Raw genomic sequence first — 72,089 nt, forward strand, 5'->3', positions numbered from 1 at the left:
TGCAGGATAAAGATACAAGCATATAATCCCAATTCTTTTTATACAAGTATTGATAATAATGTCCTCAACAAAACATCAAAAAGTATTTAAGTCTTTGAAGTGGAAATATTAGATTTAATGTTACCGTTATGTGGTAAGGTAAACAGAAAAGAGTATGGTAAAGTCCTGGAAGGGGTTTATATCCCACCCAGCTTCCTCAACTGGGTGAGGTAAATAAAATCCAGGACAGGTTTTCCCCTAGCCTGAGGGATCCCAGCTGAAGCCAGCTGGGATCATCAAGGGGAAATAAAGCACAGTCCAGGCTGTCAGTCTGAGAAGAGGAATGCCTGGAGAAAGCCTGGGAAGCTGGCTGCCCTGCTGGCTAGAGAAGCCGAGTTCTCTGTGTGACCTGTGTTCAATAGGTGAGGTAGGATCTTCACTGTATTAGCCAGGGCCCAGACGGGCAGGTGTTTATTTCAGTTTGATTTATGTTTTGTGCTGCTGGACCTTCACCTTACCCAGTGAATTATAACTGGGGTTGCCTGTATTGCCGGAGTGTGATAAATAAACCAGCATTTGGACTTTAACCCTGTGGTCTGCAAGAGAATCTGTCATCGCCGCCCAGCCTGAGAGTGTAACCCCTTACAGTTAAAAGATCGGATTGTATTGCGATTGTATGTATGTGTGGTATGAGCAATCAGATATTGGCCAGCTGAGCAGAGATGTACCTGTCTAGTGAAGTGACGGTATGGAATTGGGTGTAAAGCTGGTTCACCTCCCCGTGGTGCACCCTGGGTAACTCTAAATGAACCAGCAAATACTCTGCGGTAATACAAATAAAGCTTCTCCTGATTCCCGACCAACAGGACACAAACTCTAGAACCTATAGACTGTGTTTGTGTGTGTGGGGGAGGTATATTGTGTGCGGCAGGAAAATGGATGTGCTATGTGTATGTGAGAGATATTTCTCTGCTGTCCATACATATGTGCTATAGACATAGTGCTGTGATGTCACAACAATACTTAGTGCAGCAATCAGTAATATCTACTTAGACCTCATAAAATATTAATTTGTATCTATTGCGAAAATCACAAATATTTTTATAACACTCTATCTTCATATAAAGCGATTATTCTGACATGCATGTGAAATGTAACCAAATGCACTGCTGTAATGTCAAATTACTTACAGTGATCAGTAGTTCTTCCTTACTGTTGCGAAATTTGCTTCCCACCATTTTATATAATCTTCTCAAACTTTGGGTAGTTTGAAAACAATTGCGCCATTAGGCCACGCCCATTTGACGGATGCGCATTATACAAATTTTACATTGCGATTTTAAAAATGTGAAAAAAAGGGTACGAAGTTAGCGAATTTGCAAATTCACGAATATATAACGAATATTCGACAATATATTTGCAAAATATAGCAAAATCGAATATTGTCACTGCCGCTCAACACTACCCCTTAACACTGACCTCCACAGCAGCCTTCCCCTAGGGTGGCCAAAGGTCCAGTTTTAGGCCAGACAGTCTGGCCTCCCTCTGGCGCAGGGCCTGGTCGGACACAAAGATGTCCTTTTGAACAGCTCACTCTCAGGCAGCAGCACCGTGCTGTATGAGTGTGAGCTGCAGGAAGAAAGTGACCATCCCTCCCAACCCTGCAGCTGACAGAAGTAGATTTTGAACTTAATTTTTTCAATCCCTGTTGGCTGAGGGCTGGGAGGGGGCATGGCCTAAATAGATGGGGGGCTTGTCCTTTTTAATAGCTCAGTCTAAGACAACAGCATTGTGTGTCTGAGTGTGAGCTACAGGGAGAAAGTCACCGTCCCTCCCACCCCTGCAGCTGACAGTTGATTTTTAATTTCATTTTTTTCAATCCCTGTCGGCTCAGGAGTGGGAGGGGGTGTGGCTTAACCAGGTCAGGGCGTTGCTTAGCGGGACCTAGAAGTTGATTTTAACTTAATTATTTCAATCTCTGTTGGCTGAGGAGTGGGAGGGGGAGTGGCCTAACCAGGTCGGTGGCGTGGCTTAGCTGGATCTGGGGCAGGGTTTTAAGTTTGTCTTTTGAGAGTGGAAACATTGTGGCAGGGGGCATGTCTGGGCTCCTTCCTGCAAGAATGACGCCCCTCTGGGCACCTTACTGACTCATTTGCATACCAAATAAACTGGATTTTCACAGGATAAAAACATCTATTGCTGGAACAAAGGCACATCTTTAAATAAGGTACTAAGTACTATTAGGCCATGGCTTTACTTCAATAGCAATTATCCTGGTGACAGATTTTCTTTAACCCCATAAGGACACGGCCATATTTCACCTTAAGGACCAGGCCATTTTTTGCAAATCTGACCAGTGTCAATTTATGTGGTAATAACTTTAAAATGCTTTTACTTATCCAGGCCATTCTGAGATTGTTTTTTTGGCACATATTGTACTTCATGACACTGGTAAAATGGAGTAAAAAAAAAATCATTTTTATTTATAAAAAAATACCAAATTTACCAAAAATTTGGAAATATTTCAATTTCTCTTTTATAATAGATAGTAATACCTCCAAAAATTGTTATTATTTTACATTCCCCATATGTCTACTTCATGTTTGGATCATTTTGGGAATGGCATTTTATTTTTTTGGGGACGTTACAAGGCTTAGAAGTTTAGAAGCAAATCTTGAAATTTTTTGAAATTTTCAAAAACCCACTTTTTAAGGACCAGTTCAGGTCTGAAGTCACTTTGTGAGGCTTACATAATAGAAACCACCCAAAAATGACCACATTTTGGAAACTAAACCCCTCAAGGTATTCAAAACTTAATTTTACAAATGTTGTTAACCCTTTAGGTGTTCCACAAGAGTTATTGGAAAATAGAGATAAAATTTCACTTTTTTGGCAGATTTTCCATTTGAATCCATTTTTTCCAGTTACAAAGCAAGGGTTAACAACCAAACAAAACTCAATATTTATGGCTCTGATATTGTACTCTACAGAAACACCCCATATGTGTTCATAAACTGCTGTACGGGCACACGGTAGGGCACAGAAGGAAAGGAATGCCATACGGTTTTTGGAAGGCAGATTTTGCTGGACTGGTTTTTTGACACCATGTCCCATTTAAAGTCCCCCTGATGCACCCCTAGAGTAGAAATTCCAAAAAAGTGACCCCATTTTGGAAACTACAGGATAGGGTGGCAGTTATGTTGGTACTATTTTAGAGTACATATGATTTTTGGTTGCTCTATATTACACTTTTTGTGAGGCAAGGTAACAAGAAATAGCTGTTTTGGCACCGTTTTTATTTTTTGGTATTTACAATGTTCATATGACAGGTTAGATCATGTGGTATATTCATAGAGCAGGTTGTCACTGATGCGACAATACCAAATATATATGGTGGGGCAGTATGTGTGCACACACCTACACAAACTGACTGATGGGTCTGCCCCCTGCAACTTCTGGGTCTCCAAATTGGGCACATGGCCTGAGCTTGCCCTTTACACTTTGGAGGTGCTGGCCTGCCCTGGAGCCAGTGTATTGTCTGAATGTGTGTTTAGCACGACTGTAGGGGGTTATCACAGGTTATATTTCCCAATGTTTTGGGGTGTACCCTAATTAAAAAAAATATATACATTTAAAACCAAAAATCAGTGTAGTCTACCTCTTCCTCCTCCACCGCCGCTTCCACCTACACCACCACATCCACTGCCTCCTCAACCTCCTACTCCATATGGACCTCATCCTCCTAGATCAAGATTATAATTCTTTATTTTTACGTATTTTATGTTATTTTAAGTCATTTCCCTACCCACATTTGTTTGCAGAGCACTTGTCATGCTCTTAACCACATTTTGCTGGCATTTGCAGTCCTCTACCCCTTTCCATGACATTTTTAGAGCCATTTTAGTGCTCAAAAGTCTGGGTCCCCATTGACTTCAATGGGGTTCGGGTTCGGATTTTTTTTTTAGCTCGGACCGGATCGCCTTCACAATCCTTTGCTTCTCAGCCTGTACCCAGGTGCGGTCGTAGCCCCGCTCCAACATGTGCTGCAGGATAAAGATACAAGCATATAATCCCAATTCTTTTTATACAAGTATTGATAATAATGTCCTCAACAAAACATCAAAAAGTATTTAAGTCTTTGAAGTGGAAATATTAGATTTAATGTTACCGTTATGTGGTAAGGTAAACAGAAAAGAGTATGGTAAAGTCCTGGAAGGGGTTTATATCCCACCCAGCTTCCTCAACTGGGTGAGGTAAATAAAATCCAGGACAGGTTTTCCCCTAGCCTGAGGGATCCCAGCTGAAGCCAGCTGGGATCATCAAGGGGAAATAAAGCACAGTCCAGGCTGTCAGTCTGAGAAGAGGAATGCCTGGAGAAAGCCTGGGAAGCTGGCTGCCCTGCTGGCTAGAGAAGCCGAGTTCTCTGTGTGACCTGTGTTCAATAGGTGAGGTAGGATCTTCACTGTATTAGCCAGGGCCCAGACGGGCAGGTGTTTATTTCAGTTTGATTTATGTTTTGTGCTGCTGGACCTTCACCTTACCCAGTGAATTATAACTGGGGTTGCCTGTATTGCCGGAGTGTGATAAATAAACCAGCATTTGGACTTTAACCCTGTGGTCTGCAAGAGAATCTGTCATCGCCGCCCAGCCTGAGAGTGTAACCCCTTACAGTTAAAAGATCGGATTGTATTGCGATTGTATGTATGTGTGGTATGAGCAATCAGATATTGGCCAGCTGAGCAGAGATGTACCTGTCTAGTGAAGTGACGGTATGGAATTGGGTGTAAAGCTGGTTCACCTCCCCGTGGTGCACCCTGGGTAACTCTAAATGAACCAGCAAATACTCTGCGGTAATACAAATAAAGCTTCTCCTGATTCCCGACCAACAGGACACAAACTCTAGAACCTATAGACTGTGTTTGTGTGTGTGGGGGAGGTATATTGTGTGCGGCAGGAAAATGGATGTGCTATGTGTATGTGAGAGATATTTCTCTGCTGTCCATACATATGTGCTATAGACATAGTGCTGTGATGTCACAACAATACTTAGTGCAGCAATCAGTAATATCTACTTAGACCTCATAAAATATTAATTTGTATCTATTGCGAAAATCACAAATATTTTTATAACACTCTATCTTCATATAAAGCGATTATTCTGACATGCATGTGAAATGTAACCAAATGCACTGCTGTAATGTCAAATTACTTACAGTGATCAGTAGTTCTTCCTTACTGTTGCGAAATTTGCTTCCCACCATTTTATATAATCTTCTCAAACTTTGGGTAGTTTGAAAACAATTGCGCCATTAGGCCACGCCCATTTGACGGATGCGCATTATACAAATTTTACATTGCGATTTTAAAAATGTGAAAAAAAGGGTACGAAGTTAGCGAATTTGCAAATTCACGAATATATAACGAATATTCGACAATATATTTGCAAAATATAGCAAAATCGAATATTGTCACTGCCGCTCAACACTACCCCTTAACACTGACCTCCACAGCAGCCTTCCCCTAGGGTGGCCAAAGGTCCAGTTTTAGGCCAGACAGTCTGGCCTCCCTCTGGCGCAGGGCCTGGTCGGACACAAAGATGTCCTTTTGAACAGCTCACTCTCAGGCAGCAGCACCGTGCTGTATGAGTGTGAGCTGCAGGAAGAAAGTGACCATCCCTCCCAACCCTGCAGCTGACAGAAGTAGATTTTGAACTTAATTTTTTCAATCCCTGTTGGCTGAGGGCTGGGAGGGGGCATGGCCTAAATAGATGGGGGGCTTGTCCTTTTTAATAGCTCAGTCTAAGACAACAGCATTGTGTGTCTGAGTGTGAGCTACAGGGAGAAAGTCACCGTCCCTCCCACCCCTGCAGCTGACAGTTGATTTTTAATTTCATTTTTTTCAATCCCTGTCGGCTCAGGAGTGGGAGGGGGTGTGGCTTAACCAGGTCAGGGCGTTGCTTAGCGGGACCTAGAAGTTGATTTTAACTTAATTATTTCAATCTCTGTTGGCTGAGGAGTGGGAGGGGGAGTGGCCTAACCAGGTCGGTGGCGTGGCTTAGCTGGATCTGGGGCAGGGTTTTAAGTTTGTCTTTTGAGAGTGGAAACATTGTGGCAGGGGGCATGTCTGGGCTCCTTCCTGCAAGAATGACGCCCCTCTGGGCACCTTACTGACTCATTTGCATACCAAATAAACTGGATTTTCACAGGATAAAAACATCTATTGCTGGAACAAAGGCACATCTTTAAATAAGGTACTAAGTACTATTAGGCCATGGCTTTACTTCAATAGCAATTATCCTGGTGACAGATTTTCTTTAACCCCATAAGGACACGGCCATATTTCACCTTAAGGACCAGGCCATTTTTTGCAAATCTGACCAGTGTCAATTTATGTGGTAATAACTTTAAAATGCTTTTACTTATCCAGGCCATTCTGAGATTGTTTTTTTGGCACATATTGTACTTCATGACACTGGTAAAATGGAGTAAAAAAAAAATCATTTTTATTTATAAAAAAATACCAAATTTACCAAAAATTTGGAAATATTTCAATTTCTCTTTTATAATAGATAGTAATACCTCCAAAAATTGTTATTATTTTACATTCCCCATATGTCTACTTCATGTTTGGATCATTTTGGGAATGGCATTTTATTTTTTGGGGACGTTACAAGGCTTAGAAGTTTAGAAGCAAATCTTGAAATTTTTTGAAATTTTCAAAAACCCACTTTTTAAGGACCAGTTCAGGTCTGAAGTCACTTTGTGAGGCTTACATAATAGAAACCACCCAAAAATGACCACATTTTGGAAACTAAACCCCTCAAGGTATTCAAAACTTAATTTTACAAATGTTGTTAACCCTTTAGGTGTTCCACAAGAGTTATTGGAAAATAGAGATAAAATTTCACTTTTTTGGCAGATTTTCCATTTGAATCCATTTTTTCCAGTTACAAAGCAAGGGTTAACAACCAAACAAAACTCAATATTTATGGCTCTGATATTGTACTCTACAGAAACACCCCATATGTGTTCATAAACTGCTGTACGGGCACACGGTAGGGCACAGAAGGAAAGGAATGCCATACGGTTTTTGGAAGGCAGATTTTGCTGGACTGGTTTTTTGACACCATGTCCCATTTAAAGTCCCCCTGATGCACCCCTAGAGTAGAAATTCCAAAAAAGTGACCCCATTTTGGAAACTACAGGATAGGGTGGCAGTTATGTTGGTACTATTTTAGAGTACATATGATTTTTGGTTGCTCTATATTACACTTTTTGTGAGGCAAGGTAACAAGAAATAGCTGTTTTGGCACCGTTTTTATTTTTTGGTATTTACAATGTTCATATGACAGGTTAGATCATGTGGTATATTCATAGAGCAGGTTGTCACTGATGCGACAATACCAAATATGCCAACTTTTTTTGGTTATTTGTTTCAGTTTTACATAACAAAGCATTTAAAAATAATAGGCGACTGTCTTGTGTAGGGGCTAATTTTTTTCAGGGTGAGATGACTGTTTGGCACTATTTTGGGGTGCGTATGACTTTTTGATCGCTTGCTATTACACTTTTTGATGTAAGGTGATAAAAAATTGCTTTATTTTACATCGTTTTTATTTTTATTTTTTTACGGTGTTCACCTGAGGGGTTAGGTCATGTAATATTTTTATAGAGCAGGTTCTTACGGACGTGAAGATACCTAATATGTATACTTTTTTTATTTACTTAAGTTTTAGACAATACCAGCATTTTTTTAAACAAAAAAATGATGTTTTAGTATCTCCATATTCCGAGCCATAGTTTTTTTTTTTTTATTGTTTTGGCAATTGGCTTAGGTAGGGGCTCATTTTTGTGGGATGAGGTGACGGTTAGATTGGTACTCTTTTGGGGGGCATACGCCTTTTTGATTACTTGGTGTTGCACTTTTCGTAATGTAAGGTGACAAAAATGGCTTCTTTTTCCACAGTTTTTATTATTATTTTTTTATGGTATTTATCGGACAGGGTGGATAATGTGATATATTTATAGATCCGGTCATTACGGACGCGGTGATACCTAATATGTTTGTTTTTGTTTTTTTATTATAAAATAAGGGGAAAGGGGCTTTTTTTTTTTCTTTTTTTACTTTATTAATTCTATTACTTTAAAAAAACGTTCTTTTTACTTTTTTTTTCTTTACTTTATTTCTGACGTTCACTTTTGGGGGTCTGATCCCCTCTGCAATGCATTGCAATACATCTGTATTGTAATGCATTCCCTGTTAGTGTATTACACAGAGTAATACTTTAACAGGTTGCCTAGGAGACCCAACCTGAGGCTGGATCTCCTTGGCTCCCGTAGAAGGCAGTTCCCGATGCCCTGCAAGGCATTGGGCAGCCTCTGCATGGCATTGGGCTGCCTTCTGAGACATCGAGTCCCCGCCACAGCAGCGCAGGGACTTGATGCGCTCCCTTAAACACAAACCCCTTCTATGTTCCCCTCGGCATTGACCCAGGGTGTCTGCTGATTGATTTCAGCAGGCACCCAGTACCGATCACCGCCCGCCACGCGCCGGTGATCGGAAATACACAGGGTGTACAGGTACGCCCTGTGCCCTTAAATACCGGGACATCAGGGCGTACATAAAAGGTTAAAGCTCACCTACAGCAGTACAGAAAAATAGCTGGGTTGTTATGGAAGCCTGGAGTAAAACTGTGTATGTGGAGGCTAATGGCCTGCAAGCTTCTATTGGCTGATAAGGGTCATGTGACAAAGCTTCTATTGGCTAATGCATTTTTTGGGAATATCTCAGGAACGGTACGTCCTAGAGAGCTGAGACCCGGTCTAAAACCTTCCTGGACACCTGATGTAGCTGTGTGCCAAATTTTGTGATTGTAAAGGTGACGGTGCGGATTCCTTAAGCGGATATACATATACACACACCCATACTCTCAGCTTTATATAATATATTTACAGTATTTATTACATATATGAGTTCATTTATCATTTCAGATGGTTTTCATGTCCCTTTTAAGGGTCCATTCACACATCCGTGTGTGTTTTGCAGATCCTCGGATCCGCAAAACACAGAAACCGGCAATGTGCATTCGGCATTTTGCAGACCGCACATCGCCGGCACTAATAGAATATGCCTATTCTTGTCCGCTATTGCAGACAAGAATAGGACATGTTCTATTTTCTTCAGGATTGGAATTGCGGTCCCGGAAGTGCGCAAAATGCCGAACGGAATTGCGGATGTGTGAATGGACCCTAAGTCTGGTTAAAATTATGTGCTTGCACCCAATTTATGAAATGCTGCATAGTTTTCATGCTTTTGGTGCAATGCACTATGTTATGTCTTAAAAAATACACCAGGGGAATGCATGGTGTAGGGTATGACGTTTTTGCAACATTTCAACAGTAAATGTGCCATGATGTAGGTCTAATCTCCATGTCGCAAAACTGTTGCAGTTGCCATGGAAATGTCGCAATTGCCATGACTTGCGACTTTTTTTTACCCCACAAAACTGACATATCTGATTTCATGAATGACCCCCATAGTCTTTCCCAAGGATGCTTCTCTAGACAAATAAATCAAGATGTATAAATATAAAGTGGAAATATATTTCAGTTCTACATACATATTATTTTAATATGTTTTGTTATTGCATTGTCTGATTTTACATTTGTGTTCTTCTTACTTTTATTCAAAACTAGATAGAGCTCTCAGTTGTCATATTAAAAGTCAACTAAAAACATTTCTGCACTTAGGAAAGACCTTGATGACTCATGAATACATTTTGTACAGCAATACAAAGAAGTCACATCATAAAGAACAGAACAAACATTACAATGCATCCTTTTGTAATAAGAAAAAAGCCGCAATTAGACAATCACTTTTTGACATTGCAATCAGCATACGTCAATACATCCAAGTGGATGAAGCAAAATCATTACAACACAAAAATTAGACAAAAGACATAATAGCTTATCACATTCTGTAATTGTTATAAAAAAAAAAATCCATAGCATACAATCTCACATTATCCAATCAAGGTTAATACTATTAATATATATTTATTTTTTTCTTAATAGTGAAGTTATTTTAACCTATCCTTGTAATGTGATGAAAGCATACCTCAAAATGTGATTAATTTTTTCCACCCACATTTTGACATATTACCACTCAAATAACTACTATGAGGTCATATGCAATCACTCCCACTAGTTTAGTGCAGTGGAAGTCAATTGGTTTGGTTGTATTACTGTACCCACATTAACCCTTTCATGACTGGGCCCAAAAAAAAAAAAAACTGAATGTCCAGGCAACTTTTTGTGATTTTGTGCAGGTGGCGGTTTAGTGACCGTAGCATGTTTATTTGTTTTACTACCAAAATAATTTTTAGCGATTTTTGTTTTACTCGACACTTAGGACTTTTTATTTGAATGTTTTTTTAGAGATTTATTTTTCTTTTTTTAGGTTTAATTTGGAGGAAAACTGTTAATTATTATTAAAAATATATATTTTTAATTATAGCTTTTTATTTCTTAAATATTAAAACTGACACAAAAAATTATTATTGTAATGGGTTCCCTATTTTGTGACAATCGTTTTCATATGTAACATGTATAGGTTTGAACGGGGCGACTATGGTGACGGTTTCTGTTAGTGACTGAATTTTTAATAATTTTTTTTTACATTTTTATTTATATTTTTTTTACTTATATTTTTATTTATTTTTGGCACAGATTTTTTACTTTTTTTTCCCCCCCACTGTTTCCACTGTAACTGGGGCATCCACAAATGCCCCAGTTACAGGGGAAAACAGCCCCCTGTGGGGACATTACACATAGGGAGAGTTAATCAGGATCTTCTTAGACCCTGCAGCTCTTCTCCTGCCCCTGCTCCAGACACCCCCTGGCGGTCACGTGACCACTGGAACTAACAGAGCCACTTCCTGCTCTCCCCCCTGCGGTGCTGTCCTCCCGCCACAGGAGAAGGCAGAAGCGTAATTATAAACTGCTAAACCGCTCCTGTCTTCTCCTCAGGGTCCCCGCTGTGTCTCACAGCCACGACCCGACCTGCCCCTGCTAGATTGCAGGAGCTTTAATTAAAGTGCTACCTGAACGTGTGTGTATATGTGCTATCTGCAGGGGGCATTTGCATTTAGGACATATATACCCAGTGGGCAGTCGGGAAGGGGTTAACCAGCAAGGCAAATTCTCATCAGTTGTTCTCATTTCCTGATGTTATCACTGTACTGAGAGACTTCAAATAAACTAAAACACTCGGCTGGCTTGTTAGATATACTGTAACTTATATAGAAACTTCTTTCTATTATACATTTGGTTTCCAACTAATGATGAGCGAATTGGGTCCGTCCTGCTTTGGAAAAACCAGATTTGTTCATCTCTATAACGGAATTTCATTAAAATCTATATGTCCATACATGCTCTAAAATGACTTGGCTCTGAGTCTGTATAAAGATGTCTGATTTTAACGCAAGACTTTCTCAGTCTTATGCATGCACCATTACTGTGTGCAGTGACGCATGCATACTGTATGTATTTTATAACCAATCCAAACCTTAATTTATGCCACGTGCCACAATCATTAACACATCCAGGTTCGGATTCATTATGAAATACATTTATGCATGCTCTCCTACTCGCAGTAACGGCTCATGCACGAGACGGAGAAAGTCTCGGTATATTTGCTGCCATCTTTATTCGAACTCATGGTAGCCAATAGATTTTACAGCATGTACGGAGATAGGGATTTTAATGAAATTCAGTGAAAGAGATGAACAAATTGTGTTAGTCCACAGCAGGATGAACCCAAAAATCTCTAGTTCCAACATTAACTATTAACAAATGGTGACAACTTCTTATGTGACTCTTGACTCACTTTTCCAAACACTGTTTCCAATTACATAATTAGGCTTTCCCAGAATCCAGCTTAGCATCTGTAACCCCTTTTTGGATAATTTCCCAGCAGCCGGTCCTCACACTAGATACCTTTTTGCAATCCTTTCAGCTCAAATAAGGAGATGACTACTGCAACCAATCTACTGCATCTGGTTACCGTTTCTAACTGACTCCTGTCACTGTTAGGCTACTTTCACACTTGCGGCAGAGAGATCCGGCAAGCAGTTCCGTCGCCGGAACTGCCTGCCGGATCAGGCAAAATGTATGCTAACTGATGGCATTAGTAAGACTGATCAGGATCCTGATCAGTCTTAAAAATGCCTGATCAGTCGAAAAAATGCATTGAAATGCCGGATCCGTCTTTCCGGTGTCATCCGGCAAAAACGGATCCGGCATTTATTTTTTCACCTTTTTTTCAGTCTGCGCATACCGGAAGGACGGATCCGGCATTCCGGTATTCTGAATGCCGGATCCGGCACTAATACATCCCTATGGGAAAAAATGCCGGATCCGGCATTCAGGCAAGTCTTCAGTTTTTTTAGCCGGAGATAAAACCGTAGCATGCTACGGTTTTCTCTTTTGCCTGATCAGTCAAAACGACTGAACTGAAGACATCCTGATGCAAACTGAACGGATTACTCTCCATTCAGAATGCATGGGGACATACCTGATCAGTTCTTTTCCGGTATAGAGCCCCTGTGACGGAACTCTATGCCGGAAAAGAAAAACGCAAGTGTGAAAGTAGCCTTAGGCCTCTTGCACACAAACATTTTTTTTTTTTGTTTACCTTCCTTTTTTTGCGTTCCGTATACGGACTGTATACGGAACCATTCATTTCATTGGTTCCCCCCAAAAACCGGAAGGTACTCTGTATGCCTTCCGTTTACATATTTCCGTTCAAACATAGAACATGTCCTATTATTGTCCGCATAACAGACAAGGATAGTACTGTTCTATTAGGGGCCAGATGTTCCGTTCCGCAAAAAATGGAATGCACACAGATGTCATCCGTATTTTTTGCAGATTCGTTTTTTGCAGACCGCAAAATACTGAAAAAGACATGCAGTCGTGTGCAAGAGACCTTAGGCCTCTTTTATACTCACTGTCACATGCTGTCTTATTCCCTCCCTTCTCAGATCATCCACACATGGGCATCTGCAGGCGCTCACTCATCTAACACATCTCCCATACCCTCTTGTGGTCCTTTGTGCGAGACTCTACCCTCTACCTGGGACAAAGGTTATTTCCAAAATGTTTACTCAGTGTATACGGACATCCTAAACCACACATCACTACTAATTGACACCATATTTTTTGCATAGACTGTTTACTTACATACTGCTACACAGTTGGTGTGGAATCATGAGGTCATCAAAACAGATTTAACTAAGGGTTAACCTCGTTTCTGCTTCAGGGGAACCACCATGCCTTACCTCTTAGACATGGGCGTACATAGAAATCATAGGGCCTCATAGAAAAACTCAGAATTGCCCCCCCCCCCCCCCCCCTCAATAAGAATTACAATTTATTGTTTGACTAAAGCCTCATTCACACATCAGTGTTTGATCAGTGATTTCCATCAGTGATCTTGAGCCACAGAACAGGTGCGGATCTTTCCCTTATACCTTATGCCTGTGGAGGCGCCACTCCTGATTTTGGCTCACAATCACTGACCAAATACTGACATGTGAATAATGCCTCATGCACACGGCTGTAGCCATTTTTGCTGCCCACAAACTGCCTATTTATGTCTGCAAAATGGACAGGAATAGGACATATTCTATTTTTTTAGCAGGGCCGTGGAACAGTGTGACTACCGTTTGCTGTCTGCGTCTTTTGTGACCCCATTGAAATGTATTAGTCTGCATCCAATCCGCAAAAAATACAAAGTGGATGTGGACCGAAAATACAGTCGTGTGCATGGGGCCTAGTCACAATGTTATGGGTAAATGAAATTGGTTTTATTATCCAATGAATCAAGCGCACCTGCCCATTGTCAGACCAAAAGCAGTGAATGGAGAGGTGGCTGCTCTCCGCTTCGGGGATCCTGTTCTGGAAATTAGAGCGGGTCACAGAGGTGAGACCCCCACCGATCTGAAACTTGTGCATATCCTAGAGATATACTGTATATTGAAAAAATGTGGGGGGTTGAGTCCGCACATATATATATACTGTATATTGGTTTTCATTGCCCTATTAAATTAGTGCAATCCACTAAGCCACAGAACAATCTACTGTACCTGTATGCTTCAGGCTTAGAAGATGAAGCATACAATGGGGAGATATATCAAGACTGGCACATACATATGTCAGGCTAGCGTAGACTTCAGCTATTACTTCTGACACGTTCTGGTAAAAGTTATAGTAAATGCAGCGGAGCGGTTCTAAGACCACCGCTTTTTCTACCCACTTTGAAAAAATGGCAAGAAACCTAAAAAGGCGCAAATTAGGGTGTGTGCCATAATGTGCGACTTTAAGCCACAATAGTGACAAAATTATCTTAATAAATGTCCCTCAGTATGTGTGTGTGTGTGTGTGTGTGTGTGGGGGGGGGGGGCTTGCACAAATAGTAGGCTACTAAAGCCATGAAGCAATCATCATATATATATATATATATATATATATATATATATATATATATATATATATATATATGTGAGTATGTCCGCTAAAGGAATCTGCACTGTTGCATTTACAATCATGGAAATTTGGCACACAGGTACATCAGGTGTCCGGGAAGGTTTTAGACCATGCTCTCTAGGATGTACCGTTTCTGAGATATTCCCCAAAAAATGCATTAGTCAATAGAAGCTTGGTCACATGACCCTTATCAGCCAGTAGAAGCTCTCGGGTCCTTCAGCCTCCACATACAGTTTTACTTCAGGTTTCTATAACAACCCAGCCATTTATCTTCACTGCTGTAAAAGAGCTTTAAAGGAAATCTGTCAGAAGGATAATCGCTATTGAAGTAAAGCCATGGCCTAATAGCACTTAGTACCTTATTTCCAGATGTGCCTTTGTTCCAGCAATAGATGTTTTTGTCCTCTGAAAATCCAGTTTACTTGAAATGCAAATGAGCCAGTAAGGTGCCCAGAGGGGCGTCACTCTTGCAGGATGGAGCCCACAATGTGTCCACCCTCAAAAGATTTAAAACCCTGCCCCAGGTCCAACTAAGCCACGCCCCTGATCTGGTTAGGCCATGCCCCCTCCCACTCCTGAGCCGTGAAGGGAAAAATCTACTTCTGTCAGCTGCAGGGGTGGGAGGGAGGGTGACTTTCGCCCTGTAGCTCACACTCAGACAGTACAGTGCTACTGTCTTAGAGTGAGCTGTTCAAAAGGTGACGCCCCCTCCCACTCCTCAGCCGACATGGATTGAAAAAATTAAGGTAAAAATCTCCTTCTGTCACTACACTTAGGCTCCATTCAGACGTCCGTAGTGCATTGCAGATTCGCAAATTGTGGATCCGCAATACACCCAGCCAGCACCCCGCAATTGTAAACAAGAATGGGACATGCTCTATTTTTTTCCGGAGCTGCAGATTAGTGCTGTCCGCATCTCTTCCGGCCCCATAGAGAATGAATGGGTCAACACCTGTTCCGTATAATTGCGGAACGGATGCAAACCCATTCTACGGATGTGAGAATGGACCCTTAGAGTGAGCTGTTCAAAAGGACACCCCCCCGATCCAGTTAGGCCACACCCTTTCCCACTCCTCAGCCGACTTAGATAGAAAAAAAAATCAAGTTAAAAATCAACTACTAGGTCCCGCTAAGTCACGCCCATATCTGGTTAAGCCACTCCCCCTCCCACTCCTTAGCCGACAGGGATTTAAAAAATGAAGGTAAAAATCTACTTCTGTCAGCTGCAGAGGTGGGAGGGAGGGTGACTTTCTCCCTGCAGATCACACTCAGACAGTACAGGGCTGCTGTCTTAGAGTGAGCTGTTCAAAAGGACACACCCTCTATCCAGTAAATGCCACTGTCAAGGGGCGGGCCCCTGTGGAGGTCACTCTCAAGGGGGGGTATGCTCTGAAAGTCACTGTTAAAGGGGAAGGCTGCTGTAAAGGTCAAAGTTAAGGGGTTGGGCTACTGTGGAGGTCCAATTTTAAGGGACGGGGCACTGTGTTAAGGCGTGGGGTGCTGTAGATGTCACTATTATAGTGCATAGTGTTGATATCTTTTAACAACACGCACAAATGAAATAGATTATATATACCCGAGCAAAGCCGAGTCCTTCTGCTAATATATATATATCACCTAAAGAATTATTAGGAACACCATACTAATACGGTGTTGGACCCCCTTTTGCCTTCAGAACTGCCTTAATTCTACGTGGCATTGATTCAACAAGGTGCTGATAGCATTCTTTAGAAATGTTGGCCCATATTGATAGGATAGCATCTTGCAGTTGATGGAGATTTGAGGGATGCACATCCAGGGCACGAAGCTCCTGTTCCACCACATCCCAAAGATGCTCTATTGGGTTGAGATCTGGTGACTGTGGGGGCCATTTTAGTACAGTGAACTCATTGTCATGTTCAAGAAACCAATTTGAAATGAAATTCGAGCTTTGTGACATGGTGCATTATCCTGCTGGAAGTAGACATCAGAGGATGGGTACATGGTGGTCATGAAGGGATGGACATGGTCAGAAACAATGCTCAGGTAGCCCGTGGCATTTAAATGATGCCCAATTGGCACTAAGGAGCCTAAAGTGTGCCCAGAAAACATCCCCCACACCATTACACCACCACCAGCCTGCACAGTGGTAACAAGGCATGATGGATACATGTTCTCATTCTGTTTTCGGACTCTACCATTTGAATGTCTCAACAGAAATCGAGACTCATCAGACCAGGCAACATTTTTCCAGTTTTCAACAGTCCAATTTTGGTGAGCTCGTGCAAATTGTAGCCTCTTTTTCCTATTTGTAGTGGAGATGAGTGGTACCCGGTGGGGTCTTCTGCTGTTGTAGCCCATCCGCCTCAAGGTTGTGCGTGTTGTGGCTTCACAAATGCTTTGCTGCATACCTCAGTTGTAACGAGTGGTTATTTCAGTCAACGTTGCTCTTCTATCAGCTTGAATCAGTCGGCCCATTCTCCTCTGACCTCTAGCATCCACAAGGCATTTTTGCCCACAGGACTGCCGCATATTGGATGTTTTTCCCTTTTCACACCATTCTTTGTAAACCCTAGAAATGGTTGTGCGTGAAAATCCCAGTAACTGAGCAGATTGTGAAATACTCAGACCGGCCCGTCTGGCACCAACAACCATGCCACGCTCAAAATTGCTTAAATCACCTTTCTTTCCCATTCTGACATTCAGTTTGGAGTTCAGGAGATTGTCTTGACCAGGACCACACCCCTAATGCATTGAAGCAACTGTCATGTGATTGGTTGACTAGATAATTGCATTAATGAGAAATAGAACAGGTGTTCCTAATAATTCTTTAGGTGAGTGTGTGTGTGTATATATATATATATATATATATATATATATATCTCTATCCACACGGACAGGACATGGCAAGCAACTCCTCCTTGAGACACCGTAGCACAGTGAGTGTGAGTGGTAACTATTACAATCAGTCACAGTCACTCACACCCAATGTGATGCTCATGATGACTGCTGCATCAGGCCTGCAGCTTCTTCAGTCTCTCTTCCTCACTGAGATGCCCCACTGGAGCAGCGCATGTGGCATGGTTACAGCAGTCACAGTCTGAGCCGGGTGATTGTTGAACTTTTCCTCCACATAATCTCAGGTGCAGCCCCTCTCCACCTTACTGCAATGTCTCCAGCAGCCGGAATGAGATGCTCGTCTTCCCACTGTGCCCAACCCAAAGTTCTTGAAGGCAGTGCCGAAATTTAGCTGGCCAATAAGCAAAGCAAATGTCACGGCTGTATGTGAGCAACAAGAGCATACACAGTAAATAGAGCTACTGACCGGACCCAAACTAGGGAGGATAAAGGGTGACCCCTGTCAGACCCTCAAAGCTCTCCCTATGCTGCGAAAGCACATGCCCGGATCCAAAAGGTGGAACGAGGCATGCCCGCGTACCTAAGACTGATGACCACTGTAACCCCTACAATAGTGGAAGGGGCACGGCCACCGGTGCCCTGCTCAGTATATGGAGGGAACCATGGTCGCCTCAGATCCAGTCAGAAAATAAACAGATACACTACAATGTCTGCACACTTAGCTGAAGGAGCTGCAGCAGCAGAGAAGACTGATCCAAAGACAGCTGGCAATATCCGGAGTACTTGCTGCAGCAGAACACAGGTCCAGTGAAATGATAGCTTACAAGTGAAGATACTCAAGCAAGAGCTACAACTCAAATGAGAAATATAATCCACACCCTACAAAAGGAGGAGGGGTGATTTAAAGGCAGGGAAATCAAATGCAGGAGGAACAGCTGGGAGGAAGGAAACAGAAAGTAAAAACCTCATCACAGGGGCGGAGAAACAGAGCAGTGAGAACTCCTCCAAGCTCTAGTAGTGACATCATCACAGGGGTGGAGAAACAGAGCTGTGAGAACGTCTCAAAGCTCTGGTAGTGACAGTACCCCCCCCTCTACGGGTGGACTCCGGACACCCAGGACCCACCTTCTCAGGATGAGCCCTATGAAATGCCCTGATGAGGCGAGTGGCTTTAATGTCCGACACCGGAACCCACATCCTCTCCTCCAGGACCATAACCCTTCCAATGAACGAGGTACTGAAGAGAACCGCGGACAATGCGAGAGTCCACAATTCTGGAAACCTCAAACTCCAGATTGCCATCAACCAAAATCGGAGGAGGAGGCAAAGAGGAGGGTACCGTGGGCTGGACATATGGTTTTAAGAGAGATCTGTGAAATACATTATGTATCTTCCAAACCCGTGGAAGATCAAGATGGAAGGCAACAGGATTGATGACTGACAAGATTTTATAAGGCCCAATAAACTTGGGACCCAATTTCCAGGAGGGAACCTTAAGTTTAATATTTCTTGTAGACAACCACACCAGATCACCCACATTCAGGTCCGGACCAGGCACACGTCTCTTATCAGCCACACGCTTATACTTCTTACTTATCTTTCTAAGATTACTCTGAATCTTTTGCCAAATGGTAGACAAAGACGAGGAAAATCTCTCCTCCTCAGGTAAACCAGAAAGAGCCCCTCCCGAGAATGTCCCAAACTGCGGATGGAACCCATATGCACCAAAGAATGGTGACTTATCAGAAGATTCCTGACGACGGTTGTTCAGAGCAAACTCAGCAAGAGGGAGAAATGAACACCAATCCTCCTGGTTCTCTGCCACAAAACAGCGCAAATATGTCTCTAGATTCTGATTGAGGCGCTCAGTCTGACCATTCGACTGCGGGTGAAAAGCAGAAGAGAAGGACAGCCGAACCCCCAGGCGAGAACAGAAAGCCTTCCAGAACCTGGACACAAACTGCGTGCCTCTATCGGAAACAATATCAGAGGGAATGCCGTGCAATTTAACAATATGGTCGACAAAAGCTTGCGCCAACGTTTTAGCGTTGGGTAAACCAGGGAAAGGTACGAAATGAGCCATATTGCTAAAACGGTCCACCACCACCAGGATCACCGACTTCCCTTAGGAACGAGGAAGATCCGTGATAAAGTCCATGGACAGGTGTGTCCAAGGACGGGAAGGTATGGGTAACGGGAGAAGGGAACCTGAACGAAGGAACCTTAGCGCGAGCGCACGTCTCACAAGCAGCCACAAAACCCTCCACCGACTTACGAAGAGCCGCACACCAAAATCTCTGAGCAATGAGATCTACCGTGGCTCTACTCCCGGGGTGACCAGCAAGAACAGTATCATGATGCTCCTTGAAGAGTTTGTGACGTAGCTCAGGAGGCACAAACAACTTCCGAGAAGGACAACGGGCAGGTGCCTCAGTCTGGGCAGCCTGGACCTCGGCCTCCAAATCAGAATATAGAGCAGAAACAACTACCCCCTCCGCCAAAATGGGACCCGGGTCCTCAGAGTTTCCTCCTCCCGGAAAACAGCGAGAGAGAGCATCAGCCTTCACATTTTTGATCCCAGGGTGGAATGTAACAAAAAAATTGAATCTGGAGAAGAACAGAGACCATCTGGCCTGTCTCGGATTCATACGCCTGGCCGACTCAAAGTATGCCAGATTCTTATGGTCGGTAAAAACGGTGATAGGGTGCCTGGCCCCCTCCAACCAATGGCGCCAATCCTCGAAAGCCAACTTGATGGCCAACAACTCCCTATCTCCCACATCATAGTTTTTCTCTGCCGGGGAGAGTTTTTTAGAGAAAAAGGCACAGGGTCGCCATTTGGCAGGAGAAGGGCCATGGGACAAAACTGCACCCACACCCACCTCGGAAGCATCCACCCCAACAATAAAAGGTAAGGAAACATCGGGATGCACCAAGACGGGAGCAGACGCAAAACTCTCTTTAATCTTAGAAAAAGCTGCAGGTGCCTCCTCCGACCAAGAGGAAAAATCCGCCCCCTTTTTTGTCATGTCAGTGAGGGGTTTGACAACAGAGGAATAATTCAAAATGAACTTTCTGTAATAGTTCGCAAAACCCAGAAAGCGCATCAATGCCTTCTGATTCTCAGGAAGCTCCCACTCAAGTACAGCACGGACCTTCTCCGGATCCATGCGAAAACCAGAAGCAGAGAGGAGAAAACCCAGAAATTGAATCTCCGATACCATAAAAAGACATTTCTCCAGCTTGGCGTACAATTTATTTTCCCGCAGAATCTGCAGAACCTGAAAAAGATGATCCTGATGGGTCTGAAGATCAGGGGAAAAAATCAAAATATCATCAAGATACACCAATACAAATTTCCCCATTAAATGGTAGAAAATACTATTAACAAAATGCTGAAAGACGGCCGAGCATTCATCAGGCCGAAAGACATAACGAGATTCTCGAAATGCCCGTTAGGGGTATTAAAGGCCGTTTTCCATTCATCCCCCTCTCTGACCCTGACCAGGTTGTACGCGCCTCTCAAATCCAATTTGGAAAAAACCTTGGCCCCAACAATTTGGTTGAAGAGGTCCTGGATCAGAGGAAGGGGATAGGGATCGCGAATCGTGATACGGTTCAGCTCCCTAAAATCTAGGCAAGGTCTCAGAGAGCCATCTTTTTTTTTTAACAAAAAAAAACCCTGCGGCAACAGGTGATTTTGAGGGACGAATATGCTCCTTATCGAGACTCTCAGAGAAATAGGTTCGCATTGCGATTCTTTCCGGTTGTGAGAGATTGTAGAGGCGTGCTTTTGGCAGCTTGGCGCCGGGAATGAGGTTAATGGGACAGTCAAACTCCCGGTGAGGAGGTAGCTCCTGAACACCGCTCTCGGAAAACACGTCCGAGAAATCAGAGAGAAATGATGGCACCGTTTTAGTAGACACCTCTGCAAAAGTCGCTGTGAGACAATTCTCTCTACAAAAGTCACTCCACTCATTTATTTGCCTTCCTTGCCAATCAATAGTGGGGTTATGTCTAGTGAGCCAGGGTAACCCCAAAACTAGAGGAGAAGGCAATCCGTTAAGGACAAAACAAGATATATCCTCCACATGAGTGTCACCTACAGCTAGCCGGATATTGTGAACAATGCCCTTCAGAGATCTCTGTGAGAGTGGAGCAGAGTCAATAGCAAAAACAGGTATATCCTTTTCTAATGTGCAAACCTGAAAACCATGCATGGCTACAAATTGAGAGTCAATAAGATTGACGGCCACTCCACTATCGACAAAAATCTCACAAGAAATGACTTTGCTCTCTAGCACCACCCTGGCAGACAGGAGAAAACGGGAACTGCAGGTCAGAGGAAAAGCATCAATTCCTACATCAACTTTGCCCAAAGTAGCAGATGAAGCAGAATTTGATGATTTACCTTTTGAGGTTTTTCTCTTATTATCGCTCTTAGTACAGTTCAAGAATCTCCTAGACGGACAAACATTTGCCAAATGACCTATGCCCCCACAACAAAAACACACCATACTCTGAGGACTAAATCCTCTTTTATCAGGGGCAAGTCGACCTAGCTGCATGGGCTCCTCCTCAGAGGGGAGCGAGATAGGATGAGGCCCCAGCACACTGAATGAGTCCGCACCACTGCCCCTAGACTGACAATGGCTGGACAGAGAGGTCTCGTTTCTTTCTCTTAGACGCCTGTCAAGGCGTACCGCCAATGACATGGCAGACTCTAAGGACGTTGGTCTCTCATGGAAAGCAAACGCATCTTTCAATCTCTCTGAGAGACCATGACAGAACTGACTCCGGAGTGCAGCATCATTCCAACCTGAATCAGCTGCCCATCTCCGAAATTCATAACAATAAAGCTCCGCAGACAGTTTGTTCTGACATAAAAAACGTAAGTTAGATTCGGCCAGAGCAACACGATCCGGGTCATCATATATCTGCCCCAGGGCCACAAAAAATCTTTCCACGGATCGAAGGGAGGGAACCCCTGATGGCAGCAAAAAAGCCCAAGTCTGAGCATTACCCCTGAGCAGGGAGATGACAATCTTTACCCTCTGCTCCTCATTACCAGAGGAGTGGGGACACAAGCAAAAATGGAGTTTGCATGCCTCTCTGAAGCGAACAAAATTCTCACTGCCCCCGGAGAACGTTTCCGGAAGTGAGACCTTTGGCTTGCAACCGACTCCATGGGCCGGAGCAGAGCCCAATGCTTGAAGCTGAGTCATAAATTGACGGAGATCCGCTACCTCCAAAGAAAGACCCTGCATGCGGTCAACCAGGCCAGAAAGCGGATCCATGTCAAAAAGGACGGTTTTGGTGGATTATAATGCCACGGCTGTATGTGAGCAACAAGAGCATACACAGTAAATAGAGCTACTGACCGGACCCAAACTAGGGAGGATAAAGGGTGACCCCTGTCAGACCCTCAAAGCTCACCCTATGCTGCTAAAGCACATGCCCGGATCCAAAAGGTGGAACGAGGCATGCCCGCGTACCTAAGACTGATGACCACTGTAACCCCTACAATAGTGGAAGGGGCACGGCCACCGGTGCCCTGCTCAGTATATGGAGGGAACCGTGGTCGCCTCAGATCCAGTCAGAAAATAAACAGATACACTACAATGTCTGCACACTTTGCTGAAGGAGCTGCAGCAGCAGAGAAGACGGATCCAAAGACAGCTGGCAATATCCAGAGTACTTGCTGCAGCAGAACACAGGTCCAGTGAAATGATAGCTTACAAGTGAAGATACTCAAGCAAGAGCTACAACTCAAATGAGAAAAATAATCCACACCCTACAAAAGGAGGAGGGGTGATTTAAAGGCAGGGAAATCAAACGCAGGAGGAACAGCTGGGAGGAAGGAAACAGAAAGTAAAAACCTCATCACAGGGGCGGAGAAACAGAGCAGTGAGAACTCCTCCAAGCTCTAGTAGTGACATCATCACAGGGGTGGAGAAACAGAGCTGTGAGAACGTCTCAAAGCTCTGGTAGTGACAGCAAACAGCAGAGCATCTCCCTGCTTATTAGCCTGCTGAATTTTGCTGACAGACAGGGAGCCAATAGAAAGGGCAGGCTTCAGTTTACATTCTTTCTGCTTGAGTAGACCAGCAAACTAGAAAGCCAATCTAACTATTGCATTGGAAAGTGGGCAGGGCCATTCAGCTGGCCAGGGCCCCCCAACCTCACGGGCCCCATAGCAATGGCGTGGTCTGCCTGTATTGGCGGTGCGCCACTGCTCATAGAATATTTGTGTTTGGTTGACAGCTGACCCATGGAGGTCAAGAGACACCATTGCAGAGCAACTGGGGGGGGGGGGGGGGAGTCAAAACTGTATTCAGGGACAGGCCGAAGTCAGAAGGCAGAGTATGAACAATCTAAATAACAGTTTGTGTTTAGGCAGCACATTGTCGGTATGCAAAACAGGCAGAAGTTGGTACATAGACAAAAGTTTTTCAGCATACCATAGCAAGACACTTAAGAACTGCTAAAAGAGTCTACAGTACCTTAATAGGGTGTGAATTAGGGTGCTAGCAATGGCCATTTAAGATCCTGCGTGGAGGGACAGAGCAACCTCGGCAGCTGAGTCCACCAGGAGAGTGGGAGGCAGGTCCATGGGTCACCACTGCAACACATGCATATAATGAAATATAGCAATTGTTAAGGAAAGTGTTAGATTTAAATATCTAAGCATATCTGCCCTGACATATATGCATATATATTGGCCCTTTTATATGGGCCTGTCCAGGTGGGGTGGATATATATACATAGAGATGTATGTATGCCCCCTTGGCAGCATGCATCTCTATGTGTATAATATATTTTATATGGGTGGGCTTATTTAACACTTAAACAACACAATTTAACTCCAAGTCAATCACACTTCTGTGAAATCAAACTGTCCACTTAGGAAGCAACACTGAGTGACAATCAATTTCACATGCTGTTGTGCAAATGGGATAGACAACAGGTGGAAATTATAGGCAATTAGCAAGACACCCCCAATAAAGGAGTGGTTCTGCAGGTGGTGACCACAGATCACTTCTCAGTTCCTATGCTTCCTGGCTGATGTTTTGGTCACTTTTGAATGCTGGCGGTGCTTTCACTCTAGTGGTAGCATGAGACGGAGTCTACAACCCACACAAGTGGCTCAGGTAGTGCAGCTTATCCAGGATGGCACATCAATGCGAGCTGTGGCAAGAAGGTTTGCTGTGTCTGTCAGCGTAGTGTCCAGAGCATGGAGGCGCTACCAGGAGACAGGCCAGTACATCAGGAGACGTGGAGGAGGCCGTAGGAGGGCAACAACCCAGCAGCAGGACCGCTACCTCCGCCTTTGTGCAAGGAGGAACAGGAGGAGCACTGCCAGAGCCCTGCAAAATGACCTCCAGCAGGCCACAAATGTGCATGTGTCTGCTCAAACGGTCAGAAACAGACTCCATGAGGGTGATATGAGGGCCCGACGTCCACAGGTGGGGGTTGTGCTTACAGCCCAATACCGTGCAGGACGTTTGGCATTTGCCAGAGAACACCAAGATTGGCAAATTCGCCACTAGCGCCCTGTGCTCTTCACAGATGAAAGCAGGTTCACACTGAGCACATGTGACAGACGTGACAGAGTCTGGAGACGCCGTGGAGAACGTTCTGCTGCCTGCAACATCCTCCAGCAATGCCAGCATGACCGGTTTGGCATTGGGTCAGTAATGTTGTGGGTCGACATTTCTTTGGAGGGCCGCACAGCCCTCCATGTGCTCGCCAGAGGTAGCCTGACTGCCATTAGGTACCGAGATGAGATCCTCAGACCCCTTGTGAGACCATATGCTGGTGCGGTTGGCCCTGGGTTCCTCCTAATGCAAGACAATGCTAGACCTCATGTGGCTGGAGTGTGTCAGCAGTTCCTGCAAGATGAAGGCATTAATGCTATGGACTGGCCTGCCCATTCCCCAGACCTGAATCCAATTGAGCACATCTGGGACATCATGTCTCGCTCTATCCACCAATGTCACGTTGCACCACAGACTGTCCAGGAGTTGGCAGATGCTTTAGTCCAGGTCTGGGAGGAGATCCCTCAGGAGACCGTCCGCCACCTCATCAGGAGCATGCACAGGCGTTGTAGGGAGGTCATACAGGCACGTGGAGGCCACACACACTACTGAGCCTCATTTTGACTTGTTTTAAGGACATTACATTAAAGTTGGATCAGCTTGTAGTGTGTTTTTCCACTTTAATTTTGAGTGTGACTCCAAATCCAGACCTCCATGGGTTGAAAAATTTGATTTCCATTTTTTTATTTTTGTGTGATTTTGTTGTCAGCACATTCAACTATGTAAAGAACAAAGTATTTCAGAAGAATATTTAATTAATTCAGATCTAGGAGGTGTTATTTTTGTGTTCCCTTTATTTTTTTGAGCAGTGTAATATATGTGTGTGTGTGTGTGTGTGTGTATATATATATATATATATTGTAAGGGATCGCCTCTTATTTGGGGGTCATTCTCACAAGGATCTTCATAACCACTGGGTTTCAGGTCCAAACAGTGCAATTTATTTTACACTCTTCATACACAACATGGCATAAAACAAAAGCCTGCCCGTCTGGGCTCTACCTAAACATAATAAACATCGTATCCCTAACTCGGCTATACGATAACGTTCCCACATGGAACCAGGTGCGGCTTACCCCAGACATACAGTCCACCAGCCCTCAGGCTGTAACAAATGCAGTACCTTTGGAGGGGGTTGTGGTCTAGCAGTCCTCCTGACTCTGACCTTTCAATGCTTGTTCCTGGGTGTCGCTGAGTCCCCCAAAGTCCAGGCTATTGCATAGCCTCGTGGCCCCTCAGCCTTGCCTAGCTGAGACCACACTGACAGAGCCTCACCAGGCCTCTGTCTGCACACTCTCCAGAGTGAGACACACCCAGGATCCATTAGCAGGATTAAATAGGATCCCTGGACATGAGCATGCCCTAAGTCCCGGACTGGAACCTGGGGAAACAACACCTCAATGTTCACATTGCCACAATATATATATATATATATATATATATTTCATAGATGTCTATGCATATATTCCCCCAGAAGATGTGTATATATACAGTTGCAAGAAAAAGTATGCAAACCCTTTGGAATGATAGGGATTTCTGCACAAATTGGTCATAAATGTGATCCGATCTTCATCTAAGTCACAACAATAGACAATCACAGTCTGCTTAAACTAATAACAAACAAAGAATTAAATGTTACCATGTTTTTATTGAACACACCATGTAAACATTCACAGTGCAGGTAGAAAAAGTATGTGAACCCTTGGATTTAATAACTGGTTGAACCTCCTTTGGCAGCAATAACTTCAACCAAACATTTCCTGTAGTTGCAGATCAGACGTGCACCACGTTCAGGAGTAATTCTTGACCATTCCTCTTTACAGAACAAGTTTCAGCAATATATATAGATGTGCCCCAAGCATCGATACACATTTCCTATACAAATGTGGCTGCCCTCCTGTCCGGGTGCCCCCCCCCAACCTCTTCCTGCATCCCTGCAGATGATGAGAATGTCGCCAGATGGCTGGACAATTATGTCCAGCGTCTGGTGACTATAAAAAGGCATAGGATCAATAGAGATCCGATGCCTTTTGGTTAACTATTTCTAGCTCTGCTGGGGATAGTTAACATAACAGAGAGAGGGAAGTAAACTTCCCTCCCTCTGTTATCTGCATACCTTCGGCAGCGATAATTATCGCGCCGCAGGGTATGCAGATGCGCTACAGGCGGAGGATCAAAGGATCCCCCCGCCTGTAAGCGCGCTCCAGGATACGCGGGCCGGCCCGGAGGCGTCATATCACCGCGCTGGCCCACGTGTTCTTGCCTGCAGCGCTACGCGCAGTTCTGTCCCAGCCAAGCAGCCGGAGAGGATCATCCCCAGGAGAAACGAGCACCCCCTGGACAACGAGCATATATCGGCTGAGTATATGATTTTGGGGTTGAGTATTGGATGAGGGATTGTGTCTAGTGTAGTTAGTACCGTATTGCTGTGTTGTTATAATGTGTTTATATATTATATTGCTGTGTGCTGCTATAAATATATATATATATATATATATATATATATATATATATATATAAATATTTATCTATTTCATTGATATAGATATATATAATTATAAGCAAATATTAGACTGTAACGTGTAGTGTTTTAATAAATACCTTTTATTTAAGCACAGTGTGTAGTCTTTTGTTGTAGTAGGCGCCGCAGCAATAGACGCAGGTAGTTCAGTATAGAGTAAGGCAATCAGTAGTATTTGTTTAATTGGTATAAATAGGCGGGGGCAACACTAGACTACTCATGCCTATTTATGAATATTAATTATTGAGATTTGCATAAATACCAATAATTAATATCTCCTTTAACATTGGCGAGCCAGACCCACTGCTAGGAATTTGTGTCCGTGTTTGGCTTTGGTGAGGGAAGTTGCTATTCTGTGAATTAGTCAAGCAAGAGAGACGTGGTCAGTGGTTTCTGAGCGTCCAGGACCTGATAATTCGGACAGAAGGTGATTTTTCGATCAAAGCTATGCACGAGCCAAAATCTACAGCAGAGGAACTTAAATCTTTCTGATTTGTGTATTAAGTATTTTCAGATTACCTTACACGCCCACTGAGAACTAGAGAGAAGTCATCACATACACCAGTGAAGAGATAACCATCATTATTGAAGCTGAACAGAAGTCGTCTGGCTGGTCGGGAGAAGGCGTTCCGCATATTGAAGGACCTCCTCCACGCAGCAACACAGGACAACAACGGCACCAAAGAAGATGGCCTCTCGTCAAAAAGTGAGTATGAACTTCTCTACACTACAACACCTCAGCAAACATAGCACATTCAACCCCATCATCCCCACTACTTACAAATCCACTGAGCTGCTATGGTCCACTCTGTTGGACCAGGCATACACTCATGATAAAATCTGTATTAATAATAGTGTGTTAAAAAAAACAAAAAAAAAACGGCTCCAAATGTTAACCAAATTGGTTTACACCTTTGAGGATACCATTTGGAAGCCAGAACATCTTGAAACACTTACCAGCACAACAAAGGCAGAGGAAGTTTCCAACACGGCAAACTGTCACTGCAATTGTTGTGTTGAGAACATCAAACAGTTACACACATTACAAACACAATTACAAGAGAAGTCCCATTGTACGGTCGAGAGGGGCAGAGAGATTTGCGTGTTAGTCTAAACTCTTAGACAAGGAGAGTTTCTACTCTGACATGGACAAGGAACTGCTCAGACTGTACACTGAGATAAATCAGTTTAGGAACAATGCGGTATCTACAGATACCATGATTGTTAAACTTCGAGAGGACCTGGTTGCCAAAACGCAAACCATTGCGGATTTGCAGCAGGTAATTTCGAATCTGTCACAGCCTGGTGCTAACAGCATGTTGCCCACGAAACAGGTCTGTGTTTTGGGAGCGGCGCAGGGGGAGACAGCGGAGCCCGCGCCAAGATCTCCCACGGATCAAACATCCGACGCAGTAGACACTAGGGGACAGGTGGAACGGATGCTACATTTCACCCAAACACCCAGGGAGAACAGGTATAGCAGCCGCTTCCAGGAACAGGACAACAACTGGGGAGAGGAAAGTGGTTGGCCATTTACCACTTCCAATTCGCCAATGCGTCCGGAAAGACAGGAAGACTTTTATCCTAACCATTCCAGTATGGAAAGGATAAACTTCCTGTTACGCATTTGCAAGGAGGTCCCAAACTACGATCCCAGTGTAGATCCGTTTACTTCATGTAATATCTTCGAGGGTCATTGTAACAAGTATTCAGTGGCTCCCGAATATCGGAGGTATGAGGTAACAGGGCGGAAGCAACCTATGAATGGACAGTTTTATGGCAAGGAGGAACGTTTCTCCATACTCATTAGACTGGCAACAGGCCATTGGGACGTCACTCCAGATATCCTGTCCAAATTCAGACCCACTATACATGACAAACCTCTGTCTATGTGTAGTCGGTTTGAAGCAATGTACAGGAGGGTTACAAAGGATCACGGCATCGGAATTCCTCAAGGTATGATACATATGTTTGTGGAAAAATTCCCATACCTTGACACTGCAATCCGGTTGAGTGCAGCTAGGGAGCCATCCCTCACAGATGCTGCTATGATTATTGAGCAGTGCAGACAGGATGCGCCAGTATGTCCCATCATACTGGATTCTTCAGGGAGACCCCACATAAAAGCCTAAAATAAAGAATCAGGATGCTGAAATCATGCTTGACACTGGTGCGGAAATTTCCATTACCAATGTCAAACATGATTTACATCCCAACAGCCCTCAGTGTGTGGTGATCGGATTTGATCACCAACAAGGGGGGTAAAGGCCCACAGAATCGAAGGGGTAATTGTCCAGATTACCAGTTGCATGACCCTTAGGATCCCAATGTGGTATTACCCCGGTTCTGACAACATTATTGGAACCGACGTAATGACACAAAATGGGTAGATCCTAGATCTGGCAAATGGTATTGTATGGAAGGGTCCCAGACAATCCAAGGTGTATGTCATCCAATGCCAGTGTCTGGGACCACCATTGCCAACAGTAGACAATTCTACTGAAGTACTCGAACACAAATGGCCGGAGATCTCGCATAATCCAGACCTTGAGCTTATTGTGTATGAGTACCCCGATCTGTGGCCCCAGAGCAAAAACGATTGTGGCAGACTGATTGGAGTTCATACAAGGTCCTGACCCTCCACCTAAATGCCAATACCGCTTTCCGCCATAAGCCACCCATTCAATTTTGGACACCGTCCAGGAATTGAAAACTAGGGGGTGGTCATAGAGGGCACTTCTAAATGCAACAATGCCCTCTGGCCAGTAAAGAAGAAGGACACCAATGCATGGAGGCTTAGTTACCATAGATCTCCGAGTCCTTAACAAATACACACCAATGTCCGCTCCAGTGGTGGCACAGACTCCCGACATCATGGCCAGAATAAGCGGCAAAAGACGCATATTCTGAACCATAGATGTTGCCAATGGGTTCTTTTCAATTGAACCCACTAAAAACTATAGGTACAAATTTGCCTTTACAGTGGGGGAAAAACAGTACATGTTCGGTGTACTCCCCCAGGGGATCCACAGTAGTCCCACATATTTTCACCAGGCATTGGCAGCCATTCTGAGTGTATTTTCACGACTAGAATGTCTTCTGCAATACGTGGACGACTTGCTCTTGCACACAGAAACCATAGAAGAACACTTGGTTCTGTTGAAAGAGCTATTGGGACTCCTAGCCAGGTCAGGACTCAAGCTCAGTCCCCACAAGGCAAATTTGGCCAGAACAGAGGTGACTTTCCTTGGGGTCCAAATTTCTTTTGGAGCCAAAGGAATCGTAGCAGCCTGAGTGGAAGCCATGGTAAAGTTTCCTAGGCCGGGCACTCTACAGGATTTGAGAAAATTCCTGGGAGTCGCCAACTTCATGATGGAGTTCATAGAGGATTTTGCTGCCAAAGCGAAACCCCTCTATGAACTCCTCTGAGGAGAAGACCCTTCAATCAAAGGTTGGTCTGGTGCACAGGAAGAGGCCTTTTCTACTTTGAAAAGGGACCTCTCCTCTTCCCCTGTACTGGCCAATCCCTATCCTGAAGGAGAAATAGACTCCGTCCCTGCATGCGCCTGTATGGCTATCTCAGGGGTCCTCCTACAGCAGATAGGGTATGACACTATGGAATTAGTAGAACTACAGGTAACAGCACACTGCTAGTCAATTGCACAAAGATATAAGCAAATACTGAATAAAAAATACCTGCTTGGTGGCCATACTTACTGCAAGGGCAGTTAGAAGCTCTTTGCGCATATAATTGATCAAAAATATGTCGGGCCCATCTACCAGATGACAAGGTGGCTTCTAATCAGATGGGGCCTACTCTAACATGCCTCTCCTGGGCTTACAGCCTACAATCTGGGCAAAGTAGCACCCAGCTATATCCTACACATGCCTCTCCCAGGCTATCAGCCTGCAATATGGGCAAAGTAGAATACAGCTGTACAATCTATCTAATTAAAAGCACATGGTAAATGGGCGGTGCTTTTAATTAGATTGTACAGCTGTATTCTACTTTGCCCATATTGCAGGCTGATAGCCTGGGAGAGGCATGTGTAGGATAAAGATTTCCACGCCTCCAATATATACTACAAAGAAAAAATGTGGGGGATTCAGTCAGCACAACCCTATATGCAGGTGCACATCGCTATGGCGAAATACATATACAAAGAAAAAAACACAAATGTGATAGCACTCTGCATCCAGCATTCTGCCCTGCCTTCATGCTGGATATTGAATGAGGCATTGGTGTACATTTTGGCCAAAGCGTAATAAGCCACTCACCACGTAAAGGTCGCCTCTGAGTGGTCCCTAACAGTAGTTCCTACCTGTTTATGGGCCATGACAGCCACACAAAGTCCAGGGAGCACAGGTACAGCATGCACACCAGGCACACTCTGCTTTTAACCCCGTCTGGAGGCTGGTTTTAAAGTCAGTTTAAAACTGAGTCTACTTCTACAGGGCCTACCAGTAGCGATTTGGCTCCAGGAGAAGTATATAGTGAGCTCAGCATGCATGTTGGTACTTGCATCCCTGGATCCGATAAAAGCTGTAACGGCACCAGACGGGGTTAAAAGCTGAGTGTGCCTGGCGTTCATGCTGTACCTGCGCTCCCTGGACTTTGTGTGGCTGTCATGGCCCATAAACAGGTAGGAACTAGTGTTAGGGAGTGGGACCACTCATAGAGGCGACCTTGACGTGGTGAGTGGCTTATTACGCTTTGGCCAAAATGTACACCAATGCCTCATTCAATATCCAGCATGGAGGCAGGGCGGAGTGCTGGTTGCAGAGTGCTATCGCATTTGTGTTTTTTTCTTTGTATATGTATTTCGCCATAGCGATGTGCACCTGCATATAGGATTGTGCTGACTGAATCCCCCACATTTTTTTTTTTATGTGTAGGATAAAGCTGGGTGCTATTTTGCCCAGATTGTAGGCTGTAAGCTCAGGAGAGGCATGTTAGAGTTGGCCCCATCTGATTAGAAGCCACCTTGTCGTTTGGTAGATGGGCCAGACATATTTTTGATCAATTATATGCGCAAATAGCTTTTAACTTCCCTTGCAGTAAGTATGGCCACCAAGCAGCTATTTTTTATTCAGTATTTGCTTATATCTTTGTGCAATTGACTAGCAGTGTGCTGTTACCTGTAGTTCTACTAATTCCATTGTGTTTCAGCCAAGGTAGCGTGCACCTGCGTTCTCAAATTTACTTATTATGGAGGTGCTGGTTTGTTTTTCTTCCCTATTGTTACTGCCACTGGGGGGTGGCGCCTCCTGGTGGTGAGTTTTATCCGTGTACCAACGCCCATTTACCATGTGCTTTTAATTAGATAGTGTCACGGCTGAGGGTGGGGGAAACCCTCAGCCGTGCGGTGTCAATATTAAAGGGTAGCTGCTGAGCCAGGACAGGAAACAGGGAGCAGGTCACCTCCTATAGCGTCCCTAAATCTGACCCTGACTCCTAGCTGTATGAGCCAACCCTGATGGTAGGAGGGCTCATACTCCGGAACCTAGGGTCCCTACTAGCCCTCAGGATAGCCCTGGAACTAGGAGCAGGGTAAGACGACCTGTTCCTCCTAGGCACAGATGAACAGGAGTCTCACTGGCCAAGCTGCAAAGAATAGGGAACATATACAGCAGATGGCAATGGCAGGTAGTGAAACTAGTACAACACCTACCTGCCACAGACACACAGACTGGAACCCGTGCACAAGTGCTAATGTCCACACCAAACACAAAAGGACACAGCACACACACAAAGCACACAGGAACCCAGAAACCATAAGCTGCAATAAACATAGAGACACCACTAGACATATAATAGGATAAGTACATCTATGTCTAAACATTACTTATGACCACAAGGGTGGCCCACACTGGGCAGATGGTATATGAGACCAGGAGGATGACTCCAGCAAACACCATGGCTGGAGTACCCCTCAGCTACTGGCATCCAGCAGAGGCTAAATAGCCCAAGTAGCCACACCCACACACAGACACACCCAGTGTTCACTCACTAAGAATGGAATTAACCCTTCCAACAACAGGCAAGGGAAGAAAGCCACTTAAAGGGGAAGTGTACACACAAACATCACACTCCACCTGTTACCGCCGGCAACGGCATGCGAGGCAACCATGTCCTGGGAAACAGCCAGAAGGCCGAGACAATGCCACCACATGCACACAACACCACACGTTGCCACGGGCAACCGCAAGTGAAGGAAAGTGTCACAAAACACACCATAGGCCGTGACAGATTGTACAGCTATATTCTACGTTGCCCATATTGCAGGCTGATAGCCTGGGAGAGGCATGTGTAGGATATAGCTGGGTGCTACTTTGCCCAGATTGTAGGCTGTAAGCTCAGGAGAGGCATGTTTGAGTAGGCCCCATCTGATTAGAAGCCACCTTGTCGTCTGGTAGATGGGCCCGACATATTTTTGATCAATTATATGCGCAAAGAGCTTCTAACTGCCCTTGCAGTAAGTATGGCCACCAAGCAGCTATTTTTTATTCAGTATTTGCCTATATCTTTGTGCAATTGACTAGCAGTGTGCTGTTACATGTAGTTCTACTAATTTCATTGTGTTTCAGCCAAGGTAGCGTGCACCTGCGTTCTCAAATTTACTTATTATGGAGGTGCTGGTTCGTTTGTTTTTCTTCCCTATTGTCACTGCCACTGGGGGGTGGCACCCCCTGGTGGTGAGTGTGAACCGTGCACCACCACCCATTTACCATGTGCTTTTAATTAGATAGATTGTACAGCTGTATTCTACTTTGCCCATATTGCAGGCTGATAGCCTGGGAGAGGCATGTGTAGGATAAAGCTGGGTGCTACTTTGCCCAGATTGTAGGCTGTAAACTCAGGAGAGGCATGTTAGAGTAGGCCCCATCTGATTAGAAGCCACCTTGTCGTTTGATCAAAAATATGTCGGGGCCCATCTACCAATTATATGCGCAAAGAGCTTCTAACTGCCCTTGCAGTAAGTATGGCCACCAAGCAGCTATTTTTTATTCAGTATTTGCTTATATCTTTGTGCAATTGACTAGCAGTGTGCTGTTACCTGTAGTTCTACTAATTCCATTGTGTTTCAGCCAAGGTAGCGTGCACCTGCGTTCTCAAATTTACTTATTATGGAGGTGCTGGTTCGTTTGTTTTTCTAGGGTATGACACTAGACCGCTGGGATACTTCTCCAGGTTACTTTCGCCCATTGAACGAGGGTTCGATGAGTGTGCCAAACAACTGGCAGCCATACACTATGCCGTCAAAACCACCGAGCATATTTTAGGCTTCAGGCCCCTCACTTTGCAGACTCCACACTCTCCATTGGCCCTCTTGCTCCGTGATACACTGCCTGGAGTCTCCCAACAGAGATTCGGGAGGTGGATTATGGATCTCATTGACCGGAGTCTGCAGGTGAACCACAAAGCCAAGTATGTTCTGTCCCAGTTACTGAACCTGACTAGAACCGAACATGACTGTGGCCAACCAGCGCATATCAACGTGCCACAAATTTTCAGGACCGATAGGCATCCAGAAGACAGAGTCATCTTTGTTGATGGCTCTTGATTCTACATGGATGGATCATATGTCACAGGTTTTGCTGTGCTGGATGAGACCACAGGTACCCAGAGTCTTGTCAAGTTACCAGGTCACATGTCGGCACAGCGGGCAGAACTGGAGGAGGTCAAGGAAGCCTTGCTTCTTCAACCCCCAGGGAAACTAACTATATATAGCGACAGTTCATATGTAGTTCGTTCTCTCACCCTGCACCTGGACACATGAAAAAGACGAGGATTTGTGGACAGCCAAAACAAACCTCTGGCTCATTTGTCGGTCCTGAAGAAACTATGGGAATGGGGCATGGCACACACGGCGGAAGCAGCCATCATAAAAATCCCTGCGCATCAGAAAGGGGACGAGCCTTTGACACTAGGTAACAACAAGGCGGATGAATTGGCCAAACTAGCTGCAGTGTCTGTGATACTTCGGGAAACAGGCACTGAGCTGCTACCAGCTTACTGGATTGCAGTTCGTACCTACCTGAATAAAGGCCCGCTGTCATTTGAGGAGGAACAAGCCAAATATCCTCTTCTAATGACACACCTCACATCTACACAGCATCCCTGGTCAATATAGCAAGGGATCCTGTGTTTATGATACCGGTACACAGCAACTTCCTCTTCCTGTGGTTCCGCAGCATCTGCAAGCAGAGCTAATGAGATTGAACAAGCTGTTTGGACACCTTGGCCGGGATAAACTCTTGTCTCTCCTAAAAGACAAATTATACTGGCCGGGAATTTCCAATACAGTAGAGGAAGTTACACAACAGTGCCTGGTATGTGCTCAGGTCAACCCAAGGGCATCAGCCCTGAAGCCGGTGTTGCAGCGAGTTCCTCTTGCAGATGGTCCATGGTCTGCACTACAAATTGATTTTATAGGACCTTTACCAACTGTCGTTACGCACTGGTGGTAGTGGATGTCTTCTCTAAATGGGTAGAAACCATCCCCACGGTCAACGATTCAGCTACAACCACTGCCCGTGTTCTCTGGGAACAGGTTCTGTCACGATGGGGTATCCCCAGGTTGATAGAGTCAGACAGAGGAACCCATTTCACGGGTAAGGTAATGAAAGCGCTTTGTGGTCTTTTAGACATAAAGCAAAGGTTTCATGTGCCTTACCACCCTCAGTCTGCGGGCATCGTGGAGCGGATGAACCGGACCATTAAGACACGAATTTCTAAAGCGCTATTGGAGAAAGGTTCCTTATGGGTAACCTCTCTGCCAGCTGTGCTAATAGGAATCCGAGCTACCGAGGCTACCAGTACCGGTATCACCCTGTTTGAACTCATGACCAGACACAAAATGCCCCTATCCCTGCCCAATGAACCTCTAGTGTCAGAGCCTGTGAAGAACGCCATCGCCAGAGACATGTTCCTCCAACAGGTTCAACTAAACCTGAAAGAGTTATTGCCTCATGCAGCGATACGACTGCACAGACCGTATCTACAGGGGGAAACACTGATGCCCTCTGTAGGAGAGCTGGTGATGGTAAAAATCTTCCATCGGGTCGGCCCCTGGGACGCAAACTGGGAAGGACCCTATCAGGTCCTTGAAGTAATGGGTGACACTATGCTGAAGGTGCAAAGGCCGATGACGACCAAGAAAAAGTCACGCAGGCGGCAGGAAGTTTTGTGGATCCATATCGACCAGGCCAAGGCCTCCCCAACTCAATAATGTGAACTCTCTTAGAGTTGGGTGAGGGGGGGAGTTTAGTGGGTCGATGGTTGATCCATGAAACTGATTACATTTACATTGAATTGACAGATCACGGGAGGGAGACTCGCCAAGGTTCCGACTAGCCAGAAAAGATTTAGAGATCCTCTGAACATGGCACATCTCCAGCTTGTGACACTGGTGGTAAGCATGATGATGGCAGGCTCAACCTCTTCAGGGGAGGGCCTGGGAGTTAATAATGGTATGGCCAACATATCAATTAGTAAACCCGGTCTTTTAATGGTGGAATGTTTGGAGGGCAAAATCCTGGAACCATACGAGAACTTCTCCTTTACACCGGGACAGTGGTTTCAGTATGGTTTCCAGAGGGAGGGTTTTGCCAAAGGTGTAATTCAACATTATACCCCTGTGGAAACTATGTCTGCCATATAACATGACTTACATGCCCTCTGTCTGAAGGAATTCAGACATTTTTAGGACTCGGACCCTACTCCTATGAAATCTTTATGATGGGTGTCTAGGGACCCTCACTTGCACCCTTACAAGCAAGTGGAAGCCAACACTACCACATTGTTGTGTACCAAGGAAGGGGTTCTGAGTCCTGAGGATGTCACTGAGGCAGAGTATAGTGGCTGGTATATCCTTAAAGAGTTTCTGTCACCCCACAAAACTCTTTTTTTTTTTTTTTGGATAGTTAGATTCCTTATAGGGCGATATAGGAGAATATAATAGTCTTACTTACTTTCATGCGGCCGATTCTTTATAAAACGAAGTTTTATAATATGTAAATGAGGGCTCTACCAGCAAGTAGGGCGTCTACTTGCTGGTAGCTGCTGCAGAAATCCGCCCCCTCGCCGTGTTGATTGACAGGGCCAGCCGTGATCTCCTCCTCCGGCCGGCCCTGTCAGTAGTTCAAAAATCGCGCGCCTCTGGTCATTCGGCGCAGGCGCTCTGAGATGAGGAGGCTCGTCTCCTCAGCACTCCCTCAGTGCGCCTGCGCCGATGACATCACCTGTCAATCAACACGACGAGGGGGCGGATTTCTGCAGCAGCTACCAGCAAGTAGGGCGTCTACTTGCTGGTAGCTGCTGCAGAAATCCGCCCCCTCGTCGTGTTGATTGACAGGGCCAGCCGTGATCTCCTCCTCCGGCCGGCTCTGTCAGTAGTTCAAAAATCGCGCGCCTCTGGTCATTCGGCGCAGGCGCTCTGAGATGAGGAGGCTCGTCTCCTCAGCACTCCCTCAGTGCGCCTGCGCCGATGACGTCTTCTCTTTCGGTGATGTCATCGGCGCAGGCGCACTGAGGGAGTGCTGTGGAGACGAGCCTCCTCATCTCAGAGCGCCTGCGCCGAATGACCAGAGGCGCGCGATTTTTGAACTACTGACAGGGCCGGCCGGAGGAGGAGATCACGGCTGGCCCTGTCAATCAACACGGCGAGGGGGCGGATTTCTGCAGCAGCTACCAGCAAGTAGACGCCCTACTTGCTGGTAGAGCCCTCATTTACATATTATAAAACTTTGTTTTATAAAGAATCGGCCGCATGAAAGTAAGTAAGACTATTATATTCTCCTATATCGCCCTATAAGGAATCTAACTATCCAAAAAAAAAAAAAATTAGTTTTGTGGGGTGACATAAACCCTTTAAAGCTACCTTCATAAGGAGGGATAGCCATGATGGGCTGAGGGTAAGGACATATTTTGATAGACCCATTCCGGTAAACGGTACCCGAAAAGCTTATTGTATGTTAAGGGATTCCCAGATGATTATCACTAGGGAATCCAGTTATGTTCAGGGACATGTGTCCACAGATTACATACAAACCAGTATAATGATGTTAAAGTTAAACTGCAGTAACTCTAGCCAGGCCCTATGGAATGACCAGAGTGGTCCGGTAAAACTGGAAGGCTTTTACCGAGCCACCATTTTAAAAGTATGGACAGATGCCAAGGATCCTAGGTAAGCTCAGTTAAAGGGATCTCCATCCATACGGTCTTTCATGATCACCATCATGAGAGACAATTGTGTTCAGGAGGTGACTGGATACTATTTCATCACCTATGCCCACTGGGAACAAGATACCCAGATGGTAATTTTGGACACTAATCCCTGGAGTTGGGATTTAGTGTGCAATGGGGTGGATACCCCTACAGTGGATGTATGGATGGACGGTACCCCTATGAATGAGGGATACCGGGGTAGGTATGTGTCTTCTGATTGGAAAGACCCCAGTGGCAGTGATATTAACTTTGACCTCAATATAGATGGTTCATTTAGATGGCCTTTTTGCGAGGTAGTAGATGAAGGGTGCTGGACATTTACACAATGGGTCTATCTGTCCAAATCCAAAACCATAGGAAAACTAATGTTACAGGCCTGAGAAAGTGACTAATGGTATCCCTTCAGAGGTAGAGGGCAAGTTTGTGTAACAGTGGTGAGGATCCCCTATGAAGCAACAGGTCTCCAACCTGTAAAACTGCATTCAGACTTTTGCAACGCCCCTATCCATCAATTGAAAGATCCTATAGCTCCTCAACTGTCATCCCCATCGAAGATCATCAAGGGGACAAAATTCATCCTATTTACTTGGAGAATTTCCGTAGATGACTTCAGAGTTGATCAGTGGGATCACAGATGTGGGGAGTTTGTGAGGAACCAAATTGACATGATAAGAGATTGGATAGAGGCAGGGCAAGAGGTAAGAAAGGACGATCCCATACACAGGAATCACAGGGAAAGAAGAGATCTGGTAGCCATGGGACTAGGCGGAGGTGCGTTGGGAGTGGGCACCCTGAACACTATCGATATGGAAATCCTGAGAGGTAAACTTGGGGATGTTGCGCGACATGCCGGGTAAAGATTAGAGACCCAGCTTGATGTAAACCACGTCTTAGAAGGTTTACAGCATTCAGACATAGATGCCACAACCTCTCTATCTTCTGCTCTACGAGAGAAGTTTAGAAGGATAGTTGTGGGTCTATTGGAGGAACAGGATAGATATCAGCTTGCTCTGGCGTGTACACAGGTCCAAAGTGAACTCTCGGACAACCTTAAACATATTGTATCATCATTGTACGGCGGCCACTTCCCATTCAACCTCCGCCAACGGGAAAGTCCTCTTATATCTCTTTTTGCAGCCAATCACACCAACTGGTGGGTAGTCCAGTGGCACGGATGTCGGAATCTCATTTGCACTGCTTCGTCATTGGCTCCTGTATCTGGCCATTTTAGACAGGGTTACAGTACAGTTAACCTAGGGATTGTCATAAATAACCGGACGGTACTTCATCCACAGCACCCCTCGGGCGTTCTAACCTATGAGGGAGGCCATCCTTATCTGTTAGACACAGAGGGATGTTGGAAGAAATAGGATGCTATCCTCTGTTAAGGTAGTCAGGATCGGGTGCTTAGACACCAGTGTTGGAGCACCGAGGGGTCCTGTGAGATGAAGGCCAGCCCAATACCCTCCTCCCCTAAATACTTGGGACAGGGGTATTGGTGTTGTTACCAAAGGAAAAATATGTCTTATGCAATTTATGAGACTAATTGCACTGAGAGAGGAGAACTCCTCCCTGGAGCGTATTGCACTCTTAATATTTAGAACTGACCCATCACAATGTGTTGAGACACAATACTCTAAACATATTTACAGATGGTCACGTGGACCAATAGTTGTCTCTAGGTTGACACGTTTGAATATTACTTAATATAAAACATAACATTTATTGTCTTTTAATAAAATACTATACTAAACTCACACTTTTATAATTGTCAGCTACAGTGGAATGCGAAAGTTTGGGCAACCTTGTTAATCGTCATGATTTTCCTGTATAAATCGTTGGTTGTTACGATAAAAAATGTCAGTGAATTATATCATATAGGAGACACACACAGTGATATTTGAGAAGTGAAATGAAGTTTATTGGATTTACAGAAAGTGTGCTATAATTGTTTAAACAAAATTAGGCAGGTGCATAAATTTGTGCACTGTTGTCATTTTATTGATTCCAAAACCTTTAGAACTAATTATTGGAACTCAAATTGGCTTGGTAAGCTCAGTGACTCCTGACCTACATACACAGGTGAATCCAATTATGAGAAAGAGTATTTAAGGGGGTCAATTGTAAGTTTCCCTCATCTTTTAATTTTCTCTGAAGAGTAGCAACATGGGGGTCTCAAAACAACTCTCAAATGACCTGAAGACAAAGATTGTTCACCATCATGGTTTAGGGGAAGGATACAGAAAGCTGTCTCAGAGATTTTAGCTGTCTGTTTCCACAGTTAGGAACATATTGAGGAAATGGAAGACCACAGGCTCAGTTCAAGTTAAGGCTCGAAGTGGCAGACCAAGAAAAATCTCAGATAGACAGAAGCGACGAATGGTGAGAACAGTCAGAGTCAACCCACAGACCAGCACCAAAGACCTACAACATCATCTTGCTGCAGATGGAGTCACTGTGCATCGTTCAACCATTCGGCAGACTTTACACAAGGAGATGCTGTATGCGAGAGTGATGCAGAGGAAGCCTTCTCTCCGCCCACAGCACAAAAAGTGCCGCTTGAGATGGGCTAAAGCATATTTTGACAAGCCAGCTTCATTTTGGAATAAGGTGCTGTGGACTGATGATAATAAAATTGAGTTATTTGGCCATAACAAGGGGCATTATGCATGGAGGAAAAAGAACACAGCATTCCAAGAAAAACACCTGCTACCTACAGTAAAATATGGTGGTGGTTTCATCATGCTGTGGGGCTGTGTGGCCAGTGCATGGACTGGGAATCTTGTCAAAGTTGAGGGACGCAGTAGCACCACTAGGAGGATTACAGTTTAAGTAATAAGATTGCAGACATAGCTGACAATTTTAAAAGTGTGCGTTTAGTATAGTATTTTATTAAAAGACAATTGCACTCTTAGTCCCGTCCTAGGTTTAGATGTCGCAGAGCTACAAGGAAGGACACCAATCACCCCGGAGAAGAGATTTGACATCCGCCCTGACGTTCCCGTGAGACTCCAGAAGATTCCTCTTGGCTTTGGGATGGAACTCAAACATCTCCTGCTAGACTTCAGCCAAGAAGACAAAATACTTCAGAGACAGAGAAAAAGGCCACCATCCAACTGGCGCACGACAAGAACAAAATAACTACAATCACTACCGCCTTAGACAAGGACTCCAAGGTTTCCTGTTGGGAAAGTCTGTTCAGCTACAGTCCGAAGGCAACATCCTTCTTCAACCTATTGGTACACCCGGTGATAGTTCTTCTGGTTCTGGTAATTGTCATGTACATGGGACTGTGTTTAATCTATAGGAGGGTCAAGAGACTTGCAGACCAACTAAACCAGAACCAGATAGAACTTCACGAAGTTAATCGTAGGAGGATCGGGACATAGCTCCAACAAAGTCCTGAAGCCAGAGATCGCATGGACATACTGTTTCCTATGAGGGTTCAGGATGAAAATCCAAAGCCATCCTGTGACCTCATAGTATTGTGGGTATGTATATATTATATTGTAGTAGGTTTTCCTATCAGGGTTCGGGATGTAATCCAAGGCCATCCTGTGACCTCATAGTATTGTGTGTGTATATATATATATATATATATATATAATTATTTTTTTTGGCATATGCGTTCCTTGTGTACCGATGGACACTCTAGGTGCAAGTGTGTGACAGCCATACTACAATATGGCTCGACGCACACTTGAATCCTATAGTCGTTTCCCATTGACATGGGGGTCTGTAACCTACCGGTGTCTTTGGAAGTGTAGAGAGATATGCCAGGTTGCATGAGTCTCTATGGGTACACACACACTAAATTGAATTTGGCTGTATTGGGAGGGATGTGACCTGTTTGTGTGAATGGGGAAGAGTAGATTCCCTAGGGACAGGCCCCTCCTTTACCAAGGTATTTGCAACTTAAACCTCAACAACTGTGACATTTGTAAGGGTTGGACTGAATGGTAGTAGTGCAGGGTTCTTTCCCGCAGTTAGAATTTAGGTGCCATGACATCACCTCTTACCAGAATTTTCAACCTGGCTTGTAAAAACCTACGTATCTGTCCATGGGAGAACCTCTCCAACAACTGATTTTTCAATCCAGATGGAAGTCATACTTGTGTTGAAAGGAAGCCAGCCTACGGCCATCCGTACCCCAGAAGGAGGTGCTACATGGATTGAGGGTAAAGTCATTCCGGAATCATTGGGAGTGACGGTCACCAAAATACTGGCACTGATATTGGGGGTGGCTGACGCCCGAAGAGCAGCACTGACAAAGAGAAAGGAAGGACAGTCCACGGTTGCTGAGTGTAGTGACCTAAAGATGGCGAGGGTGAAGCCATTCCGGAGTCAGATGCCAAGACAGTTATCCAACGGGAAGAAGACGGTGTATTCTGTGGTTGGAGATGTTTGGTGAAGGGCAGGTCGGAGGAGTTAGTCGCGATGGGTGATGTCTAGGTACCTAAGAGCCATATTACTTCAGTCCTTCCTGAACTGTCACCAAGAGTGCGATTGAGGAGACAAATACATCCCAACCCTTCCCCCAAAACGTTTATTGTCGTGTTCCAACAACATGGGGATTGTTGAGGGAAGTGTTAGATTTAAATATATGTACATATACAAACCGGATTCCAAAAAAGTTGGGACACTAAACAAATTGTGAATAAAAACTGAATGCAATGATGTGGAGATGGTAAATGTCAATATTTTATTTGTAATAGAACGTAGACGACAGATCAAACATTTAATCTGAGTAAATGTATCATTTTAAAGGAAAAATACGTTGATTCCAATTATCACGGTGTCAACAAATCCCAAAAAAGTTGGAACAAGTAGCAATAAGAGGCTGGAAAAAGTAAATTTGAGCATAACGAAGAGCTGGAAGACCAATTAACACTAATTAGGTCAATTGGCAACATGATTGGGTATAAAAAGAGCTTCTCAGAGTGGCAGTGTCTCTCAGAATCCAAGATGGGTAGAGGATCACCAATTCCCACAATGTTGCGCAGAAAGATAGTGGAGCAATATCAGAAAGGTGTTACCCAGCGAAAAATTTCAAAGACTTTGCATCTATCATCATCAACTGTGCATAACATCATCCGAAGATTCAGAGAATCTGGAACAATCTCTGTGTGTAAGGGTCAAGGCCGTAAAACCATACTGGATGCCCGTGATCTCCGGGCCCTTAAACGACACTGCACCACAAACAGGAATGCTACTGTAAAGGAAATCACAGAATGGGCTCAGGAATACTTCCAGAAACCATTGTCAGTGAACACAATCCACCGTGCCATCCGCCGTTGCCAGCTGAAACTCTGCAGTGCAAAGAAGAAGCCATTTCTAAGCAAGATCCACAAGCTCAGGCGTTTTAACTGGGCCAGGGATAATTTAAAATGGAGTGTGGCAAAATGGAAGACTGTTCTGTGGTCAGACGAGTCACGATTCGAAGTTCTTTTTGGAAATCTGGGACGCCATGTCATCCGGACCAAAGAGGACAAGGACAACCCAAGTTGTTATCAACGCTCAGTTCAGAAGCCTGCATCTCTGATGGTATGGGGTTGCATGAGTGCGTGTGGCATGGACAGCTTGCATGTCTGGAAAGGCACCATCAAAGCAGAAAAATATATTCAGGTTCTAGAACAACATATGCTCCCATCCAGACGTCATCTCTTTCAGGGAAGACCCTGCATTTTCAACAAGATAATGCCAGACCACATTCTGCATCAATCACAACATCATGGCTGCGTAGGAGAAGGATCCGTGTACTGAAATGGCCAGTCTGCAGTCCAAATCCCAAGACGATTGAACAGTTAGAGGCCTCTATTAGACAAGAATGGGCCTGTATTAGACATATTTTTCCCTTAAAATGGTACATTTTCTCAGATTAAACTTTTGTTCCGTGATTTATGTTCTATTCTGAATAAAATATTAGAAGTTGGCACCTCCACATCATTGCATTCAGTTTTTATTCACGATTTGTATAGTGTCCCAACTTTTTTGGTATCCGGTTTGTATATGCCCTGACATATATGCATATATATCGGCCCTTTTATATGGCCTGTCTAGGTGGGGTGGATATACAGGGAGTGCAGAATTATTAGGCAAATGAGTATTTTGACCACATCATCCTCTTTATGCATGTTGTCTTACTCCAAGCTGTATAGGCTCGAAAGCCTACTACCAATTAAGCATATTAGGTGATGTGCATCTCTGTAATGAGAAGGGGTGTGGTCTAATGACGTCAACACCCTATATTAGGTGTGCATAATTATTAGGCAACTTCCTTTCCTTTGGCAAAATGGGTCAAAAGAAGGACTTGACAGGCTCAGAAAAGTCAAAAATAGTGAGATATCTTGCAGAGGGATGCAGCACTCTTAAAATTGCAAAGCTTCTGAAGCGTGATCATCGAACAATCAAGCGTTTCATTCAAAATAGTCAACAGGGTCGCAAGAAGCGTGTGGAAAAACCAAGGCTCAAAATAACTGCCCATGAACTGAGAAAAGTCAAGCGTGCAGCTGCCAAGATGCCACTTGCCACCAGTTTGGCCATATTTCAGAGCTGCAACCTCACTGGAGTGCCCAAAAGCACAAGGTGTGCAATACTCAGAGACATGGCCAAGGTAAGAAAGGCTGAAAGACGACCACCACTGAACAAGACACACAAGCTGAAACGTCAAGACTGGGCCAAGAAATATCTCAAGACTGATTTTTCTAAGGTTTTATGGACTGATGAAATGAGAGTGAGTCTTGATGGGCCAGATGGATGGGCCCGTGGCTGGATTGGTAAAGGGCAGAGAGCTCCAGTCCGACTCAGACGCCAGCAAGGTGGAGGTGGAGTACTGGTTTGGGCTGGTATCATCAAAGATGAGCTTGTGGGGCCTTTTCGGGTTGAGGATGGAGTCAAGCTCAACTCCCAGTCCTACTGCCAGTTTCTGGAAGACACCTTCTTCAAGCAGTGGTACAGGAAGAAGTCTGCATCCTTCAAGAAAAACATGATTTTCATGCAGGACAATGCTCCATCACACGCGTCCAAGTACTCCACAGCGTGGCTGGCAATAAAGGGTATAAAAGAAGAAAATCTAATGACATGGCCTCCTTGTTCACCTGATCTGAACCCCATTGAGAACCTGCGGTCCATCATCAAATGTGAGATTTACAAGGAGGGAAAACAGTACACCTCTCTGAACAGTGTCTGGGAGGCTGTGGTTGCTGCTGCACGCAATGTTGATGGTGAACAGATCAAAACACTGACAGAATCCATGGATGGCAGGCTTTTGAGTGTCCTTGCAAAAAAAGGTAGCTATATTGGTCACTGATTTGTTTTTGTTTTGTTTTTGAATGTCAGAAATGTATATTTGTGAATGTTGAGATGTTATATTGGTTTCACTGGTAAAAATAAATAATTGAAATGGGTATATATTTGTTTTTTGTTAAGTTGCCTAATAATTATGCACAGTAATAGTCACCTGCACACACAGATATCCCCCTAAAATAGCTAAAACTAAAAACAAACTAAAAACTACTTCCAAAAATATTCAGCTTTGATATTAATGAGTTTTTTGGGTTCATTGAGAACATGGTTGTTGTTCAATAATAAAATTAATCCTCAAAAATACAACTTGCCTAATAATTCTGCACTCCCTGTATATACATAGAGATGTGTAAGGGGCTTACGGTAGTACAGTGAAGAGCCCTGGGAAAGCAGGGAATGAGTGTAGTCGGTTGTGGTGTGCCGAAACCGAGGATGAGGTAGGCCTGAGAAAGAAGAGGGCCTACCCAAGGAAAAGATATGGAAGAAATGAGTTGTAAATGAGTGGAGTGGTGGGAGGGTCAAAGCTCAGACCTCAATGATGCAGGAGCCAGGTAAGGGGAGTGCCCTAAATAGGCTGGAGGCGGACCTCAGCCCCTTCCACAAATCCAGGCAATCTGCCTTAATACTTGTGTAAGGGGCTTACGGTAGTACAGTGAAGAGCCCTGGGAAAGCAGGGAATGAGTGTAGTCGGTTGTGGTGTGCCGAAACCGAGGATGAGGTAGGCCTGAGAAAGAAGAGGGCAAAAATGGAAATAACCAGTTTATTGTAGCCAATTGATGTATCAATAGCTTAACCCGACATGTTTTGGAAAGCCACTCTTAAACTCTTGTGTTGGATTGGGGAATGTATTGCGCGTAAGCGGATGACTCCCAGCGCCCCAATCCCCTGATGCCATGAGTGAGGATGTTGGCACTGGAGGCCGTGGACGTGGCTCCAATGCGAAAGGAGTGCCCTGAGTAGTTGGCTGCGTTGAGGCCTAGTTGTGTGAGGGATGACCCGACATGGGTCATGAAGGTGGTGGTGGTTAGTACCGAACCATGTAGTTGAAGTAGCGGTTGAGAGGGTAGAACTTGTGGCGCTGATTGTGAGCCACAGGACCCTGACTGGACACAATCTGTTGTGCGTGGGGTAATATGAAATGTTGACGGGTAAGTGCTGACTATTCTTGGAGTGAGGTAAGGACAGGATGTAGTGAACCATGTGTTTTGACAAGTGGGAGACAAGAAGACAAGGTGAGGTTCGGGTCATGGAGGCTGTAGTGAATTTCCCGGAACTCAGGAATCCGTAGAAGGTCAAGTAAATGCCGTATTGATGATGGAGTTGGTATCTGTTTCCAGAGGCGTGTCGTCCAGTAAGTCGGATAATGCTTTGAAGATATGATTGATTATGGGTAGCCTCTGGGCTGGACGTGCGGGTTCCGTTTCCTGAATACCTCTGAGTATGGATTTGATCTGGTGCGAGGACATGAAGCTGATGTTATTGGGGTGTATGATTAGCATATGTTGTTGAAATGCCAGTGAGATATGGTTTGATGGTGTTGTATGACATGAGTTTGAGGTGGCAAAAAGAAGCCAACCCCGGAAGAGACGTCATGACAAAAAAGGGGTGCGTGATGTTGTGTTCCAACAGGACCTGTTGAATAGTGTGAACGCTCTGTCGTATGTTCTATGTGTATCGTCTGATAGTGCTAAGCGGGACAAAGACTGGCTATGCCGCATGATGCCTTCTAATCCAGAATGAGCTGTTTGAAATGATGGAGTGATGGAGGCCGTGGGTAACGCTGATGGGAGAGCTTGATGAAATGCCTGAAATTTGACGCGAGACAGACTGTCAGCTGCCGTATTGCCCACCCCCGGGACATGGAAACAATGCAAGAAGAAAATATTGCAAGCGGCCAACCAAGGAAGTCTCCGCAGAAACCTCACGATTGTGAGAGATTTGGAACAATCCTGTTGATGAACTGGCAGGTCGTATGGTTGTCTGAATAGCACCGGACCGACATGTTGCCCATGAATGACCCCATGCTACGGCCGCCGCCACGATGGGGTAGATCTTGAAAAGCGCTGAGGCAGTGGAGAATCCTTCCAAACCCCGGACCGCAGGAGGCCAGCTGCCCCACAGCCAATCGTTCCCAAAAATGGCCGCGAAGCCTGTGGTAGATGCCGCATCTGACCAGATAGAGGGGGAAGAGTCCGACGGCTGAGGGAGAAACAAGCCCCCGCCATTCCAGGTGGACAGAAATCTCCCCCACATGCCCAGACCTGCCTGCAGCGTGGGCATCCAGGGACAACCTGTGCGAGTCGTGTAGGAAAAGGGGAGAGGTGCAGGAGCCGTGATATAAATGAGCGACACTGAGGTGGATGCGCATGGCAAAGATCAGGGAGCCCAGCAGGGACTGCAGTTCTTTGCGGTTGCCGGTGCTGAGTTGAAGGTAGTTGCCTATGTGGGCGAGAATGTCCTGGATCTTCCCGGATGGCAAACTGGCTGAATCCAACTGGGTACCCAGGAAAGGTGATGACCGTGTCTGGCCCTTCTGTCTTCTTGGTGGCGATGGGTACCCCCGGTTCCTCCTCCGGTATTATGTGCGTCGGGCTGACTTCTTGGTCCTCCAGGCTAACGGTCAACGTGATCACTGGCAATCCGGCCGGTGACGCTGCCGGTGGTGGCCCCGCCAAGGAGAGGGTCGCAGTGACCGATTCCAGCCTCTCCAACCTGGCGTTGACTTTAGACATGGATGACATTTAGGGAGGACAGCATGGTATGTATATCCCCTGTGCTGGACTGGCTAGGTCCTCCCCTGCCTCCCTGTTATCGATTGGCGTGCGCAGCAGCCGGAAAAGCTCTGCTTCCCTCGCCGTGGCGGGGAAGGGAACATGCCGTCACCTTGACTCCGTCGTTATGCGCGGGATTGCCCAGGATCTGATGGGTGCTGGACTGGCTAGACCGTCTCCCTGGGTAGCAGTGACGGATCTAGCAGGGGTGCCAGGTAGGGAGAAGTTCTCTTTCCCTTCCAGAGACATAGTAAAACAAGACAGTTGATTAGCTTGGGGAAACACAGGATCGTGCTGGCTAGCTAGGCCGGACGGCGAAAAAATTATACTTGCATGGTGACAGATGAGGCCCTGCTATTTGCCAAGCGGCTTGAGAGGCTCTACCTATGATTTGGCGCGAGGGGTTAATGAGGCCACTTGTGGTAGTGGCAGGAGCGTTGGCCTCTCGGTGACTGTAAGACAGGACTAGGGGAAGGGAGTGACAGGTGAGGCCCTCTCTATGCAACACGCGAGGCGGCTTACTAACGAGGTGGCGCGTTGGGCGGGTGCCTCTGTACGTTTGAGGCGGGGTGTCGGCCTCGCGGGACCACTAACTGCTGGCGAAGCCAAGAAGGGGGTAACCTAGTGGGATGATGGTGCCCCTAAAGCCAGCACGCTGACCCTAACGGGATTATTCGAAATGTAAGGAAGACTTTTGTTAATGAGCAGGTGAACGTACCTGGTGGTAAGAAAAATTCTCCGGATACATGGTAGTGCAAAATACAATATAGGTTGACCGCCTGAAAAAAGAAAGGGGGAGGGTAGACATAAAATAGTGTGATGAAATGTGCAAATGCATATGAAACATATACACGACCGGGAGGATCATGGCGGTTGTTCATGAAACGACAGCTTGCGCCTGGTGTGAAAAGAGACCAGTGCGTGCCGTGTGGCCATGCCCAGGCGGAAAGCGCGTGCCGGCAATTTAATGGAACATTTGGACCGTGTCCCTGCAATTTCCACCTATTTATTGATTGTGATGAAACAATTATAATATATATATATATATATATTTTTTTATTTTTATTTTTTTTTTCCGGATGACCAGACGATGACTCCTCCCCCCAGTGCTTCCATTTTTTTTTTTTTTTTTTTTTTTTAAGCTGATGACCTATCCAAAGGGTAGATCATTGTTAGCAAAAAGGTGAAGAACCCTTTTGAGACAGTCTCTTTGCAGCTGAGTGTGTGTATGGGAAGTTATGCCCTTTCAGCCAGAAGAGCATTTATAAGATCATGCATTGATTTTGGACAAGAGGGCCTGGCTTATAATCTTCATGTTTATTCCAAAAGGTGTTTGATGGCGTTTTTTTTTTTTTTATTATTTATTTATTTTTCTTTCCTTTGTGTGGGCTGCTGGGGTGTTATATGACTGTAAGGGGCGTGCTGGAAGGCTCCCCTGCCGTCCGACGGCGCCCCCCCGCAACAGAAGCGGCGCGCACGGCCGCCGGGACACCGCGCACGCGCCGACGGAATCGCCGCGCATGCGCAGAACCCCGGCCGCGCAGACCAGGCACCAGGACGCGGCCGGGCGCCATCGGCCGCGCGGCAGGAGGAGCGGTAACCAGGCAGGAGGTGGTGGGGAGGGGATGTCAGGGCAGCGGTAAGCCCAGTGGAGGTGAAATGAATGGGGGGGGGGGGTGCAGGTTGCACCGCCGCTGGCCCCCGTGGCAGCGCACCTAAACGTTGTTGGTGAAGTGAAAATGAATCATGTGGAACATGCTTGGAGGATTATGTGACTGTTTGTAAGGAGTGACATTTTGGAGCATAGGAAAAATGAAAGCCATTTATTTTTGAACCCATTCGTCCGGAGTCCCCCCACGGCCGCTGGGACACCGCGCATGCGCCGATGAAATCGCCGCGCATGCGCAGAACCCCGGCCGCGCATGCGCAGACCAGGCCCCAGGACGCGGCCGGGCGCCATCGGCCGCGCGGCAGGAGGAGTGGCAAACAGGCAGGAGGCGGTGGGGAGGGGATGTCCGCGCCGCGGCAAGCCCAGTAAAGTTTGAAATGAATGGGGGGTGTGCCGGGTGTACCGCAGCTGGCCCCTGTGCTGTGTACCTGGAAAACGAGGAGGGGAGGGAGGGGAGGGTAGGGGAGGGTAGGGGAGGGGAGGGAGGGTAGGGGAGGGGAGGGAGGGGAGGGTAGGGGAGGGGAGGGAGGGTAGGGGAGGGTAGGGTAGGGGAGGGGAGGGAGGGTAGGGGAGGGTAGGGGAGGGGAGGGGAGGGTAGGGGAGGGGAGGGGAGGGAGGGGAGGGGAGGGGAGGGAGGGGAGGGGAGGGGAGGGGGGGGAGGGCATGAATGTTGGATGTTTGAGGGGTGAAACCCAGAAATGGGGAATGGGGCTGGAACCATCAGGGGGCTGACCGGAGTGACGGTCCTGTGGGGAGACGCCAGAATAGGCATGAGCAATGAGCTGCCGGTGATTGCTGCGAGCAGCCGTGACATAGATGCAGTGTGTGTGAAAAGAACCATGGAAAAAAAGGGGGGGGATTTAATCCACGAACCATTGGTCGCATGCTGCCAGAGCTGTTGACCGGAATGGTGGTGCGGTTTGTAAATGAATATGCATGAAACAGGTGTGACAGAAAAGAATGCTGGTGACTTGCATGAAAACCGTGACATTGGTGCGCATTGATGAAGTGAGATGAACCGGTACAGGGGCAACCTTGAGGCCCTGCTGTACCGTATGAAATAACTCATACGCATTTGTGCTCCTGCAGCCGTGCACATGAACATGAGGAGGGGGGGGGCATGAATGTGGATGATTGTGGGGTGATATGGACTGAAAAAGAAAAGGGGAACGAGCCTGGACCCCAGGGGTGCTGACCGCAGTGTTGTGCCTGTGGGAAGATTGCTGAACGAGACATGACAAAAAGAGATGCTGGTGACTGTGAGAAAGCCGTGCCATTAGCGCAGCGTCTATGAAATGAAACAGAAATGGGGGATTAGGCCAGAAACCATGCCGCCTGCTGCAGAGGTGTTGACCGGAATGGTAGTACGGTGTGGACAAATTGCGCATGAACAAGGCGTTACAGAAATGAATACTGGTGACTTGTATAAGAAAACCGTGACATTGGTGCAGCGTATGATGAAAAAGAAATGAACCGGTACAGGGGCAACCGTGAGGCCCCGGCTGTACCGTGTGGATGACTCAGAAACCACTGCCTGCATGCCGCAGGGGTGTTGACCGGAGTGGTGATACGGTGTAGATAAATTTACGCATGAACAAGACATGACAGAAATGAAATGCTGGTGACCTGGGCGAGAAAGCTGTGACATTTGCAGCGTTCGGTGAAACGAAATGAACGAAATGAACAGAAATGGGGGATTGCCCAGGAACCGACTGCATGCTTGCCGCAGGGGTGCTGACCGGAATGGTGGTACCATGTAGACAAATTGTGCCTGAACAAGGCGTGACAGAAATGAAATACTGGTGACTTGTATGAGAAAATAGTGACATTGGTGCAGCGTTTGGTGAAATGAATTGAACCGTGAGGCCCCGGCTGTACCGTATAGATGACTCACAGTTTAACGGGCAAACGTGACCCACAGTGAACCTGAGTAAAGCCGGAAAAATAGAACCGAAATGCTCCAAATCCAGAACTGATGGCAACGAAAAAACTCCCAGGAATTCAGCGACTCGCAGGCAACTCTCCCGACACTCCACAAGCGACCTCCTCTCTCAAAAGCTCAGACCTCAATGATGCAGGAGCCAGGTAAGGGGAGTGCCCTAAATAGGCTGGAGGCGGACCTCAGCCCCTCCCACAAATCCAGGCAATCTGCCTTAATACATATATATATAATTATGCATATATTCCCCCAGAAGATGTGTATATACACTGCTCAAAAATATAAAGGGAACACAAAAATAACACATAGATCCTAGATCTGAATTAATTTAATATTCTTCTGAAATACTTTGTTCTTTATATAGTTGAATGTGCTGACAACAAAATCACACAAAAATAAAAAAATGGAAATCAAATTTTTCAACCCATGGAGGTCTGGAGTCACACTCAAAATTAAAGTGGAAAAACACACTACAGGCTGATCCAACTTTGATGTAATGTCCTTAAAACAAGTCAAAATGAGGCTCAGTAGTGTGTGTGGCCTCCACGTGCCTGTATGACCTCCCTACAATGCCTGTGCATGCTCCTGATGAGGTGGGGGACGGTCTCCTGAGGGATCTCCTCCCAGACCTGGACTAAAGCATCTGCCAACTCCTGGACAGTCTGTGGTGCAACGTGACGTTGGTGGATAGAGCGAGACATGATGTCCCAGATGTGCTCAATGGATTCAGGTCAGGGGAACGGGCGGGCCAGTCCATAGCATCAATGCCTTCATCTTGCAGGAACTGCTGACACACTCCAGCCACATGAGGTCTAGCATTGTCTTGCATTAGGAGGAACCCAGGGCCAACCGCACCAGCATATGGTCTCACAAGGGGTCTGAGGAACTCATCTCGGTACCTAATGGCAGTCAGGCTACCTCTGGCGAGCACATGGAGGGCTGTGCGGCCCTCCAAAGAAATGCCACCCCACACCATTACTGACCCAATGCCAAACCGGTCATGCTGGAGGATGTTGCAGGCAGCAGAACGTTCTCCACGGCGTCTCCAGACTCTGTCACGTCTGTCACATGTGCTCAGTGTGAACCTGCTTTCATCTGTGAAGAGCACAGGGCGCCAGTGCCAAATTTGCCAATCTTGGTGTTCTCTGGCAAATGTCAAACGTCCTGCATGGTGTTGGGCTGTAAGCACAACCCCCACCTGTGGATGTCGGGCCCTCATATCACCCTCATGGAGTCTGTTTCTGACCGTTTGAGCAGACACATGCACATTTGTGGCCTGCTGGAGGTCATTTTGCAGGGCTCTGGCAGTGCTCCTCCTGTTCCTCCTTGCACAAAGGCGGAGGTAGCGGTCCTGCTGCTGGGTTGTTGCCCTCCTACGGCCTCCTCCACGTCTCCTGATGTACTGGCCTGTCTCCTGGTAGCGCCTCCATGCTCTGGACACTACGCTGACAGACACAGCAAACCTTCTTGCCACAGCTCGCATTGATGTGCCATCCTGGATAAGCTGCACTACCTGAGCCACTTGTGTGGGTTGTAGACTCCGTCTCATGCTACTACTAGAGTGAAAGCACCGCCAGCATTCAAAAGTGACCAAAACATCAGCCAGGAAGCATAGGAACTGAGAAGTGATCTGTGGTCACCACCTGCAGAACCACTCCTTTATTGGGGGTGTCTTGCTAATTGCCTATAATTTCCACCTGTTGTCTATCCCATTTGCACAACAGCATGTGAAATTGATTGTCCCTCAGTGTTGCTTCCTAAGTGGACAGTTTGATTTCACAGAAGTGTGATTGACTTGGAGTTACATTGTGTTGTTTAAGTGTTCCCTTTATTTTTTGGAGCAGTGTGTGTATATATATATATATATATATATATATATAATGTGTATGGATGTGTGCCCCAAGTATCGATACACATATCCTATACAAATGTGGCTGCCCACATGTCCGGGTGCCCCCCCCCCAACCTCTTCCTGCATCCCTGCAGGAGATGAGAATGTCACCAGATGGCTGGACAATTATGTACAGCGTCTGGTGACTTCAAAAGGCATAGGATCAATAGAGATCCGATGCCTTTTGGTTAACTATTTCCAGCTCTGCTGGGGATAGTTAACATAACAAAGAGAGGAAAGCAAATGTCCCTCCCTCTGTTATCTGCATACCTCCGGCGCGATAATTATCGCGCCACAGGGTATGCAGATGCGCTACAGGCGGAGGATCAAAGGATCCCCCGCCTGGAAGCGGGCCGGCGCGGAGACGTCATATTACCGCGCTGGCCCACGTGTTCTTGCCTGCGGCGCTACGGCGCTAAGCTCAGGCAGTTCTGTCCCAGCCAAGCAGCTGGAGAGGATCATCCCCTGGAGAGACGAGCACCCCCTGGACAATGAGCATATATCGGCTGAGTATCATTAACCCTCCCTATATCACCAACGATTCCCTATACCACCAACGATTCCCCTGCATTAACCCTTATTATTCCCCTGCATTATTCCCTATACCACCAACGATTAATATTCTCTATACCACCCCCTGCATTAACCCTTTAGTATTATTCCCTATACCACCACGCCCCTGCATTAACCCTTATTCACCCCTGCATTCCCTTGGTACCCCCTGCACAGTTAACCCCTGCTCCCCTGGATTCTCCTCTGTTATACCTCCCCTGGTATATCACCCCATCATTTACCCCTGATCCCCTGGAACCCCTTGATCTTGTGTTTTACCCCTTGAACCCCGTAGGGACAGTGAGTAAATAGGCGGGTGGGTTGCTGATATTTGTGTGTATGTGAGCATTATGAGTAGTTAGATTTTGGGGTTGAGTATTGGAAGAAGGATTGTGTCTAGTGTAGTTAGTACCGTATTGCTGTGTTGCTATAGTGTGTTTATATATTATATTGCTGTGTGCTGCTATAAATATATATATATCTATTCCATTGATATAAATATATATAATTATAAGCAAATATTAGACTGTAACGTGTAGTGTTTTAATAAATACCTTTTATTTAAGCACAGTGTGTAGTCTTTTGTTGTAGTAGGCGCCGCAGCAATAGACGCAGGTAGTTCAGTATAGAGTAAGGCAATCAGTAGTATTTGTTTAATTGGTATAAATATATATAATATCTCCTTTAACAGCAATTATTTTACAATCATTTTCTCACACCCTCTTACAATACAAGCTGCTAGGTATTCTGTCTATTTGAGTTAGAAGACAAGCCAAGTAAAGAGAGATGTGTAGATGTGATTTCAATTTCAAAGATTTAATGAAAATAGAACATATTCAGATTCAGCAAATTGCTAAACTGAAAAGCCTTTAAAATAATATGACAAATAAAGCAATTTAGATAGGTCCAAGCCTGTATTTTTCCCTAGCAAATCTGATTTCAAGACTTAAATTGTTATTGGCAGCAGGCTTTGAAAATCTGACAGGTCCAAGGGATCCATTTACTCCCTACTCTTATCATTATCTTCACTGACTACTTGCCAGCTATCTGTATGGCACCCTGCACTGCTGCATCGCTGTCACTGTGGGCACCGGCCACCCAGAGGCTTTAAACTGTAGCCTCTATTTATAGTGTAAATTATTTATACAGCACTACATGGAGCAAGAAGTGTATGTGACACATAGGGGGTATTATATAAGGCATTTGGAACTTTGGAATTAACCATATGGGGCACTTAACCTGTTATGGACACAGGACGTACCTGTATGCCCTGATGTCCCGGTACTTAATGACGCAGGGCGTACAGGTACGTCCTGTGTACTTCCGATCACCGCCGCGCGGCGGGCAGTGATCGGTACAGAGTGCCTGCTGAAATCATTCAGCAGGCAATCTGGGACAATGCAAAGTGGGGTCCTGTGACCCCCTCGTATCAGCGATTGCAGCAAACCGCAGATCAATTCAGACCTGCAGTTTGCTGCGTTTCCGGGTTATTTGGGTCTCTGGTGACCCGATAACCTGGAATAGGATGGTGATTTGTGGTGTGATAATACACCACCAATCACCATCCTGAGGTGATGGTGACATCAACTTTCAGGATCGCTTGCTATTGGCTGCAGGGCGGGCGGGGGGGTTGACTTCTTGCAGCTCTGCTGTCCTCCTCCTTTCTGCGTCCAGCCCAGCGAGCCCAGCGAGCCACCATAGTGCCGTCTGGCACTAAAAAGATACATAGGGACAGGTTAGGGAGAGAGATACATAGGGACAGTTTTATTTTTGCATCACCGTTATCGGGTGTCTGGGGTCCACAGCGCACTCAGCTGTGTGACCCTAGACCCCCCCCCCAGGGGTGCTGCAGCTTGCCCCCCGGCCCCCTCCACACACATTTATTTGGGCACAAGCACTTTTTTTTTTCTTTTGTGCGTGTGCTGACTGTGGCCGGGACTCTTAGCGTCCGGCCGCTGTTAGTGCATCGCCCACCCCACCGCTGATCAGCTTCGGACCGCTGATCAGCAAGTTAGAATTTTTTATTTATTTTTTTCCTGTTAGATTTAGAGTAAGTACGCAAACACCTGTGCCCCCACACACACGAACACTAAATAAAGTTTTCCACACATGCGCGCACACACACACACACACACACACACACACACACAAACACACACTCCCCTATGGCTCGCCAGACGTTCTCGGCCGAGAAGGCATATGCCCTACTTATCTCTGACTCTGAGAGCCCCAGTGAGGACGAGGATGACCCCACTTTCCTCTTGTCATCCGCGTCCTCCTCATCATCTAGTATTGATAAGCCCCCAAGGCGGCGGAGAAGCCGCCAGGCGGAGCCCTGTGGCCCACACTGGTATGAGCAGCCCTGGGGCTCGTACTAGTTTTCCGGCCCACCAGATAAGTCCTCCTGAGCCCCCTACCGGTGAACCCCAGAAGATTTTGAGCCCGTGATTCCTAACTTTGTTGGCCAACCAGGAATACAGATTCCCACAGTGGGCTTCACTGAATATGACTATTGTAATATTTTTTTCAGTGACAACTTTGTAAATCTGATGGTGGAGAAAACGAACTTGTTCGCCCAACAGTTCATTGCTCAACACCCGGGCTCCTTTTTGGCTAGGTCCGGTGGCTGGACTCCGGTCAGTGCAGCCGAGATGAGGATGTTTTTGGGCCTCGTGCTGCACATGGGCCTAGTAAAAAAAAACAGTGTCAGGCAGTACTGGAGTGGGAATGTCCTCTACCAGACCGCACTCTACCATATGGCCATGACACGTTCCTGTTTTGAGGCCATCTGGAAATGACTGCATTATGCAGATAAAGCAGCATGTCCCCCCGAGGTGATCCTGCCAATGACTGCCTGTACAAAATCAGGCCGGTCATCGATCACTTTGGGGCCAAATCTTTGGAGGCCTATGTACCTGGAAGGGAGGTCGCTGTTGATAAGTCTCTCATTGCTTTCAAGGGGAGACCCATTTTCCGCCAGTATGTTCCCTCTAAGCGGGCTAGGGATGGCGTGAAGCTGTACAAACTTTGTGAGAGTACCTAAGGGTACACTTACAATTTTTGTGTGTACGAGTGGCGAGATTCCCGTATTGAACCCCCAGAATGTCCCCCCACTCTGGGTGTTAGCGGGAAAGTTGTGTGGGACTTTTTGCACCCACTGCTAGATAAGGGTTACCACCTGTATGTGGATAACTTTTATACTAGTATCCCCTTCTTCCAGTCCCTCGCCGCCAGATCCAAGTCCGCCAGAAGTGCCCCTCTAGAGTGTTGAAGGCAGTTTTCCACTCATCCCCTTCTTTGATACGTATCAGGTTATATACCCCTCTCAAATCAAGTTAGGAAAACCAGGATGCTCCCAAAACCTGGTTGAACAAGTCAGGAATCAACGGGATAGAATATTGATTCCTAATTGTAATCTTGTTCAACCTTCTGAGACCACCGTCCTTCTTTTTAACAAAAAAAAACCCTGCACCCTTGGGGGAGGTGGAGGGTCGAATATGTCCCTTTTTAAGGCTCTCCCTATTATACTCCTTCATAGCGCTGCGCTCTGGACCAGATAGGTTTAAATACATCCCTTGGGAAATCTAGACCCTGCCATTAAATCTATAGTGCATGTAGCGGAGTGCAATATTAGAATCCACGAACTCTGCTAGTATAACAGGTAAATCCACAGTCCGTGCTGAACAGTAAGGCAATGTTCCCAATCCTCCCAATAACCGGACGAAACACAGTCTGGGAGTCAACTGAACTTTACTAGGCATAGCACACATGTTTCAAACCCCTCAACAGCCTCATTTACATACAATAGGGTGAATAGATTACTATAATACAAGGAAAGGTGGGGTCAGACAATAGCAAGGGCTGATGGGAGGTTGAGGGGGGACACGGCAGCTAGTTTAAACAGGTCTGGCAGTGTCCCGGGGACACCACCCTGCTCTTGGGAAACAATGGGACAGGAAAATGAGAAAGGAAGGGGGGTGTATGGACAGCCGAACATAAAATAATATAAAAGAGTCCATCTGTTACACTGCTCCCCCTTAACCACAAGCCGGCATACACAGTCTGATCCCAACGAATCGGCTTGGGGATGTCCGGGAGAGTACTCACAGATCACTTTTCAAGTTCAGTTTGTCTGGATAACCCGTCGGCGTTACCGTTTTGTTTCCCTGGGCGGTAGTGGATGGTAAAGTCAAACGGCTGCAGCGCCAAACTCCAGCGAAGCAGCCTGGCATTGTCTCCAGCCACACTGTTTAGCCACACCAACGGGTTGTGATCTGTGAGTAAGGAAAAAGGTTGTCCATACAAATACGGCTGTAACTTTTTGAGGGCCCACACAACGGCCAGGCACTCCTTCTCAATGGCGGCGTAGCTTACTTCTCGTGGCAATAACTTTCGGCTCAAGTAAGCTATGGGGTGTTCTCCGCCATCGGCTCCAACTTGGCTCAGCACTGCTCCCAATCCAAACATTGAAGCGTCTGTGTGAACCAGAAATCTTTTGGTTGGATCCGGAGCAGCAAGTACGGGAGCATTAGTTAGAGCAGTCTTTAGTTGTTGGAAGGCCTGATCACACTCTGGGGCCCAGACAACCTGTCGAGGAAGATTCTTACGTGTCAAGTCAGTCAGGGGTTTGGCCAGGGCGCTATAATTGGGCACGAATTTTCTATAGTACCCTGCAGTACCCAGAAACGCTAGCACTTGGGTTTTTGTCCTAGGGGTGGGCCATTTAGCTACAGCTTCCACTTTAGCTGGTTCCGGTTTCTGTTGCCCGCTTTCCACCCGGTGGCCCAAGTACTGCACTTCGGCCATCCCTATATGACACTTGCTGGGTTTCAGCGTTAACCCTGCCTCTCCAATACGATCTAGGATGGCCCCTATGTGTTGTAGGTGCTCTGCCCAGGTCTGGCTGAATATAGCGATGTCATCTAAGTAGGCACAGGCGTATTCCTGGAATCCGTCCAGTAACCGATCTACCATCTGCTGAAAAGTTGCCAGAGCGTTTTTCATCCCGAATGGCATGACCCAAAATTGATACAGGCCAAACGGGGTGACAAACGCCGACTTGGGGATGGCATCCTCGGCTAATGGAATCTGCCAGTATCCCTTACATAAATATATGGTAGTGAGATACTGGCCCCGTGCCATCTTATCCAGCAGCTCGTCTATCCGAGGCATCAGACACCGTTTTGTCATTTAGCCTCCGGTAGTCGACACAGAAACGTGTCGTGCCGTCCTTCTTGGGTACCAGCACTACCGGCGATGCCCAGGGGCTATCGGAAGGTTCGATAACCCCTAGCTGCAACATCTCGTCAATTTCAGTTTTCATATGTGTCCTGACTGCTTCAGGGACGCGATATGGAGTCTGCCGCATAGGTAGCTGTCCCGGGGTTTCGACTCGGTGGGTGGCTAGTGGAGTGTACCCAGGCAAATTGGAGAAGGTAGCCCCTTTAGCTATAATCAGCTCTTGTACCTGGGCACGCTCCTGAGGGCTTAGCCACTCCCCCAGCTGAACCCCCTTGGAGGGCTCTGTCTGTTCTTTCTGTTCTAATAGGTCAGGTAGGGGCAGATTCTCCTGATCCTCAGAAGCTGAGGCGCATATCGCCGCCACGTCCTCTATCCTCTCATGGTAGGGTTTGAGCATGTTTATATGGAGCATGCGTCTCTTCCCTACCCCTGAGCAGGGGCCAATCACATAGGTGGTGTCACATCTCTGTTCCACCACCTGGTATGTGCCTTGCCAGATGGCCTGCAGCTTGTCTGTGCGGACGGGTTTTAAAATCAAAACATTCTGCCCCACTTGAAAGCTGCGGTCTCTGGCTCCCCTATCGTACCAGCGGCGCTGGCGTTGCTGGGCCGCCCGGAGGTTGGTGCGCACAGTCTGAGTCAGCGCCTCCAGACGGTCCCGGAACTCCAGTACGTAAGATACGATAGGGGTTCCATCTGGGCTACTCTCACCCTCCCAATGCTCCCTAATTAGGTCTAACAGCCCTCGCACCCTCCTTCCAAACAGTAATTCAAACGGAGAAAACCCTGTCGATTCTTGGGGTACTTCCCTGTATTCGAAGAGCAGGTGGGGTAAAAACCGCTCCCAGTATTTGTGCGCTTCTCCAAACGTACGGAGCATTTGTTTCAGCGTACCGTTAAATCTTTTGCACAGCCCATTGGACTGGGGGTGGTAGGCAGAATTTATTATTGGCTTAATGCCACATATCCTCCACAGTTGTTAGGTGACCTCGGCAGTGAATTGGGTGCCCCTATCGGATATTATTTCTTGGGGAAATCCTACCCGGGAAAATATCTTCATTAAAGCCTCGGCCACAGTTTCAGCATGGATATTAGTGAGGGCTACGGCCTCAGGGTATCGTGTGGCATAGTCCACTACTGTTAAGATAAACCTTTTCCCAGAGGGACTGGGTTTGGGTAAGGGCCCCACTATGTCAACGGCCACCCTACTGAAAGGTTCTGAAATAGGGAGGGGACATAATTTAGCTTTGTGGCGGTCACCTCGCTTGCCTACTCGCTGGCATATATCACAGGAGGTGCAGTACTGCCTCACATCTTTAGAAATCCCTGGCCAGAAAAATGCATGGGTTAACCTATATCGGGTACAGGTCATCCCTAGATGCCCAGACAAGGCAATCCTAAGTAGCTCTTGCCGATATTTCTGGGGAACCACTAACTGTTTGGTGGTCACTGTGACTGACCCCCCCACTCCTCTTTCAGCAATCCGGTACAGTAGCCCCTTCTCCCACGTGTACCGCTCCCCCTCTAACCCAGCCTGGTCGGTGTGTACTCTGTCCCTATATATCTGTAGCGTGGGGTCTGACTTTACCTCTGCCTCAAATGTAGTTGGGGTATCCCAGGACATACGGGTCGTGTGGGGGTCATGGTCTCTTACCTGAGCCTCAGAGTGTGCTAGTGGAGCTGTGATGCGAGCCTGCTGCCGTGTGGTCACTGGATGAGCTTCCTGGTGTGGAGCCTGGGGCACGAAAGCAGAGGTCATCTGGCCCAAGTCATTCCCCAGTACAACATCTGCTGGTAGATTTTGCATGAGGCCCACTTCCACAACCCCCTCTCCCACACCCCAATCCAAATGCACTTTAGCAGTGGGTAGTCGGTACACTGCTCCCCCTGCCACCCTTACGGCCACTGATCCGCCAGTGTGAGCGGAACCTGGAACCAGATGGGGTGCGATCAAGGTGAGCGTGGCTCTGGAATCTCGGAGCCCTTGTACTTCCTTCCCTTCCAGGGTCACCAGCTGGCGATGATGCTGTCTGTTGTCGGTGGCTCGAACGGACATCACCTCGTGTAATACCCCTAGAGGTTCCTCGGCTTGCACACGCCACATCTCTTGGGCAGCTGGCTCCCGCTGATAATGGTGGGCAGCAGCCCTTGGTGCCGGATTCGGTCGAGCTTGGTTCCAGGTGGGTCTGCCTCGATTTTGGGTGCACTCACAGGCCATATGCCCCCACTGTTTGCAGGTGTGGCACTGGATATTGGCACGTCCATTATACCTGGAGGGTGGTGGTAGGTTCCCTGGGGACGGGCAAAAAGGAGATGCAGTGGGAGCGTGGGGGGCTGGAATGCTGGGTGACCCCGCGGGTCGCGGGTAACTCTTGGGGAAGGTTACCTGATGCCTTCTCGCATCAAAATGCTGATCGGCTAAGCGTGCCGCTTCTGTTAGGGTGAGAGGCTTCCTGTCCCGCACCCATTCTTGTGTCTCTGGAGACAAACCGTTGAAGAATTGCTCCAACAGCATTAACTGTCGCAATTCTTCCATAGTAGTGGCTTGGCTGGCTTGTATCCACCCTTGTGATGCTTGGTCCAGCTTGTGTGCCCACTCAGCATGAGAATCTTTCTCTGGTTTTCGCAGGTTTCAAAATTTCCGCCGGTATGCTTCTGGGGTAATGGCATACCTCTCTAATATCGCTCGCTTTACTTTTTCATAATCTTTGCTGTCCTCGCTGGGTACAGCGCGATATGCTTCCGCTGCCCGCCCTGCTAGCTTGCCTGCCAGCAAGGGGACCCATACTGCCCGTTCCAAGTCATGTAAATCACACAGCCTTTCAAAATCCTGTAAAAACCCATCAATCTCATCCTTCTCCTCGCAAAATACCTTAAAGGCATGATAGGGAATTTTGGGTTTTACCTGGCTGTAGAGTGACCCAGTCGGGGATTCCACTCGGGACGGTGCATGCTGTGGGCTGTGTGCCATCACGTACTCCTGCACATTTGCCATTACCATTTGCATCATGGCCTCTGATATAGGCTGTGGCAGAAATTCCAGCCTGGTTCTCATTTCCCTCTGGTAGAGTGTCTCCTCCATGGCTGCTGGGGGTGCAGCGCTGCGGGCTCTGTCTCCCTCCCTCAGCTCGGCAATTAGTACGTCCTTGGGTTTGTTGCTGGCTACTTTACCCCTGGCTTCCAATAGCTCTTTCAATGTCTGCCGTTTCAAAGCAGCATAATCAATCTCCATTCACCTCGTTGTTTGTTCCTTTGTTCCATACGAATTGCCCTTCACTTTCCTTGTTCGGTAGTTTCAATTTACACGAACACCGCTTTTCGGCTGTAAGGTTGGATCCCGTCGCTTGCCACCAATTGTAGCAGAGTGCAATATTAGAATCCACGATCTCTGCTGGTATAACAGGTAAATCCACAGTCCGCGCTGAACAGTAAGGTAATGTTCCCAATCCTCCCAATAACCGGACGAAACACAGTCTGGGAGTCAACTGAACTTTACTAGGCATAGCACACATGTTTCAAACCCCTCAACAGCTTCATTTACATACAATAGGGTGAATAGATTACTATAATACAAGGAAAGGTGGGGTCAGACAATAGCAAGGGCTGATGGGAGGTTGAGGGGGGACACGGCAGCTAGTTTAAACAGGTCTGGCAGTGTCCCGGGGACACCACCCTGCTCTTGGGAAACAATGGGACAGGAAAATGAGAAAGGAAGGGGGGTGTATGGACAGCCGAACATAAAATAATATAAAAGAGTCCATCTGTTACAGTGCAGTCATAGGGTCTATGGGGAGGAAGAGTCTCGAAGTCGGACGTGGAAAAAACATCTTGGAACTCTTGAATATGTGGAGGGACCGACATAGAATTGGAGGAAACCCCTGCCTGGACAAGGGTCAAACAGGAGTTACAATTGGGACCCCATTTTTCTAACTCACCCATGGTCCAGATAATGACCGGGTTGTGTAGCTGAAGCCAAGGCATCCCTAAGACCACTTCTACGGGCAGATTTTTGAGAATAAAAAACAAACACTTCTCTGTGACACACCCCTACCGACAAGGTTATTTCGGGAGTACAAAGCTTGACAGTTCATCCCAGCAGGGAAGTGGAGTCAATGGCTACAATATAGAAAGGAGTGGACAGATTCAACACGGGTATTCCCACCTGTACTGCAAACTTAAGATCCATAAAACTAAAGGCAGAACTAGAGTCAACAAAAGCTGTACCTGACCCCTTGAGGGTCTCAAAGGCCACAGAAATGGGTAACAACAACTTCTTTCTTACCACCTCCGGAAGTACCTTGTATTTAGCACCCTCAAACTTGGACGATCTTCCGGAAGGAGGAATCTTGGGACCTTGACGAATCCAATGTTCAGAGTCGCCACAGTAGAAACAGGTACCCCGTTGGCGACGTTGCTCTTTATGAGTCATCCAGAGGGGAAACATACCAGGCTGGTGTAGTGAGCTGCATTTATATTTATATAAGGAGATATATAACGCGAGTTTGACCGCGACGCGTGGTTGATTAAGTGTGTGACTTAAGATTAAGTGACTTTAGATTCAGGGACTTCAGTGGGGGACTGCAATTAGCCAGTTTCTTAGTACTACATTGTATTGTATTTTTTGCTTTTGTGGTGTAATCCCCATTTAGTATGAGTTGCACAATTGACAACGCAGTCCAGTGCACATCTTGCATGATGTATGCAGTCCTGGAACAGCCGTTCAAGGGTGTATATCTTTGTTCAAGATGTGAGCAAATTACCCGTTTGGAATCGCTAATCGAGTCTCTAAATGGGCAAGTTGCAACACTGAGAGGCATTGACAATTTGCAAAAAAGTTTGCTTCTCACCGAGCAAGCACTCTTTGGGGTAGATGAGGGGGAGGGTGACAGAGAGGAGGCTGAGGAAAGTGAGGTAGCTAGCTGGGTAACAGTTAGAAAGCGGGGTAGAGGGAAGAGTGCCAGGGAGGCTAGCCCTGATCTGACACACCCCAACAAGTTTGCACGTTTGGCAGATGAGGGGGATGTCAGTCCAGGGACGGCACTGCCGCAGCCGGACACTTCCTCTGCCAGTCAGGGGAATGTCAGCTCCGGTAAGCAGGGGACCAGGAGAACAGGGCAGGCCAGACAGGTGCTGGTAGTGGGAGACTCAATTATTAGGGGAACAGATAGGGAAATCTGTCACAAAGACCGTGATCGCCGAACAGTGTGCTGTCTTCCTGGCGCAAGAAATCGACACATCGCGGATCGGGTTGACAGATTACTGGGAGGGGCTGGAGAAGATCCAGCGGTCATGGTCCATATCGGAACCAATGACAAAGTTAGGGGTAGGTGGAGAGTCCTTAAAAATGATTTATGGATTTAGGTCAAAAGCTTAGGGCAAGGACCTCAAAGGTAGTATTTTCCGAAATACTACCTGTACCACGGGCCACACAAGAAAGGCAGCGGGAGATTAGGGAAATTAACAAGTGGCTCAAGAACTGGTGTAGGATGGAGGGGTTTGGGTTCCTGGAGAACTGGGCCGACTTCTCTGTCGGCTACAGGCTGTATCGTAGGGACGGGCTGCACCTCAATGGGGAAGGGGAAGCTGTGTTGGGAAAGAAGATGGCTAGAAGGTTGGAGGAGTGTTTAAACTAGGGACTGGGGGGGAGGGTAATTACACTATAGAAGGGGAAGATAGTGCAGATAGAGACCGGGGGCAAGGTAGTGGGACTGGGGGAGGAATGGAAGGAGGGACTAGAACAGTTCAGAAGGAAAGGTGTAGGGTAAAAAATATACATAAACCTCTCAAATGTATGTATACTAATGCCAGAAGCCTGACTAATAAAACTGGTGAACTGGAATTAGTGATGTGTGAGGAGGACTATGACATAGTGGGAATAACTGAGACATGGCTGGATGATAGCTATGACTGGGCGGTTAATGTATAAGGTTACAGTCTGTTTAGAAAGGATCATCAAAACCGGAGAGGGGGAGGGGTTTGCCTTTATGTAAAGTCCTGTCTAAAGCCCACACTCCGTGAAGATATAAGTGAGGGACATGAACATGTGGAGTCACTGTGGGTAAAGATAAATGGAGCTAAAAACAACAATAAATTACTAATAGGAGTTTACTATAAACCACCTAATATACCAGAGTCCACAGAAAATCTACTACTAAACGAGATAGACAAGGCGGCAAATCATAATGAGGTGCTTATTATGGGGGACTTCAACTACCCAGATATAGACTGGGAAACTGAAACTTGTATATCTCATAAAGGAAACAGATTCTTGGCAATAACCAAAGACAATTACCTCTCCCAACTGGTTCAGGACGAGACTAGAGGGACGGCCATACTGGACTTAGTATTAACCAATAGGCCTGACAGAACAACAGACGTGCAGGTTGGGGGACACCTGGGAAATAGTGACCATAGAGTAATAACCTTCCAATTATCATTCAAAAGAGCGTTTCTACAGGGAGGAACAAAAATACCAAACTAAAAAAAAGCTAAATTTAGCCAACTAAGAGAGGCCATAGGCCTAACTAACTGGGACAAAGTCCTCAAAAATAAAAATACAGCCACAAAATGGGATATCTTTAAAAACATCCTAAAATCTCATTGTGAGTGGTACATACCGTATGGGAATAAAAGGTTAAGGAACAAAAAGAAACCAATGTGGATAAACAGAACTGTAAAGAAAGCAATAAATGACAAAAAGAAAGCATATAAAACACTAAAACAGGAGGGTAGCACGGAAGCACTGAAAAACTATAAGGAAAAAAACAGAACATGTAAAAAACAAATAAAAGCGGCCAAACTAGAGACCGAGAGATTAATTGCCAAAGAGAGTAAAACTAACCCTAAAATGTTCTTCAATTATATAAATGTTAAAAAGTATAAATCTGAAGGTGTCGGCCCTTTAAAGAGTAATGAGGGGGGAGTCGCAGAGAGCGACGAGGAGAAAGCAAAGTTGTTAAATAATTTTTTCTCCAGTGTATTCACTGAGGAATATAAACTGTCAGATGAAATGCTGAATGTTGAAATAAATTCGCCATTAAAAGTGTCCTGTCTGACCCAGGAAGAAGTACAACAGCGACTTAAAAAGATCAAAATAGACAAATCGCCAGGACCGGATGGCATACACCCCCGTAGCCTAAGGGAATTATGTAATGTCATAGCCAGACCCTTATTTCTGATATTTGCGGACTCTATACTGACAGGGAATGTCCCACAGGATTGGCGCATGGCAAATGTGGTGCCAATATTCAAAAAGGGTCCAAAAACAGAGCCTGGAAACTATAGGCCGGTAAGTTTAACATCTGTTGTGGGTAAACTGTTTGAAGGTTTTCTGAGAGATGCTATCTTAGAGCATCTTAACGGAAATAAGCAAATAACGCCATATCAGCATGGCTTCGTGAGGGATCGGTCATGTCAAACTAATTTAATCAGTTTCTATGAGGAGGTAAGTTCTAGACTTGACAGCGGCGAATCAATGGATGTCGTATATCTGCACTTCTCCAAAGCATTTGACACTGTACAACATCAAAGGTTAGTATATAAAATGAGAATGCTCGGACTGGGAGAAAACGTCTGTAAGTGGGTAAGTAACTGGCTCACAGAGGGTGGTTATTAACGGTACATACTCAGATTGGGTCACTGTCACTAGTGGAGTACCTCAGGGGTCAGTATTGGGCCCTATTCTCTTCAATATATTTATTAATGATCTTGTAGAAGGCTTGCATAGTAAAATATCAATTTTCGCAGATGACGCTAAACTGTGTAAAGTAATTAACACTGAAGAGGACAGTATACAACTACAGAGGGATCTGGATAGATTGGAGGCTTGGGCAGATAAGTGGCAGATGAGGTTTAACACTGACAAATGTAAAGTTATGCACATGGGAAGGAATCATGCAAGTCACCCGTACATACTAAATGGTAAAACACTCGGTAACACTGACATGGAAAAGGATCTAGGAATTTTAATAAACAGCAAACTAAGCTGCAAAAAACAGTGTCAGGCAGCTGCTGCCAAGGCCAATAAGACAATGGGTTGCATCAAAAGGGGCATAGATGCCCGTGATGAGAACATATTCCTACTACTTTACAAATCATTAGTCAGACCACACATGGAGTACTGTGTACAGTTCTGGGCTCCAGTGAACAAGGCAGACATAGCAGAGCTGGAGAGGGTCCAGAGGAGGGCAACTAAAGTAATAACTGGAATGGGGCAACTACAGTACCCTGAAAGATTATCAAAATTAGGGTTATTCACGTTAGAAAAAAGACGACTAAGGGGAGATCTTATTACTATGTATAAATATATCAGGGGTCAGTACAGAGATCTATCCCATCATCTATTTATCCCCAGGACTGTGACTGTGACGAGGGGACATCCTCTGCGTTTGGAGGAAAGAAGGTTTGTACACAAACATAGAAAAGGATTCTTTATGGTAAGAGCAGTGAGACTATGGAACTCTCTGCCTGAGGAGGTGGTGATGGTGAGTACAATAAAGGAATTCAAGAGGGGCCTGGATGTGTTTCTGGAGCGTAATAATATTACAAGCTATAGCTACTAGAGAGGGGTCGTTGATCCAGGGAGTTATTCTGATTGCCTGATTGGAGTCGGGAAGGAATTTTTTATTCCCCTAAAGTGAGGAAAATTGGCTTCTACCTCACAGGTTTTTTTTGCCTTCCTCTGGATCAACTAGCAGGATAACAGGCCGAACTGGATGGACAAATGTCTTTTTTCAGCCTTATGTACTATGTTACTATGTTACTATACCAAGCTGCATAGGTTCGTCCATCTGTGCCTCCAACTTGAGTCTCGCCGGAGTGGGTTCAGGTTTGGAAATACCCTGTGGAGAAAACAGATGTTCCCTCTGTCTCTCCCTGACATGTCTGTCCAATCTAATGGCCAAAGTCATGGTCTCCTCTAAGATCTTAGGACAGGGGTAGCATACTAGCATATCCTTAAGATTGTCAGCCAGGCCTGACCTGAACTTGCTCTTGAGCCTCGGTTCTTTCCAGCTAGAGGGTACGCACCATTTACGGAACTGGGTGCAGTAGTCCTCAACTGGCCGATCATCCTGACTGAGGGCCTTCAAGTGCGACTTGGCTACGGACGCTCTGTCGGGTTCATTGTACAGAACCCCCAGTGCTTGAAAAAATGTGTCAACGGATCTAAGGCAAGGAGAGTCAGGAGGCAAGGAGAATGCCCACTCCTGAGAGTCTCCCTGGAGGAGGGAGAAAATTATTCAGATCGTCTGTTGGTCAGAACCAGACGAATGAGGCTGCAAGCGAAAATATAGCTTACAGCTTTCCTTGAAAGCCAAGAAGCACTTGAGGTCTCCTGAAATCCGATCCGGCAACTTGACAAGAGGTTCTGCCTGCAGAGCGGCTGGAGAAGGTATTTGGAGCATCCAGTAACCTCTCCCCCAGTTCCTGAACAATTTGCGCCAGGTTTTGTACATGGTCAGTGAGACTCTGTAAAGGGTCCATGAATATCTATGGGCCTGTGATTCTCTCACTGTCACGTACACGCACACACAGGGTAAAGGATAGGGACCACTGCGCTCCACCCTCACCCCTGGCCCTGCCTACTTGCCTCGCAAGTCCAGATGACAGGGGACAAGTGGACGGCAGTCCCTAGCTTAGAATACGTGCTGGGAGGACAGACAAGACAAACAACGGATAGTGAACGGACCGAGTCAATACCAAGAAAGCGACTAAGTACAAATGGAGAAAGCAGAGAATAGTCAGGAGAAGCCGGGGTCAAATACTAGGAGAGTAATTAAGTACCACAGGAATGAACAAGAACAGGTCAGGTCACAAGCCGAAGGCCAAGCCAAGAGGTCACGTCAGGAACTTAGGAGCAAGCAGTAGCGGGTCAAAAACCGGCACGGGTCAAAATCCAGATAGTGCAGGGAACACAGTAACAAATAGCTTTGGACAATTAATCACAGGCAACCTGTGGCTAGCAGGTTGCCTGTTTATATACTGAAGAACCGGCGCCACATGACCTCCCCCCTGTCTGTAGCCGAGCACTGAGTGCCCAGCTCAGTGCTCAGCACCTTGAGCATAACTATGGGAACAAGGGACGCCGGCCACACAGAGAGGAAGCATGCGGCTGGGCGCGCTCTGTCCCCCTGTTACTCCGGCAACCAAGACGCTGAGCGGCTCCCCGCTCGGTGCTACAGCAGGACATGGCGTGCGTGTCTGCCGCCGTGTCACCCCAGGGCACCGGCGGCGCAGGAGAGGAAAAGCACACCGCCGGCGACCTGTGACAATTTCATCTCCATTTGCCAATAACTCTTGTGGAACACCTAGAGAGTTAACAAAGTTTGTAAAATCATATGGTGTTTCTTTTCTTTCTGCGCCCTGCCGTGTGCCCGTACAGTAGTTTACGACCACATATGGGGTGTTTCTATAAACTGCAGAATCAGGGCAATAAAGATTGAGTTTTGTTTGGCTGTCAACTATTGCTTTGTTACTGGAAAAAATGGATTGAAATGGAAAATTTGCCAAAAAAGTTAAATTCTGAAATGTCATCTTCATTTGCCAATAACTCTTGTGGAACACCTAAAGGGTTAACAAAGTTTGTCACATCAGTTTTGAATACCTTGAGCGGTGTAGTTTCCAAAATGGGGTCACTTATGTGGAGTTCCTAGTCTAGGGGTGCATCAGGGGGGCTTCAAATGGGACATGGTGTAAATAAACCAGTCCAGCAAAATCTGCCTTGCAGAAATCATATGGTGTTTCTTTCGTTCTGCTCCCTGCCATGTGCCTGTACAGTAGTTTATGACCACATATGGGGTGTTTCTATAAACTACAGAAACAGGCCAATAAATATTGAGTTTAGTTTGGCTGTTAAACCTTGCTTTGCTACTGGAAAAAAATGGATTAAAATAGAAAATTTGCCAAAAAAATGAAATTCTGAAATTTCATCTCCATTTGCCAATAACTCTTGTGGAACACCTAAAGGGTTAACAACGTTTGTAAAATCTGTTTTGAATACCTTGAGGGGTTTAGTTTCCAAAGGGTGGTCATTTTTGGGTGGTTTCTATTATGTAAGCCTCACAAAGTGACTTCAGACCTGAACTGGTCCTTTAAAAGTGGGTTTTTGAAAATTTCTAAAAATTTCAAGATTTGTTTCTAAACTTCTAAGCCTTGTAACGTCCCCAAAAAATAAAATGGCATTTCCAAAATGATCCAAACATAAAGTAGACATATGGGGAATGTAAATTAATAACAATTTTTGTAGGTATTACTATGCATTATAGAAGTAGAGAAATTGAAACTTGGAAATTTGCAAATTTTTCCAAATTGTTGGTAAATTTGGTATTTTTTTATAAATAATTTTTTTTTTACTCCGTTTTGACATTGTCATGAAGTATAACATGTGACGAAAAAACAATCTCAGAATGGCCTGGATAAGTAAAGGCGTTTTAAAGTTATTCACACATAAAGTGACACTGGTCAGATTTGCAAAAAATGGCCTGGTCCTTAAGGTGAAAATGAGCCCGGTCCTTAAGGGGTTAAGAGAACGGTTTAGGGTCTAGATATTGATGTCTAGTGATGAGCGGCAGGGGTCATATTCGAATTCGCGATATTTCACGAATATTTCGGAGAATATTCGTAGAATATTTGCAAATTCGAATATTCGTTATATTCTACGTTTTTTTTACTCAAAAAATCGGCAAGGTAATGATCGTGTAAAATGCGAATTTTCGTATTCGAATTTTTGAATTTTCAAATTTTTATTGCGAATCTTTTAACTTTTAGACAAAGAATATTATAGCACTATATTAGCTAAATTGCTCTATATTCGTTTTTTTTTTTTAATATTCGCTATATTGCTATTACTTCGTTTTTTCGAATATTCGTAATATTCTAAAACAAGAATATATAGCAATATAGCGAATATTCGAAAAAAAGAATATAGAGCAATTTAGCTAATATAGTGCTATAATCTTCATTTGTCTAATAGTTGTAATTTTTTTCTCATCTGAAGTTCAGATTGTAAAA

This window comes from Bufo bufo, chromosome 3 (genome assembly GCF_905171765.1).
Source record: "Bufo bufo chromosome 3, aBufBuf1.1, whole genome shotgun sequence".
In the NCBI taxonomy this organism is placed as follows: Eukaryota; Metazoa; Chordata; class Amphibia; order Anura; family Bufonidae; genus Bufo; species Bufo bufo.